General features: G+C 41.7%; 1 protein-coding gene and 2 long non-coding RNA genes across 4 annotated transcripts in view; 1 reads left to right on the plus strand and 2 right to left on the minus strand.

The window, feature by feature from the left end:
* The first annotated feature begins 4,348 nt into the window (after nt 1–4,348).
* NREP (neuronal regeneration related protein) lies at nt 4,349–32,566 on the plus strand. The gene is made up of 4 exons (XM_060635211.3): nt 4,349–4,478; nt 5,794–5,857; nt 26,468–26,545; nt 30,824–32,566. The coding sequence occupies exons 2-4, from the start codon at nt 5,855–5,857 to the stop codon at nt 30,947–30,949; spliced, it is 207 nt and encodes a 68-aa protein (XP_060491194.1). The 5' UTR covers nt 4,349–4,478; nt 5,794–5,854; the 3' UTR covers nt 30,950–32,566.
* Nucleotides 19,482–28,510, minus strand: LOC132681093 (uncharacterized). Of its 2 annotated transcripts, XR_014138103.1 has the most exons (3): nt 27,756–28,510; nt 22,937–23,337; nt 19,482–21,448 (listed from the first exon to the last, which is right to left on the minus strand). It is a non-coding gene; the product is annotated as an uncharacterized LOC132681093 (long non-coding RNA). The 2 variants fall into 2 exon arrangements; XR_014138102.1 differs by having other exon boundaries at nt 19,482–23,337.
* Nucleotides 32,567–68,660: 36,094 nt separating the features above from the next.
* Nucleotides 68,661–72,089, minus strand: part of LOC132680142 (uncharacterized) — a 5,510-nt gene continuing 2,081 nt past the window's right edge. Inside the window, exons 2-3 of the long non-coding RNA XR_009610536.2 lie at nt 71,035–71,226; nt 68,661–68,777 (exon numbers count right to left, since the gene is read on the minus strand). This is a non-coding gene — a long non-coding RNA (uncharacterized LOC132680142). The remainder of the gene's footprint in view (nt 68,778–71,034; nt 71,227–72,089) is intronic.

Here is a 72,089-nt window from a genome sequence, read left to right on the forward strand (position 1 = left end):
GAATTTAAATAAAAACTTGAAAAAAAAAAGGAGAAGGAAAGAGACAATGCATGTTAGGCAAGTAACCAAAAACGTCTACTACAGTCTGTTCCTTCATGGAATTTACAGTCTGGTGGTGAAGACAGGAAAATAAAGCCAAAGTTACAGCAGTGTGATAAAGGCCGTGGCGAGCTCTGAGCACAAAGACTCCTTTCTAAATTGGGCCAGTGGTTCCAAGCAAGTTTCCTAAAAGAAGTGATACATAACCTACATTTATGAAGAAGGAGCAGGAAACGTTGAAGAAAGGGAAAGAGGCATTGTGGTGGCAGAACAGCAAGTGAAATAGTCCAAGAGTCATGCTGCAGAATCACTCACTGGGGAGCCACACATCATTGAGGCTGAGCAGAGTGACTCTGGAGGTGAAGCTCAGAGAAGATATGGTGCATAAGTTTTATTCTAGAAAGTTACCTATAATACCCATTACTTCCATGTGTGTAAGGCTACCTAGTACAGTATGCAGTTTCACATAACATGGCGCTCTGGTACTACCATATAAATTGCAGTTGAAGAATGAAGAAACAGAGACTAAAAGGTTAAATACCTTCTTCAGGGTCACATAGAGCTGGTTCTAACCACTTGTTTTTCTAACCACTTTTACATGCAGCCTTTTGCACAGAGCTCAGATTCATGGAACTTGTTACCAGAAGCAGTGAATGACACAGGCTGAAAATAAAATTGCCAGAATATATATTTGAGATACATTTGAAAATATGAAGATATATTTTGTCTATCTAAGGGAGGTGGAAGAAAGACCCTGTATCTAAAGTACCTTCTCCTTTTGACCAAATCCTCTGATGGATGGCCTCTTCTTTGGCATTCACATTCATGTAAGGGACAGAACACAAGGGTCAGCTTCGGACCCGGGATTCTTATTTTCTGGTATCACCTGGCTGTCACCAGGCACTGATCAAATTCCTTAGCTCACGATGTGCCCCTGCCTCTACCCCAAATGTCCCTTTCCCCCTTCTTGAGTTTGCTGGCTTTTATTCATTCTTTACAAGTTCAGTTTAAGCATCACCTCCGTTACAAAACTTTCTTTTAAACCCCAGTCTGATTGAGAAAGGAGGCTTTATTCTCACAGTGTACCCTGGTGCAGAGCTCTGCAATTGTCCTTATTACACTGCACTGTAAGTTTGGCTGTGGTTGTGTCTCCACCCCTCACCCCAGACCATAGATCCCATGAAGATAAGGACATTGCCTACTTCTTTTTCCTCTTTCCTAAGAGAACCTTGCTTTTGTTCAGGTCTCTGTCTCTTTTGCATGTAGTCCACGTGACTCAGGGGAGGCCACCTCTCCCATCTCAACCCATGGATCTGATCGTTTGAGACAATGGTTCTCAACGAGGGGAACTTTGCCCCTTCAAGGAACATTTGACAATGTCTGGACACAAGTTTGGTTGTCACACTACTGGCATCCAATTGGTGGAGGCCAGAGATGCCACTGAACATCCTACAAGGAACAGGATATCCCTACTTCCTCCACCTTGCACCTTGGCCCCATCAAAAAATTATGCGGCACCAGAAGTCAATAGCACTGAGGTGGAGACACCCTGGTTTAAGTCAGTCTTTGTGTGACTTTGCTTCCTGAATGATCTAGGGATAAATAAATGCCCTAAGTAATCAGACTGAATCAAAGGACTCCTATAACTGGGAAAGAGACAGATGAGGATGATAAATCTAGAAAGTTGGATTGTGGTCACACTGTGGTGAGAGTTGAGTAGAAGGCTAAAGTGTGGTCTTTATCCTACAATGGAGCAAGGGGGTACGATGATTAGAAAGATATTTCAGGAGAGTGGGTCTACCCTACAACCTGTAGGGCAGATGGGAGCAGGGCAGAGGGTGCTCCCCTGGAGCACTAAGACATTTCCTGAATGCTACATTGCCTGAATGAGGTGGCATGCTGTGAGTTCCTTTATGTCCCTAGTGGTTAGTAGTCTCCTCTACCCAGAAGGACTCAAGAATGTTTCTTGGATAGTTGGATTATAACCATTTTCTGGAACACAGTAAATAGACTATGATTCTGACCCAGTGTTCTTATTTCTTAAAAAAACAAAAAAACAAACACACACACAAAACTATGTCACCCAAATATTTGTGGCTACAATGAAGAAAAATTAACACATAATAAATCCCAAATTTCCCTGTGTTTTTAAAAGACATCTTAGGGAAGCTTTGTATAAATACAAAAGTCAGTGTGTATGTGTGTGTGTGTATATGTTTTCATGTAGAAATAACTTCTGAACATATCTCTCTGGGATAGATTTTTGGTTGATGTGGCAGGGTCTTCTTGGATTTCTTTTTGAACCTGACTCTGAGGTCAAAGATCTCAATGTTGAGGTGCCCTTGACTAGCCTCTTGGGACTCGGACCTACAGAAGCAGCCCCCAGGTTTCTGCCCACTCTCACCTCCTCACTTACTCTTCAGACCATTTCCCTGGTGAACACTGGTGAACACTGGCCCTGAAGGCATTTAGGGAAGTTTGTTGAGTTTTGTGTCTTGCCTTTGTTCCTAGCAATGGCTCCAAGGTAAGTTTTTTTTGCAGGAAAAATGTGATGTTTTAGATTAATTCAGGAAAACTCCTATCTGGCCCCTTAAATGTTACACCCACTGTCAGATCAAGAAGTATTTGTTGCTGCAGTGGTTTTTGTAGTGTGAAAGGAGATCTATAGTGCTGGCAACAAGCTTATAGATAATTTTTTCTTTAGAATTAACAGTGTAAAATATTGCTTTTTAAGGTATGCTATTTCTGTACCCCCCAAAAAACTTATTTTTTTGATTTAAGACAATCTATAAACATGTTTTTGTAAATTCTCCCTCTCCCCTTCCCCCCTCATCTTTCCTGACTGCTATGATGGGAAAACACTGCTTTCAGTGATTAGAAGTAAAATGTGGATGGTAAATTTAGAAGACGTTATGATCTTTTATATCTTTTTTTCTTGGCAAAGCAATTTAATTAGGAAATAATCTTTCCCTCTAACATCTGACATTTACCATAAAATGATATCCTGTTTTGTTGGCAACAAAACCAAGTTGTAGCAAAATTTTGAGCTGTTACACTACTATGAAGACAGATTTTAAATAAACCAATATTTTTAAAAAAAATCAGAAACACAAAGCACTTTTTAAAAAAGCAATCTCCAATTTTAAAAAGTATAATTTTAGGGCGAGGAGCCGTGGGAATAGGCTAAATCCTGCAAGGAAAAGGGAGCAAGAGGGGAGTGTGTCTCGGGCCGATCACACCAGGTCGCGGTTCACGGCTGTCCGCGCACCTATGGCCGTGTGCACACGTGTGTGTGCCCGAGTGTGCGCGCGCAGCCACTGGGGCCTCTGGGCCGGGCCTTGGGGGTGCTTCCGACCCCGGGCTTCCTGCGGGCTGGGGCGGGCACGCGGGGCTGCGGGGCAGACCTGGAGGGCGTACACAAACGCTTGCGGCGCCACTGTGTGTGTGTGTGTGTGTGTGTGTGTGTGTGTGTGTGTGTGTGTGTGCGCGCGCGCGCGCGCGCGCGCGCCTCCGCGGGCACCATTTTCTGCTTCGCTCGGGACAGGCACATAAAAGGGAAGGCGGCTGCCGCCCCGTCGCCGTCCTCTTTCCCTCAGATGCCCTCTGCTGCAGGTTTATTATTACAGTACGGGCCGCGCCGCCTCTCCCCGCGGCCTGGCGGCCTGCCGGGCTGTGCAGCGCCCTGGCCGCCTTCACGCCTGGCGCGCCCCCAAACCGCCTCCTCCGCCTCCTTATTTGTCTGAAAAGCAACCGCACGTCGAGGCGGAGAAGCCCTCCGGGGGGGCGGGAGAGGCTGGGCCGGGGTGTGTGTGCGCCGTGCTCCGGGGCGGGGCCGGGGCGGCGCGCCGGTCTGCGGGCCCTTTTGTCCCCCAGGGGCCCGGCAGGAGCAGTAGGGGCGGCGGGGTGCTCGGGTGCGGGGTGCCGGGGCGCGCTTGCTGGCCGCTCGCCGATGGGGCCCCGAGTCGCCGATTCCTGCAGAGTAAGCAGTCTGGCTCCGCTGCGGCCGCACAGTGGCAGCAAGGCTGGGGCGCTGGCGCAGCGCCAGCCCCATCAGAATTAGCTCATTGTTCACTAGCACACTGGCAGCGGAGAGCGGGAGAGAGAGAGAGAGAGAGAGGAGAGAGAGAGACTGAGACTCTTAGAGAAAGACACACACACACACACACACACACACACACACACACACACTCTTGGAGAGAGAGCGCGCGAGGCAGGGAGACCTTCCCCTCCTTTTTCCACGGCTGTACTTCTTGGAAGTGAAGCCGGTCTGGGTTTTGTTTCCCTTCCCCCTCCTCTCTCCTCTTCCTCCACCCCTGTCCCCTCCCCCTCCCCTCCCCCTCCCCCTCCCAGCTGTCTTTCTAGCATGATGCCCTTTTTCATCCACATTTGTGTTTCAGGTGTAGAGAGGAGAGAGTGAACAGGGAGCGGGGCTTTTGTCTGTAAGTATATGCCTTCCCATCCCCGGCCGGGAGCGCTGCTTTCTCTTTTGTGTCGGTTTCTTGCCATTGCTCTTAGCTGGACCCTTCAACCCTGCAGAGTTCATGCTTCTTCCCTCTAAATTTTAAAGAGCTGAAGCGTGTACCTTGAAGAAATTCTGGCATTTTGGTCCTGGTGCATTAAGGCTGGAATTTAACTTGAGCTTTTTTTTTTTTTTTTTAATGCACAAGTTAAGAGGGAGAATTCTTTTGGGAAGGGGTGGGGTTTTTTGCTTGTTGGTATGGTTAATTTTTGTTCTTCTTGCTCATATAGCATTCTTAGGGACTGGTTTGTTTCTTTGCATTAGATGCACTTTGGTGCATGCACCCCCACCCCCTTTATTAAATGAATTTGTATCCCTCCATCCATACACTTTATTACTCTCTCAGCGCTGCTGCCGCCGCCAAGGGTCTTCTCAGGCATTCGATCTTGCAACACTTTTTCTGCATTTTCTTATAAAGCAGTTGAACTTTGGGGGAGGGAGGGTTTAAAAATACATGACTGCTTTTTGCTGGATGATGATGATAACAATCTGATTTGCATTTATGTGTATCTATAATAACATTATAGGAAAACTCTAAGAGCTTATGATACCCTGTTGGAGAACTTTTAGTTTTTCCATTCATCTTAATTTTTGCCATAACTTATGTTAACAAAAGAACCGTGTTCTGACGACATAAAGGTGGAGAGGAAAATCACTGCAGCATGTACATTAATGTTTATTTGGTATAAAGAGAAGGGCATAATGGTGTGTATTCCTGACTCCCCCCCCCCCCCCCCAGTGTAGTTTTTTTTTTTTTTTTTTTTTTTTTTAAGACACGGAAGGTTATGTAATGCAGTGCCATTTCCAAAAATACCCACTCTGAGGCATTACACTACACGGTGGAAGGCTGATTCCTATTCTGCTGTCTTGATTGCAAATATACTGCCAGTAGTATGTCTGGGAACAAAGAGCAGCCAGAAAACAATCTATTTTTATCGCTTGGTTCTACTTTTAAGTTACTAAACCTTTTGAACTCCCGCAATTTAAAGAGGAACCAAACACTAAGAATAGCCCAGGACTCTGCAGAGCCAGGTACCAGGAATTTCTTTGTCCCCTATTTAAGCCTATAGACCCTTGGAAAGCTCTCTGAGAAGCCCCAGTGGTTACAATAATTTGCATGTAACTTATCTTAACCACAGAAAATGGTTATTTGTCTGTAACCTCTAAACCGGCATTTTTCATTTCCTGACCTGCGGTGAGGCGATTTGTCTTCTGTATTTAAACATATTTTGCAGGTTGATCTCCCTGGACTGAAGAGAGGGAGGGTGCAAGGCCAAGACTGTTACGATTCTCAAAATGGTAAGAATGGGTCATCAGAGGCAATTCTCAGTAGGTTCTCGTGTCTTGATTTCATATAAATATCAACCACACGCCTTCATCCCGCCTCAACCCCTTATTGTTCCTACCCCATTTGACCTTTAAAGGGGTCTTTCTCCGTCCGGCATGTGGGAGCTTTGCAGTGCAGCAATTGATATGAATTGGATGTGGTGAATTAGATCTTTTTGATTTGCAGTCATTTTGAACAGAAACTGAAATTCCTCTTTCAGAAGCAAAGATTTATTTAACTTGAACAACAGAAATGGTTCTGTTCTTTAAGAAGAGCGGTGTGTTGTGACATGCATGGAGGGAGGTGGCAGTCGTAGGGCTCAAACAAAGCAATGGGTCCTATTTTAGAGCTCGCCAGAAGTCACCCTCAGAGTAGGGGTCCATGTCCCGCTCATCAAACACCTGGACAGTCTGCTCTCCTTAAGAGCAATATATGTGAAGAGCTTGGACTTTTTTTTACCTTCATATACCCTGCCTATTGTATCTCAGATGTAATTAGTGTTGATACTTTTTGTTGATGTATAACTTCACTTCTCAGAGGCATCTGCTCCGTTTCAGAAGTCAAGCACATTACCTCTGAATGAAAGGGTGACTATTTGTGACAAGCATTGTGATACAGAAGGCAGTTTCATTTTGGATAACTGTGGAAAGAGCGAAACAGATGAAATACACATTAAAAACAGCTGAATAAGTATACTGATCTCCTATGAAAAATTTCCTCCTTGGAAATAAGATTGGACTGCGAAGAAAATAATCGAAATGTCAGGCAACTTTTAAGTACATGTCCTACTGCAGATGTCTACACTGTTTAAAACACCTTTCTGCCACTCAGAATGTGTGATTTCCAAATTTAGTTTTAGGTTTTATTTTTTTTTTAATCGAGGGTGGAATTTAATGAATCAAAATTAAATCTGATATACTTGGTGTTTTCTTTGAGAACAACCCAAGTATAAGCTTCCAGGGAGAAGAATGAATCAGAGCAATTAAATGAGTTCAGTTTGAATCCTATTAGCAAGTAAGCTCTCTATTTTTTGTGTGTGCCTCACCTGCCCGTTCAACAGGTGGGTGGCAAAGCCTTGTGGAAAGTAGCTCTTGCTCGGACTTAGCAGATAGTGACCAAATTAAGGAACTTGAGGTGGACGGGCAAAAGGGATGGACAGAAAAGTAAACTGATCAGCAGGTTTTGTGCAAATGGTTCCCAACTTCCTATTAAGTTCCAATTAGCCACTGTCCTAGAGTGCTAGGATGGTAGTAAAATGAACCGCTGCACAGTATTTTTGTTTATTTTTCTTTTACTGAGACTGGCTGCATCACTTTGTCTTGTCGCTTTTTATCCAGAGTCTTACCTTCTGTGCCACCATAGGTGGACGGACCATGAAGGTTCACATATGCTGTAATATGTCAGGTGACCAGTTTGGTTAAACATAAATTTGACCACTGACTCTGTCAAAACTAGCAGACCTGACTGTAGGTCAAAAACTGACTATAGGTCAGGCTCAAAGAGTAAATACCGTGTTTCTGTATTAGTGAGTGGAATGAGCTTCGTGAAAGGCAAGCGTGTGTGCCAAAGCCGAGAATGAAAGTTGGAACAATTTGAGTGCAGAAGAGTAAATCTGAATTATTATTACATGTTGTTAATTTCTTACAGTTGTCCTTTATGTATGGTGGCAGAATGAGAAATCACAGTGTGTTGCTCTTGGAAGGATTTTTACTCATGGAAAAATTCTCACAACTTTTTGGTGACCCTTTCATCAAGATGTCAGTCCCTTTTGGCACAAGCCCATTGCCTGAAATGAAACCACCGACAGTTATTGTCTGTGGGTGATTCCAAGTAACTTTCTAACAATTTGCTTATTCTGGGAAGCCTGAGCCCTTCAAAGTTTCTGCACCTATTAATGTTAAAAAAAAAAGTTTCATTATATTCTTTAAAAAACTTATTAGAGGCATCTTATACCTCCTTTTATCCTTTTTGGCAAAATGGAGTTATTTTCTTTCCTTGATTAGAACTGGAATTACTTTGCTGATCTCTGTAACTAGCTTACATGAAGACTTAGCCTGCGTACAATGGAAACTTCTTCTAGGGAAGCAGCAGATTTAATACCTGGCCACCTCTGCAAAATATATGAACATGCCTTTTCTGTTAAACATGTATTTCCATTTACATAATTTAAAACACTAAAGAGGATCTAATTTCAGTGTATTTATCTGGTTTAGTTAAGGGCTTATGCCAAATACAAATTTATAATCAGCTCATTCCAGGGTACAAAATTACAGGTAGACTTCAGAATTCAAAACAGAACAATTCAGTATCTAGACATTTTACATATACCCTAAAATGATGATGTTTCACAACAATAATTTCAAGACACTCAAGACTCCTAGAGTGTCTTTGCATTACCAGAAGAATACAACCACTTTGTTAACTCTCCCAGGCACTGATCACAGTGTATTCTGTGTAGGGGACTCTCTGAGGGCAATTCTGGGGGCACCATTTACATAGTTAAAATATATTGTTATACAACTCAGGAGTACTGTCAAAGGTGCAATTTTGAGTTTACTTTGCTGTGTCTTAGTTGACCAGAGTGTTCTTTTCAATAACTCCTTCCCAAACTTTTTAGGTTATCTGGTATATGTGCATTTTTTTCCAGTTGCCTGTTTTATTTTATTTTATTTTATTTTATTTATTTATTTATTATTGCAATTAACAAAATATTGCAAGTCTGCAGAGATTTTCAGTATTTAATTTATATTTGGCTTTTTGCTAAATTTGAATATCTAAGATATATTTTGTATGGGTTTTTGGTATTTAGGTGTTTTATTTTAAAAGTACTTGCTTCAGATACATCAATGAGAAGAAAATACTTCAGAACGAGCAGATGATCTTGAATAGCTTGAAAAAATAATGTAATCCAGTGTCAAGGTTAAGTCCTGATTTACAATGACTACCCTCTGTGCAGTAAACTTGCCTTTGCGTATGTGTGTGCATGGACTCACAGTGGCATAAGCATGGACTCATTATGTTTTAATAGAGATCTAGGAATTGGAACTATTTAAGTTCTCTGTAAGGCTGATGCTGAGCTTTTCACAAAGATGAGTTGACTCTATTGTACTGTTCATAGAGCTCTGCTTTTTGTACAGTCTGTGAAGTGGCATTCATGGCTTACAAGGAGACTCTTTCAATAATCTCCCCATTAACATAAGGTTTTCTTATTTAAAAGAGAAAGACAAAGATTGAGGAGGAATGAGGTACTATTGGTCGCTGTGCCATTGGGCTTTGGAATGTAAATTTATAGGTTGCTCAGTTGATTGTGGAGTTGCTGAAGAGTACCTAGGAGGGTAATTTTATCTGGTGCTATTTTACACAAGGCCTTCCAGCGCACTGTAAGGGGGAAATTGGGGATTGTTTGGGGAATTAGGACAGTAGGGATGATCTATCCAGCTTTAACCCCAGCCCAGCTTCATCTTGAGTTATATAGATAATTCAGGTAGAAGGCATTTGAGCAGAAATCTTTGAATAAAGAGTTATTTAGAGTCTCACTCTATTTTAACCTGGTGGAATTCTTAAAAACTTGTATGTAAAGCAGATCATCATAAAATACTAAAGACATTCATTTTATTTGAAATCCTGAAATGAGTACTTCTGAAGTAGAAAAATAAACTTCTAAAATGTGAATACTTCACTAAATTAGATGAGGAACCTCTAGATTACAAGCGTTATACGTTAAATATTCATCCACACCGGGGATGGGGAGCCCTGGGGTGAAATACCGGCTCCCTTGGTCTTCCACATGTTTTTCCTTAGTGCTGTTCCTGGCTGAAAAGTCTCCTAAGGTCTTATCCTCACAGCCAAAGTGAAATGGAGCACTGACATAGTTATCAGAATAATTACGCTTAAAACAAAACAAAAAGCTTGATTTCATCTGATTCATCTTGGTTATTCAGAATGTTCCTGGAGTGATGTAGGAGTGGGAAGGATTTGCCTGAATTATCTGTGTAATTCCTTTGTTCTACGGGAAAAGACTAGGGATAAGGAAATCATATCCGCAAATCCAATTTGAATATACCAGAGGAAAATGTATTGAATGTACTTGGACTATGTCATCTTGGTTGATCACGATATATTAAAAGATTCCAATTTTAAACTGCTCCTTTGCTTTGAACTGGAAAACAGATTAACCATAAATCTCAGCCCACATCTGTAGAAATCATGGTTGCTAAAAATACCATTTATTGGGTCTAAATTTATCTGAAATGGGTATTTCTAGACATATTTTGCAGGTAGGGACAGCTTCAAAGATTTCTATCTTACTGGTTTAAAAAATAGCAGTGACCCTGAAATTGATCTGTGAGGGCATGATTAGCAGCAGCTAATGGTTTAGCAGCTCTAATGGTTTGGGATTTAAGCATTAACATGGCTCTCAACTAAATTCTAAATATCAATTCAGTTATTAGTAGCCATGACATGGTGTTAACCTGGGTGTAACACTAGATTATACTCTCCTGCGTTATTGGTTGGTTGGATCATACTCATTTCTTTCATTACCCAAATAAATTGCAGGCTCCCAGAGGGTTTATAAATTTCACATAGAGCGCTTAATAAAGTTTTAAATATATGTTAGAAGTTCAATAAATATTGGGTTGGACTTTTAAAAATTCATCCTTAAGACTTAATCGTGTTTAGTTTTGGTGATCTGGAAGTAACTTGTACCCTTACCTTCTTCTTAAGAGCTAGGAAGTTGAAGTGAATGTAATTTTAGTTTTCACAGTCAATCATTTTCTATTATTTACTAACAAGAGAAAAAAAATTGTGGTTAGTCCAGAAAGCCACTTGCCAAAAGAGAGTGGCTTGCAATTGCTCACATTTACCAGCTTTGGAGCCACACTCTGATCAACCTGGTGATACGCTAGGTTTGATCCAGCTGTGGTAACTTAGAGCTAATAGTAACTTTTCCTGTAGCCATAAAAATCCCCTCCAGGATCCAGGAGGAGCTTTGATCCCAGTACTGGAACTTTAAATCCCCCACTTTATAATCAGATTCTGTGATATTATGAAACTGACCTCGAGAACACAAAGGTGCCGTGACTAGAGAGTACTGAAGAAAATGAGAAAAGTTCTTGGTGAGATTGTGCACCTATTCCCTTGTCAACTGAACAAGTATTTTTTGAGCATTTTATTTGTGCTTGGTTCTTTGCATTACAGAAGATGCACACTTGACCTGTGCCCTCAGTCAGCTTAGATTTTAGTTGTGGAAAGAAGGCTAACATGTGTGACAAATTTAATGTAATGCAATAGAATCTAGTTCTAAATTGTAAGATGCAGAAGAATGATACTATTGAACACTGGGGAATGGGGATTGTAGGGGAAATTTTTTTTTAAGGAGGTAGAAATTAAGCCAGACCCAGAGATGGCAAGTATATGGCATGCATGCCATCACGAACTCCTGCTACCCATGTGGCAGACATTGCTAATCAAGCTTGATATACCCATTATTATTATTCAGCCTGAATCGGATTTCAGAATCCTCAGTATAGAGTTCCGTTAATAATTGGTTGGAGTTGGCACTCAACTGAAAACCTAGGAGTGGACTATTTGCTCCTTGACAGCAGGTGTCATGCCTTCTTAAGCTTTTATCCCTAGGGCTTAACACTAGTCCTTAATAATTATTAAGTGAATGAAGAACTAAGACTATTTGGATAGATTTAGATGGGAGAGAAGCGTATTCCAGATGAAGGGAATACATTAGAAACATATGCTTGCAAGAGTAAGCACGATGCATTTGTACACAGTAGAGACTGTCCTGTTTAGGGCCTCTGTGCCATCAAGCACAGACCTCACAAACTAGATCTAGAAGCCAAGGACTTGATGTGCTAAGCTATAGGAAGCCACCAAGCCAGCATCTTAGAGTTGGCCCCAGGCCATCACTCGGGTTCCAACCTGTCCGCTTCTTTGCCTTTTGATTGTGCCCAACAGAAAAGAACACACACTTCTATATACTCCTGGCTAGATGGTAGCTTATTTTGTTGTTGCATCTCCCTGTCCTCAGGCTGGGGTGGAGTGGTGGAGAGAAGGCTGGCCCCTAGCTACAAGGAATTGGGAAAGAAGAAGGGAGCACTGTTAACCTGTTTCTATTGAGAAGGTAGCACCACTTCCACTGGCCAATTACAGCAGGTTCATTAGCGCCCATGTGGCCGGAGAGGGTGTTGCTGCTGCCTGAGAGGAGGCACCACACTTCCCTTCATGAGGCTAACTGGGTGGAGCCACGTGCTAATCAGTTGTAACCACATGTACCCGGTTGGTTCCCTCTTTCCACTTCTTCCTGATTAGTCAGACATACTTACTCAAAATTCAAGCCAACACTGACATCATCATCATAAAATTGTTTACAGTTTGAGGCCTACAGGCTGTTACTAAGTTGGTCAATAGTCTAGTGACCATTTGAAGGGAATCTCATCACATGACACACAGAAGTTGGGGAAAGCCAAGACTGAGAAGGATTTTCCTTGAATTTCTTCTGGTTACAGCCTAGACTCATAGCTTAGAATACATCAGCTTCAAGATTCTCAATGTGAAATGACTTCACTAACTCTTTTAGTCCCTTCAGATGAGGCTGGACTTATCTGATTCTCTTGGTAAAAATAACATAGGTAAATGTCATTCCTTGAATTCTTTATGCCTACTCTCACCTCATACTTTTAAATAATTTATTTTTTAATTTCTGTGTTTAGACCTTCATAAATTTAGTTTCTGTCAGTGGGCAGTCATGTCAGGAACCATGTAAACGAATCTTATTTCTGGCCACAATGGAATATATTTTCCTAGAGGAACCAGGCACTTGTGACTCTAAACATACCCCAGGAGTCCCTCTGTGCCTTTGCTTACTCAATCCTAGAAAGAAGGCTCCTTCTGACAGAATAAAGCCATTCTTCAAGACTGAGTTTAAATAACAGCTCCTCTACAAAATTCACCCCTGCATATCCAGTAGGAATAATCTCATGCTTTCTCTGTACAGTCATCACACAACATTCTACTTATTGGCTGGGTTATTTCTGCCCATCTGTTTTTCTATCCTCCAAGTCTGTAAACTTGAAACAAGAACACTGGCCACTAGTACATGGGCATCATCACCTCTCTCTTTGGTAGTTGAGACTGTGATGCCTTGTGTTTTGTTTTGTTTTGTTTCCTTTTCCTCTCTAGTCATGATGGTGAATTCAGATGTGGAAAAGTTTCATCACTGAGAGGGAACTCTAGAACAGCTAGTGAAGTTGACTGGCATTCTCTTTCTGCACAGTGGAAGGAAACCCTAACTTTCATTGACATGTCCTAATGGGACGTTGGAACAGATCCCATGTCTCTGAACCAGTGTGATTGTTGCTTCAGTACCTATCCAGGATCTGGCACATCCTTAGTGACCAATAAATGTCTGTGGAATAAATGAATGAGTCAGTAGTTGGGGAAACATGGAGATCTGTTATTTCTGGGCAGAACCAGGCGACTCACCTTGAGATTTATAGCTAGTAACAGCCGAATACTCTGCAGAATTGTGACAGCTCAGGTTATAAAATTTATGGCCCAGGAAATGAGATGAGCACAGGTAGATTTTGAATTTACTACTGAAAAGCCCCTCGTAATAATCATTAAAGGTAGCTCGGTGGTAGGGAGGTAGGGGGATAGCTAAGTGAAACCTACACACAGTACAGGAACAACTCCTACATTTGGTGCTCCTTTCTTTTATACTTCTTTTGACCTTCTTTTAGAGGTCCTAAAAGAGTCCAAAAGGTTCACTTGGAATGGCCTGCTGAAAGAGGAATCTCCTCTCAGGGTAGAGTCACCCGTCTCATCTGCAACATTGCTGTGGAGAGCCATTATGTGCTGGGTTATTAATGCTGTTTTTCTAGCGGGTCCACAGTCTGTGTCTCAGCAACCTGACTGAGGCGGTCATGATGGTAAAGCATAATCAGCTTTGGTTTCACAAGGTAATGAAATCTTCATAAATATAATCATGGCCTATTATTACCTTCGAGTGGCTCCCATTTTAACGTTGTGCCTTAAAAGTGTTAGGATTATCTAGCTGGAGATGTTTTGAAGCCCTTGACTTTAGGCTGTGCTTGTTCAGCATTCATCCTTACTTTCATAGACAAAAATACAAATGGGACTCGTGTTTGAAAAGGAGAAAGAGAAGATACATAAGAGAACGTGGCCAATGAAAGGAAGGTCTGTTTGCCCCTTTTAAGCTGAAATCGGGAACCAGAGCCATTGATTGGAAAGAAAGGGAGAATAGCTCAGCAGTCATTGCCAGTAATAATATGAGCCAAAGACTCCTACCAAAAAGTAATTAAAACAAGAGGGAGATTCATAATGTGCACAGAAGTTCTGGTGTGGTTGTCCAGTTCTAGCTCCTCTCCCTTCTCCACTCCAACCGGTACTCAGATCACCATCACACGCCACTGTCCTTTGATTACTGGGGCAGGTAACAGCCTTCCTGTCTGAACTGCGTTTGATACAATTCCAGCGGGGAAAAGTACTGCAGTCTGGTGGCTGAACAGGGAGAAATCTACAAAAGTTGTTGTGTTTAAAATGGGTCCAGGCATTTTGAGGACGCTTTTGTTGGATAAAGTCAGTGTCGGATGGAAAACCTGTTCTTGGACAGGAAAGAAGAGAAATTAGGAGAAGATACTGCATCTTAGGCAACCGACATTCAGAACTGTCAAGGAAAAGCTAGAGTTGGTAGACAGATGGATAAAATTTACTAAGATAGTAATAAACATGACCCAAGTGAGGGATTGCTACTAAGTACTTTTCCAAGAAGTACTGTTTCATGCCCTTCATTAAATGATGGTAGTGAAAGTTACCCAGAAGGCTTACTGGGATCATGATCTGAAAGTCTGTTCTTGTTTTGCCAGGCATTTGCTGAATCTTAGCCTGTCAGTGTGCTGTGTGGGTTTGGCAGCACATGGTTGAACACTTAGCCCAGTGCCTGCTGCATTGTGGGGGACTCGGTGAATGCTGGCTGAAGGAATGAAGAGTGGGCAGGGAAAGGAACCACTCTTTGAAACATGCACTATCAGGGACTTCCAGTTGTTGTATGGTTCAGAGAATTCAGTTTTGAAAACATGACTTAATTACAAGTCCAGTCCTTTCCTGCACAGACACCCCAGGATTTGATGGCTTAGTTCCAAGGGAAAAAAAAAAAAAAACTCTTTTGAAGAAATGTGCTTGCTGCTTTGGCACTTCCAGCCCAAAGTAATGGGATGTACTCTTGGCAAGATGTTCATTCTATAGGATTGAAAGCTACCTACCAAATAGTGACTACCTCACCAAAATTAAGGACACAGCAAATATTTTTTGATTAATTGGTTGGATAATTGAGATTATATACCCAACCAATTCAGTTAATACAGCATCAGAAATTCTGCCCACATCTTCTCTGAGTCCTCCTCATGTTCATAATTTTGATCCTTCCTTAAGTGGATTTGACTGTTTCTGAAGCCTGGATGCTCTGGACCATAACTGAGTGTCCATTTCATGCTGCCCTGTGGAGACTTGGGTCTAATCATACATCATGAAATGCCACATGCCCTTGCATATTTTGCTCACTTCTTGATAATAGAATCTTAAATTGTTCTGATCTTGTTATCAAGGTCTGGGAGCCAAGTCTCCACATCTTTTCATCTTTATTAAGCATATTCTTTTTCCTTTTTTTTTTTCATGATGACTGCTTTTAAAGTTTTAATTTTATTATATGAAGCTTAACTGTCTACACTGTCACAATCAATTCAATCAGGGATTCAATTAAATTTGTTCTTTGGCATCCTAGAGCAATTCATCTGATTATTGTGAATTTTTATCAGCTGTTCTTACACTGTTTAGACAAAGCCAGAGGGACGCTGTATTTTTGAGTGGGATGGAATACATTGCATCAGTGTAATCTGAGGATCACCTGCTTTGTTATTTGCTATTTAGTGCCTTCATGATGATAATAGCTAATTGGCTTGTTACCCCGTCTCTGTTTTTCCATTTTTCTGACTTTAGGAATATCTGCATTTCTTCTGCATTAATTAAATGTTTCCAAACGGAGTCAGGTTAAATTTGTTTCTCTTTCTTGAATTACCATTCTTAGTAGTTTATACACTGTCTCTCTGGGCTAACGAGTGTTTCTTTTCTTCCTCCACTAGGATGATTTCATATTTTTATGTAGTAGAGTTGACCCTTGAACAACACAGGTTTGAACTGTGCTGGTCCACTTACATGCAGATTTTTTTATAGATACAGGACAGTAAATGTATTTTCCTTGTGATTTTCTTAATAACATTTCCTTTTCTCTAGCTTCCTTTATTGCGAGAATACAGCATATAGTACATATGACATATGAAATGTGTTAATTATGGCTGTTAAGTTTGGGGGGGGTTAAAAATTGCACACAGATTTTTGCACAAGCCGTTGGTGCCTCTGAATCCCATGTTGTTAAAAGGTCAACTATATATGGTTTGTATATTTGAAGATCATTGATAAAGATAAGGTTCTAATTCTCCTTTAAGCAGTTTGTTTTTAAACTGAAATATTGGAAAGCAAAGTTACGGTGAACATGATTTCAAATACATTTGATGAAAGAAAGATCTTCTGAATTAGACTGTGCATTGCTAGGCCCTCTGGGAAGTTGGTTGAGAGTTCATTTGGGGGTCATATTAAAACAATTTGGTTTCTCAGTAAATGCCCTTTGTAATTAGCTGCAGCCATTGCTAGATACTTGTTTTGTTCTAAACATTTCCTTCCACGGAAAATTGAAAAAAGACAAAAGTGTGATGACCAGTGTAGCTTGGGTTTAATTAGATCCAAAGTCTTAACATAACCAAGCCAGAGTTGCCGGTCTAAAAGCAGTCTTTCCTCAAGGACTGTGGCAACACATGGATACTGGAGAGCAAACCCTCTCTGCCCTCAGACAGTGCTAATTGGTTTTTAGGTAAGTTATTTTTGAAGGGCAACACAGGCAGCAGAGCAACAAATATTTTTGAGAAAATGCCTCTTGATAGTAGGTGTCAGAAATTCAGCATTAGGGCACTAAGCAGAGATGCTCAGCGCCTCCTGTACTTGGGGTATTGAAAACCGGCCCCGGCACTCGGGGGAGCTTATGTCGGCACTCGAGGTGGCCCTGGGGAACTGGCAGAGGAGGTCCATGTCTGTCGACAGACAGTATTCTATGAGAGGAGAGGCTGGGTTTGCATCCTGCCTTCTCTACTGCTGGGTTCTGTGGGCAGGCTCCCTGATGTGTCTCCCTCAGTATTCTCATCTGTAAAATGATGAGGATGATGGAAATGGCAGCCAGTCCAGATCCCCTTACGCGTGTGCTTCAACCTGTTGCGGCACTGTGATGTATTGGTGAATTTCATCCTTGGAACCACACCGAGGATTAAATAAGCACACCTGGGAAACATGCCTAAAGACATTATAGTGAACCCGCGTGTGCATTTCCACAGAAAACTGGGGTCTCCAGATTTACATACTCTCCCTGTGTGGGTTCCAGCAACTCCTGTGTATTGTTCATAGTTCTCTTCCTTTGGAGAAGTCAAGTTTTAACGATTGGTTTACAAGGGAAGAGAGACTGAGGGGGGGAAAAAAAAACAAAAACATGAGGTCAGAGTATTGTGTTGTTGGAGAATGTAGTCAGGACTTAGAATCAAGGCCTGAGTTTCTTTAATTTTTTTGGTAATGTTTATTTTTGAGAGAGAGAGAGAGAGAGAGAGAGAGCATGAGTTGGGGAGGGGCCGAGAGAGAAGACGACACAGAATCCGAAACAGGCTGCAGGCTCTAAGCTGTTAGCACAGAGACCGATGCAGGACTCGAACTCACAAACCTTGAGATCATGACCTGGGCTGAAGTTGGACGCTCAACCTACTGAGCCACCCAGGCACCCCTTGAGTTTCTAATACTACCTTTTTCATGTCCGTTAGAATATAAGTGAGGTAATTTTGCCTCCCAAGTTGGCATTCCTCTTCCTTTTGCAGTTACCTTCACACTCTTGATGTATGTGTGTCTTCGGTGACTCCCAGCCCTGAAACCCTACATCAATTTGGGTGGGTGGCTGCCCCTTTGGGTCTTGTTTGCTTCCCACAGTACTGCCTGACTGAGCCCTCATCCCTCCTAAATCAGACCATTTCTCCTGCCAGTGAGGTTGAAAATCCAGGTGGTGCACGGGGGCACATCCATCCTAATCTTACTCTTATCCTCTGGTACTTTTAGTTTTTTGCCAGTTTTCGCAGAGGACAGGTGATGGAAACTTCTTAGTGGCCTCTCTATGACCTGAGCACTTACAGTATGTGGGTACAGATCTGACTGTATTTTTCCTTTTTTAAAAGCCAAACTTATAAGACAGTCAGCTAGCATCTGATTTAAACTACTTTTAATTATAGCCTCTTGCAATAGAAATGACTTTTTCCCTCCAAATTTGGTGATCTGTTATGATACTGTTGAAGAGGTAGCAGTCGTTAAATGACCAAGGCAGTGTGGGGCAAGCATGGAGCTGCAGAGTGGCTTGGGCTGGGGGATTTGCAGCTGCCAGTAGAAGAGGGCACACCGATGGGAAGAGTGAGTGATTTCTTTGGGAATGAGCACTTGGGGACAAAATGCACACTTTCTGGAAAATTCAGTCTTGAACTTGTCAGCAAAAGGAATGCTTTGATGTTTCCACAAACTCCTCAAAAGCAACTGGCTATCTCATCATCCACCTAGAGCAAGAAAAGTCCAAAATTCTTAGGTCTAGATAAAAAAAAAAAAAAAAATACTAGGGGCGCCTGGGTGGCGCAGTTGGTTAAGCGTCCGACTTCAGCCAGGTCACTATCTCGCAGTCCGTGAGTTCGAGCCCCGCGTCAGGCTCTGGGCTGATGGCTCGGAGCCTGGAGCCTGTTTCCGATTCTGTGTCTCCCTCTCTCTCTGCCCCTCCCCCGTTCATGCTCTGTCTCTCTCTGTCCCAAAAATAAATAAAAAACGTTGAAAAAAAATTAAAAAAAAAAAATACTAGTCTTTGAAGCCTTTAACGAAAGAAACTGATTTTGGAGGACTTTTATGTTGGTGAAAATTTTCATAAGGTTTTCGTGAGTAGCACATACTTTGGGACAAGAGGAAAGAAAAAATGGCATTCTTGGTGTGTAGAAATCAGACTTCTTATAGTTATTTGAAGGTGAAACTCAGCATACCTAACATTACTTAAACCAGCTAATAAAAGCAAGACGAGATGTTTCCTATTAACCTTGGAATGTGCTTGGAAAAAGTCCTGCTAGCTCCAGATGTCTGATATTGGAAAGCATATCAGCAGCATTACCCTCGTTTGTGACAGAAAATACCATGCAGAAATTCACAAGTGCCCTTTGTCATAGTGAGCGCAGTATAGTTTTCTTCTTTTTCTCCCTTTCTCCCCCCACCCCCAGGGCCTTCCTTTTCTTCGTCCCCTCCCTTCTCATCTTTCATCTTAAAAGTAGGAGAAACATTGCAAAATATAGTGTTTCTAATTTCTTAATTACAAGTAAATCCCAATTTGTATGAAGGAATAAGGTGGTCCAGACTTAGAAACCCAATGTGTTAAGTAAATATTTAGTCTGGTTCCACTCCAGGGAGGTAAAAGATTTTATTAACATATTTGTTGAGGTCATGGGGTCAAGGAAAAACTTATGCTGTGCTTAAATTAAGCCTGAGGGCCCCCCCCCCTTTTTTTTTGTTTTGCTGCTAGTTAACAAAGGCCAGTATTTTTTTTTTCTGCTGAAAAGAGCAAATATCTTGTTTTGTGGCCTTTACTTTCTTATTGTTCATTCACAAACTGCTTAATCTCAAACCAGAGCTTTAAAAAGCTGCTTTATTTTTTCCCTTTGTTTGGAAAAATCTCTCCTTAGATATCCCTTATGAGATTTGTGTCCAAGCTTTGTTCTCGTACTTATTCTTCTGGTTTACTTTGGGCTGTTATCAGCTGTTTGTACTTTGTTTTGTCTTCATCACCGAAAAGAAAAATCGTCCATTAAAAGTCAAGATTTGAAGCATTCAACTTAATTCCTTGAGTCCAGTCCACAGTTTGGCTCGGATTACTGTACCAGGCTGACCTCCAGCCCAGGGGAGGGTGCCTTGGCAGAAATCTGAGAATTCCTCGATCAGTAACTCCCTTTTTTGGATTTATGGAGTCTTTAGGTGGATTGCTTTGTGCTGAGCATGTTCCTGTTGGAAAGGAATGAGGCAGGGGTGAGAGGAGGAGTTTGCGCAACACACGTTTGCAGCTGACCTCGGTGTTCACCACGCTCAAATTAGCCAGCTGTCGCTGCAGCCTGCCTTAAACCAGGCACCATCAAAGCCTGAAAAATCACACAACAGTCTCAGATAGTGGTGGCAAAGCAAAGTTGGATCATTGTGTTAACCTTTTGTGGCTTGCTCCCGACTTGATTCGTGGCTCCTCTCGAAAGTCTTTGCTATTATTCTTAGAAATCAAAATTTTAAAGACTCAGCAGCTAAACAAGCAGCATATTATATTGTGGAACAGAGTGACTGGGAAAGCTCTTTGCGCTGACGATTAATTTCACATGTAAACACTTTCGTTTTGTTGCCAGCGAGGAGATTTCCTTTTCCTTTCTCTGCCTCCTTGAAATCTAGAAATAAAATTCCACAGCTGTCAGGTTCCCACATATTCATCAGCGGCCTCTCAAGATGGCTTCATGACGAGCAGAGTGAATTTAAAGAATTCTACTATGAAAGTCTACACAGCTTGTCTCAGACACCCCAACTCACAAAGTAAAGAATTCTAAATCTCTCGCCTGCCTGTAACAGGTAGTAACACGCTGCATGGGAATAAAACGTGGACGTTTTCCGTGCCCATAGTGGACACACGCACCCAAAGCAAAGCTCATGCCAGTGGGCTTAGCCAGTGTGAGCTCTCATCATCTTCTTGAGAGCCCGTTGTCTCCTCTACCCCTGTTTCTACAGGTTGAGAACTTGTCGGGCCACAGAAGAGCTGAGAGTGTCAGCAGGTGCTGTAATACAGCAGTGCCCTAAAAGGTCCTGGTTTCCTTTCTAGCAGGACGGCACTTATGGCTGAGTGCAATAGTCAGGTGTTTGCAATGCTTTCTCTGTAATTACCCATTGTTACCGCAGCCAGCTTCTGTGTGTGTGTGTGGCATTTAGGTGGCTGCATGTTTCATTTAGTTCCCAAACAAGAATGTTTGCCAACTTGGGCACCAACTAACACTTGCTCTGCTTTCCAGAGTGCGCACAGGTGACATATGTTATCTGAATGGCCCAGTGTTCTGTCTTTTTATGTCTTCTGGTTGCAGGGCATTTCCTCCATGGTGTGCTCCATCTCCAGACAGCACTCGCAGGGTTAGGCGGATCGCTAAGACTAGGTCTCTAGAGAGAGGGAGCTGAGTGCATCATCTTTTGGCACCATCTGATCTTTGATGTAATGCTGTTGAGAGAAAATGATCCTTGTAACTCATTTATGGTTTCAGTTTACATCCTGCCCTCTCACATGGCCAGCAACACCTGGGAGCAGACTAGCTTTTGAGGGAGATTCTTAACAGCACCACTTCAAAAGGTATCTGCAGAAATGAAGTACATGTATATGCATATAAATTCTCCTTGTAATACAGTACCCTCTTTCATGACCTCCCAGCCAATTAGTCGGAACAGAACATGTACACACGCAGACACACACACATACTGTTTAGTTGGCAGAGATTACGAAATATGCTACTTTGCCGTTTGAAGAATTAATTATGCAGGTTGGACACCTGCTGCCCTGGTCTGTTTTCCTAATTGCAGGGGGTGGGCACCTGTCCTTGTTAAGTCATAAAAGGGCCATGTGTGTGCATTCCTTAAGCACACAGAACTCCACCAAGGATAGAATAATTGTGGTCATTAACAACCAAGCCATGCAACATCTTCATAGCAGGTTGCTAAGAAGGTATGTTAACCAATTAATAAGTAAGCTCCATATACATATGTGATGTTCTGGCTCTGAAATGGCCATGAACCTTCCTTTGAGGGTCATTTTCTTCAAAGAGCTACTGCTAAAGAGAGAAGTGAAGAGAGGAAAATACAAATTTAGAACCAGGAAACATGCCAATTTGTTTGATTCTGTGTGTGGACCATACTATTGGAAAACATGCTGCAAGATTTTAAATGAAAAGCTTAGGAGAGGTTTAAAGAATTTAAATGATAATCTAGTTTGTGTGGTTTTAGGACCTTGCAGGAGTTGTCTCTGACTCCCCCCACATTTTATTTTTCTAATCTGGATACCAAGTAATAATTAATATATTCAGTGACAAGCATGAACACTCAGCCTTTCCCAGAATTCAAGCAAAACTTTTAACAGTAAAATTTTCCTTGCCTCTGTATTTTCTCAAACTCTCAGGTTTTCTTAATTGTTGAGGATATGGTTTGTTTCTCTGATTCCTGACTTCTGGAAGAATAGTATTCCAGAGGGTTTTGAGGATTTTGCTTGAGCAAGAGCAAACAACTATTTTATATATGGAATATATAGAATAATTTAAAAGAATATGTATCTTCTTGATAAAAGAATGCAGTCTTCTATTGGGAAGATTATGGCAAACTTTGGTTTACTTGTTTAATAAAACAATAGTTTTGTACTGCCATGTGTATTACTCAGAACGCTTACATTTCTGAGATGTAAACCACTACCAACAACAGAGAACTCAATGAAGTTTAAAAAAGAAAAAATTCGATTAATTGGCCTTCATGAAAAACATGAACTTGAATTCAGAAAACTGAGTGAATAGAATGAGTTGAAGCCATGTGTCCACCTTTGGAGCATCAGTTGACCAGGACCAAAAAGAATGAACAGGGTTAGGGTCCAGCAGGAACAGATGGACTTCAGGAAGACAGATCAACTTACCTGTTTTCTGACCCATATATTACCAGCACCTGATATTCAGAACCAGGTAAAAGACTGGGTACAGCAGCCTGTGGGGTTGCATTTGTGCTATTGCTATTATGGCCACTGAGAGCTGCAGTGAGACCTCCTGGCCATTGGGTGCTTTCCCACATGGACCTCATTACATCCTTACCCTGAACCCACTATCTTCCTTGGCTTGCGTCTGGTAACCGTTGGATGCCCTCCCAGATCTGCTCACTGCCATCCCCATTTCCTCTGATGACAGCACAACTGATGGTTTGCTGAGTGTTGGTTTTGTTTCTTTAGCCTGTGGAGACCGGTTCCAACAACTATTGTATTTGACATAACCTATACGTTTTTGTTAATTGCACTTAAAGCACACTATTAATTTGCTAGGGCTGTCAAGACAGAGTACGTTTGTTTTCCCACAGTTCTGGAGTCTGGAACTCTGAGGTCAACCTGTCGGCAAGGCTGGTTTATTCTGAGGCTGTTTCCTTGGCTTGTCGATGGTCATCATCTCCCTGTGTCCTCACGTAGTCTTTCCTCTATGTGTGTCCGTGTCCTCATTTCCTCCTGATAAAGACACCAGTTTTATTGGGTTAGGACCCACCCTGATGAACTCATTTTAACTTAACTGCCTCTTTAAAAACCCTATCTCCAAACATACCCACATTCCAACTGGGGGGTAGGTTTCTGACAGGAATTTTGTATGTGAGGGATGCACAATTCGGCCCGTAGAACACCCTTCTATAAAATGATCTTTTTAGAAGGTCTGTCATCAAGCCCGCCCACCCCCCACCGCCGGCACAACTAGATTTGCGCTCCTAAGAGGCAGGAACTGTATTTCTCTTCTTGCAGAGTCTCTAGAATCTAGCAGTGTCCTGGCACACTGCAGGTGCTTCCCATACTTGAAGTGAATGCATGCATAGGCAAAGGCATTCTGAGGTATTGGAAAGCAAGGGTAATGGTTGTCCTAGATCTTTTCCCTTAAGTCCTTTGTTTTAGAGTCTCAAAACACCACTAGTATGAAAAAGAACCAAGCTGTAATGTAGGTAGTATATTTCCAGTAATCTACCAACTTTCTCCAAATCCAAAAAAGGTTAAACATCCACTTTAGATGCTATAGCCAAGGGTATGCTGAGTTCTTAGAGACCAAGCAAGTTTTAAGAATGTAACTAAGATTTCTCTATCCCTGCCATTTTTGGCTTAAAGTTCTGAGTCTCAAGGAGACTGGAAGAATTTACCACAAGGCCAAAGTGACATTTCTTTTTCCTAAAGAACACAATGATTACTTTATGATTCAAACACTAAAAAATGCCCTTGGTCAATTCATGGCTAAATTAAATATGTTTCAAAAGGACAAATTTGGGTTAGGGGAGGAAGTTTCCTTAGTTGTGGGTTTTACTATCAGATACTCATGTTCCTGAGTTCTTTGGCAAAAAAAAAAAAAAAAAAAAAAAAAAAAAAATCATTGTTTTTATTTAAAAAAAAAAAAAGGAAAGTTCTTAGAAAAAACAAATTGTAAAAGTAACAAGCAAAATTTTTTATGAGGCAAGCTATTTATCCCTGCAGATTGGACTTGAGCGGCTTTCATAGTGATGCTTTGAACCTGGGAAGTTAAATGCTGAAGCAGTGTCATTTTGTTAAAATGGAGTGTCACAGAAAAGCTCAAGAAAAGAGATACAACATTTACTTGATGTTACTTCTCATCGTGTCCGTGTGCATAAGTTTTTACATGTATTTGTGTCAACATTTTTGGTTTGCAATGGCACTTCATTTCTCGCTATATGTGTAATATTTGAAATTGTACTTAAAGCATGTTTTTAAAGGTAGTAATGTAAAAATGTAATCATTTTATATTTATATTACGTGAATCTACAGTTGGTTCCAGTTGGGAACCTCCTTAAATTAAGCACTAATTGGTACTTTGTATGCTGTGACATTGTTTTAAGCCCTAAAAAAAGCTTATATATTTTAGATTGCAATTTTGTGGTCTTCCCCCATTCCCGGTTAGAGGGAGTGTCAGGGGTGACTTGTCTGTCCCAAATGAGGCAGGTGGTAGAATTCTCCCAGAAGGATCTGAGCACAGGAGGGGAAAGCTGAACAAAAGAAAGGAGGTTCAGGTTGGGGGAACCACGTGGCCCAGAAAGCAGACCTGTCCAGAGTACGAAAATAGGTCCAGTTCTTGCAGGATGAGCTCTCAAATATTTAAGATACAAGAGAGGTGATAGGCAATTTGCATTCTGGGGTGATTTGAGGGCATCGGGGTAGTGGGAAGAACTGATGTTTAGAATCTGGAAATCTAGTTTTAGTTCATGTCCTATTCTCCACTCACTTGTGGCTTTGGGCAAGTGGGTGACCTTTTTGAGTTTTTGTTTTCTCATCTCTGAAATGAGAAGACCTATTTACAGGTTTATTGTCAGGATATATTAGGGTGATATATGCAAAACTAACTGGGATGTGCCATAAACGTTCCTGGAGTATGGCAAAGATGGGTACTGTTAAACTACCCCCAAAGAATCAACACAGCCATCCACTGCTCCTACCTCAGGCCCCCTGACCAAGCGGATTACCTGGGACACTGAAAACATTACACTTAGCCCAGTGACTAGGCTACCACATCTCTGCTTCCAAAACCAAAGATGTTACCTCTGCGTGTTAACCTAGTAGTGAGATGTGCTTCTCAATATTATTTATTAAATGTGAGGCTTATTTAGAGCATTTAGTGAATCAGATCTGGAGGGAATCTTATCTAATTTTCTCCCGTCCTCTCCCCTCCCTTCAAGCCAGGCTATATCAAATGTGAATTAACTCTGGCAGATGGCTGTTAGATTCTGTTTCTAAATTTCTTGAAGGAAATTTCACAGTTTTTCTTCTTTAAATTCTTTCAGTAATTTAACAATTCTTATGCCAAGTCCTTCCTTATAGCTGACCTAAATCCATGTTGTAATTTAATTCCTAACCCCCTACTCCTGTCTTTCCCAGAGATGGAGAACAGCTGGTCAGCAACCTTCTTATGATAATACCCTCTGTATATTTAGAGAAGAATTACTCAGTTTGACTCACGCTCTCCACCTTGTCCCAGCTCTGCCCCCACCCCCAGATTCATCAGCTGCTATTCTCTGAGTCATTCATGGTGATGCTGCCCATCTCCCTGCCTCTCTCTTGGACACTTTGCTACTTTCAGGCACGGGACAGTGTTGCCAGGGGCCACATGGACCTGGGGAGAATGCAGGCCGCTTGTTCCTGCCCTCATGCTTTGTGCATAATGTTGAACTTTATAATCAATTATCAGAATAACCCTTAACAGTGTTTTATGGGTGTGTGGCACATTTATCTCACGGAGTTTTGCAAGCATATTTATCATAGGTTGCTTTGAAAGTTAGGCCTCCCCAGTACTTAGTTTGCTCAGCCAGTCATGTCATAAGGCTGCCATTTAGCATGCTAAAGGTAACACTGATTGACATCTTTGTTCTGTTGGGACTTAGTCCTGGGAGACACTGAGCCAGAACTCTCCTGAATGCAGTATACATTTGGAAGCACACAACAGTCTGAAAGAGGTGAATGGGCTTCCCCAGTGCTCCAAGTTGCCATCAGGAAATAAGTGACACTGAGGGAGACTGAGCTCATGAAGTTGATCCTGTGTGGTTTCAGAGTGGATGCTGTTTTTAATTTGAATGTGTGTGCTTTTATGTCTCTGTAGGTTTATTACCCAGAGCTCTCTGTCTGGGTCAGTCAAGAACCATTTCCAAATAAGGAAATGGAGGGAAGGCTTCCTAAGGTAAGATCCCTACCTACCATTTTGTTAATTTTTTTTTCAATTTCAAGGCAATTAAAAAAAATCAGTGTCTTTTTTAATATCCATCTAGTCTACAATAATAATCCATTGACATGATACTGTTATAACTTTGGAAATAAAATATACTAATATGTGTGTATATGTATATATATGTGTGTGTATATATATATATGTACACATATATATGTACATATATATATATATATATACAAGGTTCTTATATATATATCATATAAGAATCGTGGAATCAATTTATCCAATGTACATTTTACAGGTTTTCAATTTGTTCCATACTTGGGTAGATAAATTCCTGTATGGTGATTAAACTGAAAAATATCTTAAAGGTAGAAGATGATGACACTTTTGTCTGGTAATAGTGCCCAAATGTCTGATGAAATTCCCCAGGAAACAAAACAGAAGGAACGTAAAAAACTATTATTTTTCTTTCTTCTAATTTTTAGGCCTAAAAATATTTTCTACAAACATGCTTTCATTGTTCTGACATCTTAGGTATGACAATTTTCTGCCTTAAGAAAATCTGTCAAATTTACATTTTGGATTTTAGCACCATTTCCAACAGCAACAGTTTTTAGGGTAGATACCTTTGGACTTTGCTGTTAAGGTAAATATCAATTTGACCTTAAGGAGGAGGACTGTACTTTTTACCACTGACCTGTTGATTTTGCAATTAAGAAAGAAAAAGTGCACTGAAAATAAAATTTCCATTTAAAAGTTTCATAAGTGTAATTGACAAATGGTGAGGCCTTCCCAGATCTTATTGACTTTTTAATGTTTGAGAAATTCTTACTTACACTAAATGGTTTCAGCAGTTCCCTTTTACTGACAGGCAGAACTTGAAGAGATTGTGTCAACTGGCAGTTTGCATTAAGAGAAAACAGTTCTAAATCACTTTTAGTCTTTCAGAGAACTTCTGCCGGTGCAGAGTGAAACCACTAGTAGGAAAGTGGGTGAACAAAATGATTCTGGCCATGCTCTAGCTACACTTGTGCTGTCTTATAGAGCTGGGATGGAGGTGAGCTAGTGTACTGGAGCTTTACTTACGACACACACACACCCCATCTCACCAGACTACCTCCCCACCACCACCTACCACTCAACCACCCCCCTAGCACAGCCCCTGCACCATGCCGCCTCAACGCAACCCTACCACACTGCCACACCGTCACCTTACCAACAGCAGTAGTGTAACTCTCGACATCCTTTACTGAGAAGCTCAGGGCATAATTCGTCCAAGCAGCTGAGGGTAAGACATGATAATGGAAGGGGTAAAGAGAGTATAGTGTTTTCATTATTTCTGTCCCATTCAGCCATCTGGAAGTCCTTGATACTGGTGACATCAACCAGAGTGACAAGACTAGGCAAGTTCTTCAATGAGGTCAACAATGCCTCCCTTTTTCTTAGAAGGCCCATCCAGGTCATTGGCCTTGCCTCCACTGAGGCATCCTCCAGGAGGTTGGCACAATGAATCCTGAGATTCAGGTCTTCTGTTAATCTCTTTCCTCTCTTCATATGTGAAGAGTACTTTAAGCATATTTGTCCTTCCCAAGCACTTTCTTTGTAGAAAAGCATATCTTTGCATAATAGAGAAAAATAATTTTGACTTACTTGATCTGAGCCACATTACTGAGTAATTGGGGGATTCATACACTAACAGTCCTCAGCAGAGAGGGGCCACCCAGCTTGAGGTAGATGAGCCACAGGAGCATCGGTCTGTGGAAGTCACTGGACACGTCTGTTCCTGCTTCTCCAGCCTTCTAGGTTGCTGAAGATCCTCAGTCCTTGGCAGCCATTATGTGCTGGATAATGGAGGAAGATAGGATTAGTTTTGCCTGAATTCTTACAAGGCCTAACTTCTGGAGAAATAAGACTACATTGTAGTCTTCCCCTTGCTGCAGAAGCCTACAGTTGCTTCAGTGGGTGCAGACTTTATTCTTTTTTTCAAAAAATGAGGGACAGGGATTAAGGGCTAAAATCTAGTAAATTCCAGCCTCCAGAGGGAGGATGTGCATTACTTTTTCTCCCCAGGAGCTCCTCTCCCCCTAGGCTTGTTGGGTTGTGGTCCCTCAGGGTGCTTTGCTAGCACACCTGCCTGCATGGCTTACCGCCACTTCCTTGCAGTGTCCAGTCACTTGGGTATCTCCTATACAGCAAGTTGCCGAAGGGCAGGATGGACAGGGACTGTTTCTGCCTCTGTTTTAATCTTGGTAGCCTTAAAATCTGAGTACTCAAGCCACAGTAGGCACTCAGAACATGAAAAATTAAAGAAGACATAAATGTTTGGGGGGGCTCAGAAGAGAAAAAAACAGTAAAAATGGTACTTTCAAATCTGAAATAATCTCCTTCGTATTTTTTGGTCTGGAAAGACCTCTCCCCAAATTACCCAGAATCCCACCCAACTCTTCATTTGGTTTTGCTGTGTATTTTCCACGGAGGTAAAAGATCATTAAGACAGAGACTTACGTAGAGACAAATGTTCTATATATTCACTCTATATTAACGAACAAAGTATGAACTAAAGTAAGCAACTTTAAGACCGGTCACGTATAGAGTGCAGTTGAGTGAAATAACACTTAAGAACTTTTGATTTCCTTTCCTGGCCTGTGATAATTGGCAGCCATTGAATTCTTCATTTATTCAAAGCCTAAGTCTTCCATATCTTGAAACGTGCTGATGGCTGATAGAGGAGCAAGAACACACATTTTAAAAGCACCAGGATTATAGTGGATTTTTAAAAAAATCTTGGGGTTATATGCCAAAACGTCATGATTAAATTTATTTTCACAACTGTAAAAGACTCCCCAATATAATGATTTTGGAAACTTACCTAGATCCTTAATTGTGTGTGAGTGGTAATTATATTTTAATTCAATTTTCTGATTTTGTCCTATTGCTATTTAGTTGTGCCAAAACAACTTCTAAATCACAGTCTAAGACTGGAACACTGAAGTACATACTGAGTAGATTTTCTATACATCCGGAAATGTAGTATGCTCGCAGAGTCTGAAATTTTTAAACCCAAATTTAGGTATACCAGATGTTTAACATGAAAAATCTATACAGTAAATAAGACTTATTAAAGCTAAATTATCTATTACATTTAGTTCATCCTGGGGCTGCTGAAAACATTTATTCAATTTCAAGTTGTTTTAAAGTCCCTGACTTCTGAATTCTTCTTAAAAAGAAATTCAAATGCCATAATTTACAGACCTCAGAGCAAGATTATTACTTTACTCATATCCAGTCAAAATAGCTTGTTATAAATGTCCTATTGGAATATGTCACCTGAGCAAAAAGGGAAAAAAAAATCTCTTAAAACCATATTGGATAATGTACCTGAGACAACTACAGCAATTAATGGTTTGGCTGACAGACAGACTGTTGTCAAATCACTATTTTCATATCTGATTGGGGCATACAGGGTTAGCCCTATATTTTTCAATTACACCTTGGGCAAATGGGCTTCCTTGACCTGCCCTCTTGCTGTTTGGTTATGATGGAGAGCTTCTCCTCACGGGTGCTTGATGGAGCATCAGTCACATTGCAGTTGGATTATTCTAGAAAGAAGCACAAACACCTCACTTATCAGGCTTGTGAGGACAGATTTAGAATAGCCCCAAGCCAAACTTGCTGATCTCACTCTCTCCTGGCCTGCGTTTCACACTGTCTTCCTCTTTCCCACTCCCACCTTTGGTATCGCTTGTGATTCTGATTATCAGACCCACATGGACTGGGCCAGGTGTTCAGAGAATGAACCATACATAAATTACATCTGTACAAGCTGTGATATTCTTTTAAACATTTTTTTATTATATGTTGTCAAACAGGCAATTACCCACCTCCACAGCCATTGAATGCTTTAAGCAAAATGTATTAACGCTCATGAGCACCTCTTACCCAACCTCATGTTGGGCCCTGTCTGATACTAGAAACTGTCCTCAGAAACCTGACTCTGGGGAATGCTGCCTCCCACATGGCTGGGCACAGCCATCAGAGAAGCACTTGATTCTACTGAAGCCAAGGCAGCTAGTGTTTAATTACTTCATGCCCCCACAGACCTAATATTTACATTCAGGCGAACTGTGTTTAATATGTAAACTCTGCAAAACATGGGGAGTTCAAGGATAAAAGGCGGGAGGGAGAGGCAAAAAATTTCAAATGGTTTCACAAGCATGACTAAGTGCCTTTTGTGTGTGTGTGTGTGTGTCCATCTGTTTGTGTGTGGGTCCACCTGCTTTTCAGGGAAGCCTTCCTGTCCCCAAGGAGGTGAACCGCAAGAAGGATGACAAGATTGAGGCTGCCTCCCTGACTCCACTTGGCAGCAGTGAACTCCACTCCCCAGGCATCAGTTACCTCCACTCTTTTTAATCGTTAACACCTCCATTTGTATTACATATGGTGTATGGGTATTGATGAGGTCATGGTATCATATATGGGATTTTTTTCTGTGTAAATCATCAAGTATAAGAAGAAACTATGGGACTCTGAGCCTTGCTTTAGAGAATTTACAGTGGACAAATAGGTATCATCAAACCAGTTTTTAATCATTCTGACTCAAGTGAAAACGCTCAGAATTTCACACTGTGAATCCACGTTTACAACCCTTACAGGTGGGCCTTCAGGCCTGGTTCTCGATGACGATGTCTTCCACAACTCAGACTCCCTCTGCTGTCACACAACCGGTCCACTCCTGCCTTTTCACTCACACAGCTCCCTACTGCTTCTTGCAGAGGCTGAGAGTCCCCATTTTTTTTTTCATTTAGATGTAACAAGCCTAGTAGTTTATGTTCATCAATTGTCTGTATATCTCTATATTTTATCCATGTACTCTTTTGATGTATAGAAGTAGTTTGAAACTCATTGTTTCCTTGTGGTAAGTGACCGAGATGCTGCCACAGGACCTGAGACACTGATGAATGGTGCTATTTTGGACTTTCAACATGCTCCTTGGCGAGGTAGCTCTGACGGAGTTATATTTTATTTCCATGTTCTAAGAAGGTGTTGGTACTCTGTTTCCCTGAATGTTGTTCTCTAGACCGGATTGACTTGTTTTCCTCGTGTCTTCAGTGTGGCTTTCTTCTTCAGCGTGGTAGGTTGGCGAATGCTACCAGAGAGAGTAAGAGACTCACGTCTCATTGGCTGGCGCTCATGGACATGCAGTCAGTGGAGCGGGAGCAATCACAAAACTGTAACTTACTTACCAAATCTCTTCTTTCCGGTAGCCTCGCCTGCCTAGCTTAGAGAAAGACAAGCAATAATTTGACAGGCATTTTTAGGTGTCTCTTTTGGTTCTTTTTGTTTGAAAGGATATGGGGGGGGGGGGGGGGGGAAGGGCAAACTTTTAAAATACATGCCCTCCAGAAAAAAATCCAAAACACTGGCATCTGAGTAGGTATATGCAAATTACACCGTTCCCAAAAGTCAAGTTGGAAAACCTATCTATAAAAAAATTTTTTTTAAAAAGGCAGAGCACTCTTTTCCGGCAGTTTTGAGAAGCAAGGTGTAGATTTTACATTTTTGTCCTTGCTCCCAATGAAATGGATAAACAAAAATAAAATCAGACAATACCATCTTCTCATGGATTGTTGTTGTGTTAGCCAGTCTGAAAGCCCACCTTAATTTTTATATAACCGTCTTGTAGCTCTTCCTTTGACAAGGCAGGCTCTGTCCCGCCCTGTCATGCTTCTGACTGTTAACACAGATGATGCATGTAACTTCTTCTTTCTCTTCTTGCTCCCCCACTGGCCTGAGTTTCTTGTGCATTTTCCTCCTCCCTCCTTTGTTAGAATAGGTATATCAGCTGTGTAAATAGAGCAAGAAAACAGTATTCTGCATCTGTGGCATTTATGTAGAGTTGCAGTTGTGCGCTGCTGAAAATGCAGGCTTTTGTAACAATGTGATCTTTACTGATGCACTCACAAGTACCCAGTGTATTTTAGCTATTTTAGTAGTCTTTGTTCAATAAATATGCAAGCTGTAAGGTAACTGGCTTGGCTCATCATTGGAGAGGCCTACTTTTGAATGTTTTCCCTGGTTCATGTTAATTCATGTGTTCTCAGAGCCCCAAAAGTAGACCGAAGGGCAAATCTGGAAAGAGATAGAATCTGCTCTGCCTTTCATGTGCGTCCCCTTCTGAAGGTTTTACGAGATGAGGGGTGAGGCAGTGGCTTGTCGGGATGGTTTTGGAGAGCTGCCTCTGGATACAAAGAAGAATTAAACCAAGACCCTTTTCATTTCTACGCTTTTTCTTTCCCCTTTCAGGGTACTCCCACACACCTCAAAACTTACTCTTTCTTACTCCTTGCCATTAAGACCTACCTTATGGCATTCTTTATCCCAAAGATACCAGCCCTCACGTCTTCATGGCATATTTGCACTTAATACACAGATAAAAGGCTTATGCTTGGAAGAAGATACAAATTTGAGACACGATTTTAAGTCACTAATTCATAGGGGTCCAGCTACCTGGAATCTAGCACATGGTAAAAGGGCATCACCACAACTCCTGGAGGTCTCCTGTGACCCTGAAACCCAGAAATTCAGGGGGTTCATCCTCTCCCTGTATGAGAAACACAGCTGCTCTCTTCTCCTTCCAATGACAGTGAAACTTCGTTGCCTTACCACAAGGTGCGAAAGTGGCTGGCTGGGTTCAGACACTTGAGTTTCACCTGAACAGAGGCTAAGGAACAGGCCTCTGAGATAAAGGCCAGAGAGAAGGGAGAGGGGCAGAAGGTGACCTTGCCCCAAACTGGGTGATCAGTTTCTGGAGAGGCAATCCGATGCTCTCTGAGAAATCTCGAGTCTTGACGTGTGTGTGTCAGGAAGGACTTTTACACTGGGGAGTTACTTTTGAAATTAATGCACATCTCAGATTTTGGTGAAGTGTCCTATTTACCCTCAAGTTTTATTAAGATAAAGGAGCCTTAGGGCAGAACTAAATCCCAGCTGCCTTCCATGTACTCAGAATTTGTCCAATCTGAAAGAAAAGTCTTAAAACGGAGCTACCACTACCTTTTTTGGTAATTCCGTCCAGAGGTTCCTATTTCTGAACATAAGAGAAGTCCTCCTTAAACTTAATTACCTTCCACCTTATAAACAACTGCCATTTTCCTTGCCCAACAGCTTCCCATCACCTGTATGTTATCACAGCTGGGAGGGGATCCATCTTGTCTCCCTGCCCTTGCTAAAGGGGAAACAGAAGTGATGAGGCCAGGCCATGGAGGGGGTACGGCCCAGGCTGCTTTATGCCCATCTCTATTAGTTATCTATTGCCACGTAACACATGACATCCACACCCTGCATCCTGGAACAACAAACTTTTCTCACCTCACAGATTCTAGTCCAGTCAGGAACAATTTAGCCAGTGCTTCCGGCTCAGGATCTCACGAGCTTGCTGTCAAGATGTTACCAAGCTGCAGTCATCTGAAGGCTTGACTAGGGCTGGAGAATCCTCTGTTGGCAGGAGAACTCTATTCCTCCACTCACGGGCCTCCACACAAGGCTACTTAAGTGTCCTCATGACCTCTGGCTTCCCCTAGAGCAAGTAATTCGAGAGCTGGGAGCGAGCCACAATGCCTGTGACCTATTCTCAGAAGTCACTATCATCTATCATATTCTATTCATTAGAAGCAAGTCACTAAATATAGCCCACAATCACAGGGAGGAAATTATGCTCTACCTCCTAAGGAGAAAAATATTGAAGAGTTTATGGCCACATTTTAAAAGCAGCATACCATCTGAAGTTAAAGCACTCAGGGTAATTGTAAGCCAGGGGCTGCAAGTGAGAAGGTTAAAATAGAATCATAGCTACTTTCACTGAAGAGGTTTTTACAGTCTTTAGAGATCCAGAGAGAAGTTTCAACTTTCCAGATTGAAGGTGTCTAAGGATAGCATCCAAGAACTGTAATATTGGGGTTGCGTAGCCTCCATTTATTAAGACTAGTATTGTCACCCCCGAAGGGAAGATTTGGAGAATGTATTGGAAACTGTAAAAACAGGAAAGCTAGAATAAATGACGTCTAAAGTTCTATTCAACTCAGTGGACTTCAGTTTGCTGATGACAACTCCCTCAGCCTCCATGAAGCTTGAAAGATTCCCTTCACTTGAAACCTTCGGGACCCAGCTATGACTTGCTAAGCTAAGGGTTAATAACTGCTGAGGCAGAGGTAAAAAACTAGTGCGCTAGCTGGAGTCCATGCGGGAAACACAAACTCTGATTAGGAACCACTCTGTTCTCTCTTTGGAGGCAAACAACCATGTCACCTTTGGGCAGAGATAGCTAACCAACAGCCATGGATCAGATAGGACCTGTAGACTTGTTTTGCCTGCTGGGTGTTTTATAAAAACGTTAAATTGCCAGCATTTACAAATTGGAAGATTTTATGTGAAAATGCAGCTTTTTGTCTTCCCTTGAAAACTGGAAGATCTGGCAACAGAGGGGTTGGAGGGCCACCTCTGGCCCTCTTGGCCACTACCCCTCCAAGATCCAGTGCTCATAACCTCTTCTTTTCTTATACTACGTGCCTGCCACCGTTGGCTTGTGGGTTTGCAACACAAATCCCTGGTTTCAGGGAACAGTGATGTGCTTATTCACCAACAAAGGGCCAGGGAACCTTCTGAGACCTTTTAGTTTGGTAGCTGGGGAACATGCAGTTCTATATGAACACCAGACTGGGAACAGGCTTCCCTTTACTGTTCCCAGAACAGGGGCTGCTGCCGTCCCATCTGCACTCCCAGGTCCTCTTTTAAACTTCTGATGACCCTGCCTCAGTGACTGAGAAGACCATGGTAAAAAAAAAAAAAAAAAAAAAAAAATCTTGGACTGGGTCAGGTTAGGCTACACAGGGGTCTGATAAGTTCATGATTTTTAAACTAGGGTATGTGTGCTTCAGGGCATGTGAAGTGTTTCCAAGGAGTATATGCTCATGGAGAGTTCTAAGGGAATTAATTTCCAAATCCCCTAAACCTATCAGACTTTTTACTAAAATTGATCTACTGAGAATCAGTCTGTATTTATATTAGCCCTTTCCCCACATTCTAAAAATGAAGATACAAGTTTCACCTATTCCAAATCTTAATATGACACATTGCCCTTAATATGACCACAAATCTCCAGATGTGGCAAAGAGAAAATTTCCTTTAATGGAACCTTTGTGGTCCTTTAAAGGTTCCTTTAATCACAAATCCATAGAACTTTTGGCTTCCCCTTCTTAAACACATGTTAAAAGTGATACATTAGAAAAACAGAAATAAGGTGTTTGGATGCTTATATGGTTTTTTAGAATTCAGACACATATGGTAAAGTGGAGTGATAGAAATAGTAACAATTTTTATATCATACCATTTCCTCTTCCACATCCTTACTCTCTCGTCAAAGAACCCCTTGCTTTTGAGGGAGAGCCTTGAGAGAACGAAGCATGGAGAAAATCAGTCAGAGACCTGGAATACCAAAAATGGCCTCTTCACGTACTCGTAAACAGTTATTTTCCACAGTTCTCCTTACTCATCCCTAGGATATATCTTAACTGTGAAGAAAAGCAACTTAGGGCAGCTAAAGCAACATAGGTTTGCAATGCTGACTATTTTCAATGTAACTAGAGAGGCTTTAGGGAATACCATTGGTTTTTACAAGATAAAGTGGATAAAACCAAGGATAAACTTTCCTGTGCGTTTTCAGGTTTGATGCGTGTTAGTTAATACAGTTGTCAAAACCTGTTGCATCAAACCACAACATAAAGTACTCATTTCAGTTATAGTCCATTCTCATCAGATTCTATCTTATTAAATGTTTAATATTTTTTTCATAATAAAAAAATTATGTGATGCCAGACTGATTAGTAGCCTAGGACCTTTCTACATCATTGTGGTAGTTCTGATTTTTATACTAGTTCTTCTCCAAAGCCAGTCAGCAGTGTTTAATATACGGTTTTACCAGAGATCTACCATGCCTTTTATCACTGTTCTTACTTTCTATGAAAAAGAGTCTTTTGATTGTCTTATTTTAATAACTTAAACATGGAATCATTATATTAGATCTTTATAATTTTAATATTTGTCTTCAGTGATCAGTTTCACAAGATATGCTTTTAATCTTCACTGATCTGTATAATAATCTTCAAAATAGCCATGTGAATTGAAAAGCGAAGTCAAAGTTTTTTCTGACAGCACATCTGAGTTGGCTACTTGGTTTGGCAACAAAGCCTCGTTCTGCCAATAAGGTTTGTGACAGACATTTTCTGTGAAGGAGCTGAATTTGCAGCCCTCAAGTAATAGTAACATGCTTAAAGCAAAAAATAGGTCGAAGCATTTTATCAAAAGGCATTATTTTGGCAAAAGTGTAATGAAATGAATAATGTACCTGTTTTTCCTATCTTTTCTGAAGACACAGAATTTTAAAAGGTGAGTCTAAGTGAAAATGTTAACAGCATAAAAACAGTGATAAGTCTTAGCAGAGCTCTTTTGGTGTACTTCCCATAAATTAAGAAAGTGAATTATGCTAATGACAAGAACAAAGCTCTTTGCAAGTCACGTGCTTTCCAATTCACCGCTTGTAAGAAAAACGAAGAAGAACCTAATCAAGTTGTCAGGTGACAGAAGATTAAAAATATGTTTTGCAGTAGATGAATTTTGGCATCTAACACAGAAATTAAAATTATTGAATTGCATTGCTATAATATACTTTAAATTCCTGCAGTTTACATCTATAAACACAAAAAATTGAAACAGAATTGAAGTTGACCCATCTCCTTCTAGCAATAAATACTATTCCTCTACAGATACATGAACTAACTGAAGAAAGTTCATCTCATCAAGTGATGCATTTGCAATAGATCAAGCGATGCATTTGCTTTTTTTGTATTTATTAATTAGTATAATGTATTCATGTTGTTTTAATCAGTAGTGTATTGCTAATCGTGATAATTCAATCACACAGATTTTTTTTTTTTTAATGTCTATTTTTGAAAGAGAGAGACAGAGCATGATCAGGGGAGGGGCAGAGAGAGAGGGACACACAGAATTTGAAGCTGGATCCAGGCTCTGAGCTGTCAGCACAGAGCCCTATGTGGGGCTTGAACTCACGAACCGTAAGATCATGACCGGAGCCAAAGTCCCAGACACTTAACTGACTGAGCCACCCAGGTACCCCAGTCACACAGATTTTTTTTTAATGCTTAGAGTTTTATGGTCACAGAACATAAAAGTTAAAATTTTTAATTTAGATACATTTTTATTAAAGATAAATGTGTAATTAATAAAATCTTTTAAACAAAAATTAAAGTAAAATTTTGGAGGACAAATGGAATGAAAATTTGAGTTCAAGGAGAAAAGAAAGTCAAATTTCTGCAAGTTAAATAAGTTTGTTTTTAAAAATAGAATGATAGATTATCAATTGCCTTGTTTAGATTTGATTATATACACTTACCAAAAAAAATACAACTTTTATTTTAAAATGTTAACATTTATAATATGCTCCCAATTATACCCTTTGAAAATAAACTTGTGAAGAAAAACTTTATTAACTTAAAATTGCATGATGATACAGACTTTACTAAGATTCTCTTAGTATAAGAATCAAAACGTTTGAAAACCTCTGAGCTAGAAAACTACCTATTCACTGTTATTTTGAGGAACTCACTCTTGGCCAGAAATTCTTCCCACCCCACCACAATGCCTGAATTCCCCCATTGTTCTGATGGAAGCCTTTAAAGTAGCTGGCCATGAACTTAAGGCACTGCAGAGGGTAAAACCCTGATAAGACATAGCACCAAAAATTTTTGATGGGGAAGCAAAAGATTCAGATTTCCTATCGATGGATGGTCTACTGAGGCACTAACCAACCACATGGGGGAGAGCCTAGACATCAACCTTCCTGAGCTGCAAATTCCATGAGTCTGTAGAGATTGGCAATTCTTCTTAGAGCCTTTAATTCCGTCACAAGGTCAAATCTCTTTAGTGGTAAAATCCTTTTCCCCCAGATTCTTCCAAACATGTCATTCTATCTCTATCCAGGATATCCAAAAGAGCTGGGTTAACGGTCACAGGAGGAGGGGGTGGGATGGTAAGAGAAATGGGCTTGTAGAGCAGACTCCCAGCCTTTTAGTCCCCGAGACCCCAGCACTCCTGGGGGAAAGCCCAAAGAGCAGCAAGCAGCTCTGGAATCAGGGCAGAAAAAGGGGGTCACCGTTTATTTTATTGCGTATGTCCATTAGGCTCACCCCTGAGCATAGCTACTGGAAGCAGTACGAAATTAATCTCTTCCCTCACACAATGCACAGTCCCATTAATGCACAGCTTAGCTATGTCACCGAGAGACCCATGTGGCTACGTGAAAGCCTCATGGAATAGAGAATTTTAAGAATGCATTAATTTGCTGATTCCTTCAAGTTGGGCAGCTTTAATTATTAGTTGGAACCTTTCTGAGCCCAACGCCTTCCATTACTTTCCACCCACCCTTTGGTCCTAGCTGGGCTCTCAGAGCTGCACAGACTAAGCGGGCTCCTCCTTCAGCACAGCAGCCTCTCACGTCCTGCTCCCCTTGCCTGTTTCTCCTCCAGGCCAAACTGCCTCAGTTCCTTCAGCCAGCATCCCTGTGATCCATTTTCTGGATCTCTCACCACCCTTAACGCCCTCTGGCCAAGAACACTTGTTCATAGCTGACCCAGCTTCTTTTCAGAAATGATAGGGTCCGTGGCAGAGACTTCCCCTATGACACAGCTAAGCTGAGAAAGTGGGAGTCCTGGTTTCTGCCTAACAGCTGTAGGGAGCCACCCAGTCCTGCACAGAGTTTCCACTATGCTCCTCACCACAGTGCTGTTCCCATCGCCCCTGAGAAGGAGGGAGTCAGCCCCTTCTTTTTCAGAGGCCCTAGACCACCTCCTACTCTTTGCTTGAGCTGTTTGTGCCTAAGGGGCTGGCTTTCTGGGAGAGGGTAGCAAGCCAGAGTGCCTCCTCAGGCCCCTGCAGGGGCGATCTCCCTGCTGGCTCACGCCTTAAAATGCCAACACTAGTTTCTGAAAAGCAGATGTTCCCTACAGAACTGAGGGGCACTGCTTTCTAGGAGAGAGGGGTGACTAGAACTCTTTAATTTGTCATTAACAGCTAGGATCTGCTTTGTCAGATGTGATAATGAGGGAGTATTTGATGGGAGTTCTCCTGAAGGAGGATGATTAGCTCAGAGGGTCATGTGAAAATTGTGGTGGCAGGCCCTGGGAAAGGGTATGAAAGAGTCCTTGCTCATTGTGTGCGTAGGATGCCTGAGGGGCTATCATTTATATCACTAAACATATGGACCCTCTGCAGCACTGCGTGGTCAAGATCAGTAGTTCAGCTGAGGGATAATTCACTGCCCAGAAAGAAATGTTTTATCTAAGATGGCAGAGCCTTTTCCTGAAATCGTTACATTTCCTACACACTCATACACTGTTGGGGGAACGTCAAGTGGGGCAGCAGCTTTGGAAAACAGTTTGGCAGTTTCTTTAAAAAGTTAAAACATGGATTTAGCATATGACTCAGCAATTCCACTCCTAGAAATATGCCCAAAGAATTGAAAATAGGTGCGCATAAAAACTTGAATACAAACATACATAGCAGCACTATTCATATTAGCCCCAAAGTGGAAGCAACTTAAATGTCCCTCAACTGATAAATAGCTAAAAAAAATGTGGTTTATCCACACAGTGTAATATTATGCAGCCATAGAAAGGAATGAAGCACTGATACATGCTACAATAAGGTTGAACCTTGAAAACATTATGTCCAGTAGGGGTGCCTGGGTGGCTCAGTCCGGTAAGCATCCAACTTCGGCTCAGGTCATGACCTCCTGGTTCACAAGTTCAAGCCTCATGTCGGTCCCGTGCTGACAGCCCAGACCCTGGGGCCTGCTTTGGATTCTGTGTCTCCCTCTCTCTCTGCCCCTCCCCCACTCACACTCTGTCTCTCTCTCTCTCTCTCAAAAATAAACAAATATTTAAAAAATGCTAAAAAAATAAAACAATATGTCAAGTAAAAGAAGCCAGTCACAAAAGGCCACATATTGTATGATTCTGTTTGTTATTAAATGTCCGGAGTGGACAAATCTATAGAAATAGAAAGTAGATTAGAAGTTGTCAGGAACCAAGGAAGGAGAGAATGGAGATTGATTGCTAACAGATATGGGCTTTCTTTTTAGGGTGATTAACATAAAATGTGATGGTTACACAATCTTTTGAACACACTAAATTATACACCTTAAAGAGATGAGTTTCATTCATTAATTATATCTCAAGTTTAAATTATACACCTTAAAGAGATGAGTTTCATTCATTAATTATATCTCAAGTTTAAAAAAATTTAATGGTAAAAAAACAATCCAATTAGAAAATGGCACAAGGCACAAAGAGACATTTCAATGTGGAAAACATAGAGACAGCAAATAAGACACAAAGGTACTCGACATCATTAGCCATTAGGGAAATGCACATGAAAACCACAGTGAGACTTCACTAGACACTATCAGAATATAAACTAAAAAATAGTCACACGACGGCTGACGAAGATGAGGAAGAACTGGCTCACTCATACTTCATTGGCAGGAACGCAAAAATGTACACTCCTCCGAAAAACAGTTTGGCAGTTTCTTAAAAAACTAAACACGCAACTGACATAGGACCTAGCAATTGCATTCCTGGGTATTTACCCCAGAGAAACAAAAAGTTATGTTCATGTGAAAGCCTACGTGTGAATGTTTACAGCAGCTTGACTTATAACAGCCCCAAACTACAAACACCCCAGATGTCTTTCGATGGCTTAGCTAACCAGACTGTGTATATCCCTATCATGGAATACTACTCAGCAATAAAAAGACATGCATTATCGATGCATGCAACAACCCAGATGAATCTCCAGAGAACTCTGCTCAGTGCAAAAATGCCAAACATATACAAACAGGACAGATTAGTGGTTGCTAGGGGCTGAAGAGGGGGTGTGGGCAGGAGGGAGGGTATGAAAACTCCACATGAATGATCCTTGCAGTGACAGAGATATTCTGCATCTTGACTGTATCAATGCCAATATCCTGACTGTGATATTGTGCTAGAGTTTTACAAGATATCACTGGAAAAACTGGGTAAACTAAGTGTAAATGGGAACTCTCTATTTTATTTCTGACAACTGCGTGTGAATCTACCATGATTTCAGAATTGAATGTCTGCAAAACAGTTGTGACAAACCTTACCTATTACCTACATTGGACATTAATATTGTTTCCTATTTTTCACACTCTAAATAATGCTGTGACGAACCTTTATGCTCCAAAAGCTCTGTATGTATCTGTCGTGTTTCCTTTTATATTTTGCAAAGTGCTTTCCCAAGAGTCTGTACCAAATCACCCTTGATCAATAGGGTAGTCTGTCTGCCCTAGGACACCCCCATCAGGCTTGCAGCGCATACCTAGTTTGCAATCTCCTCTGATTTCATAGGTGAGAAGTAGTACCTCATTGCCTCTATTTTCTATTTTACAATAGTGTGGGTGAACATTTTTTAAATTATTTAAATCCCAGTTAACATATAGTGTAATAATGATTTCAGGAGAATTTAGTGATTCATCACTTACATATAACACCACCCAGTGCTTGTCCCAACAAGTGTCTAGTGTGAGGGTGAACATTTTTAATGTTTATAAATTATTTATATCATTTTATGATTAGTCTATTCATCAAGGACCAAGGGATGCCTCTGACTCTTCATGCATGAAGCAATGGGCACAGGAAACATTATCAACTGGTTAAAAATTGATTCTAATTTTTTAAAAGTTACAGTAAAAGTGACAGACAGCTTTGGGTGTTAGGGGAATCCTGAGGTGAAATACAACCAAGGAATGGACAGGATGAGCAGGCACAGCTAGAGGTCAGAGGTAAGGCCCAGACAAGGCAGAATTTAAGTCTGGGTGAAGTCAGCAAACAATTTCTGTACAGAAAGCAATAGTACAGGGATGGGGGTGGAGGTGGACGTGGAGGGGCTCAAGAATAAAGAGCTGCATGTAGCCTTTCCTGGTGGAAAAAAGGAGCCAGGGGGGCCAATAAATACACAAAAATTATGTAAGAATCAAATGGCATAAAAAAACAAATGACAGAAAGCTAGAGCTAGAGAGATAGCCCAGGGTGCAATTTTAATTCCAGAACCAAGGTCCTATTGTTTCAACAGAGACCTATCTTTTAGAACAAATATGGGGCTAGGGTTGTTTGAAGATGTTTATGACTATGGACGTAAATCAAGAAATGGGAAATGTCCGACTGGTGAAATGTGTATGAGCCTGAAGAAATGTGAAAGCAGAAAATGATTTATGCTACTTGTAACGAATACAGATGCTGTGAAGGGCTCCTGACTGGTTTTCAGGACAAGGGCACAGAGTTAGAAATGAAGAAAAAGTGGTTGCTACAGACCAGCCTTCTCAATCTGTAAAAGACAAGAGAACCCTCCTGTGACTACACATGGATAATCACATCTAAACCATACCTACGAGGAAAGAAAATGGGCCAATATTATAGGATCTGTGTATTGCAGAGAAGTGAAGAGAACTCCCTACATCCAGTCTTCGACCGTGAGCAGGAAATGCTCCCAAAGCCTTAGATAAATAAATCTCTGATAAGACCTTAGATAGTTTCTTCTTGGATACTGCCCTTGATGGGAATTTATTTCTGCAAAAGATAGCTTAATCTATTTTTATAATACTTCTAATTGCCAGAAAACTTTTTTTGAGTTGACTCACTATTTGCCTATTTCTGATTCTTACCGATAAATTCTAGTTCTCCCCCTGGAACCACACAAAACAATGACAACAATAGTTTATATTTAATGAATGTTGTCTATTGGCTACTGTGTACAGTATATGCATTATTTCCTTTAATTCCAATAGCATGTTTTTTTTTATTACCCTTGCCTTACAGATAAATAAATGGAAGCAAAAGTGAATATGTAACATACCAAAGTTAGTATATGGAGACAGCCAATATTTGAACCCAGGCATGTCTGTGTCTCTAGCTTTTTTCTCTTCAGTGTTTTGTTAGGTTCTGCTAAGGGGCTTTGAAACTCTAAGCCTTTGCCCTTGTGACAGTCCTGTAAGTCTTGGGAGCCAGCTCTTCCTTCAGAGCTACAGATTTCTGCCACTAAAATATCGTCCTATCTAGAGATTTCTCCACGAAAAGTATGGTCAGATTACACGAAAGACAGAGAGCTGGCATTTCAGATTGTATGAACTGTTGGCAGTGACTTTGTCAGGAGGTAACTAATCTCACCCACTTCTAAATATTACCTACCAAAATTATCTAACATTATTCACAAAGCAAATAAATAAACAAACATACTAAGAAAAACCTCAGATTCAGTGAATGATCGAACTGGTATAGGACAGTTAGCAATTCAGTAACAATAAGGAATGTTTTCTCCCTCCTCATCCTGGGAATTCTGGAAGATCTCCTTAAGCTTATTGTCGAGCTGCAGAAACACTGAAAAGGGTCAGATGTAGACAGTAGTAGAATTGTGACATCCTAATGTCACTAAGAAACATTTTTATGTGACTACTGTCACATTGTGGAGGAGAGAGAAAATGTAAAGCAGTTGATTTCAGGAAATTTAACAAGGGGTACCATCTCCTTCTTGGCTTTCCATTTCCTCTGGAAAAAAAAGATGCCTTGGTCTCTAACCAACTGCCCATTACTGACCTCTCTCATTTGCAGGATTCACGTAGCATCTGTTGCTGTATTTTTCAGAAATAGGTTTCTTTCCCTTTTTCCAACAATAGAAGCAAACCGTAACTGTAAAATCATGTTCAAATATTCAGAGAAGGTGAAAACGTTCCAAAATCACAGACCCAAGAGATAACGTCTTTATCTTCCAGATATTTCTATTATATATATATTATTGTATGTATATTATGATTTTGTTTTCAAAAGCCAAACAGTTATAGATGTACTGTATGCAACTTGTTTTTTTTTAATTTAACAACATGTTGTGAACATTTTCCATGCTAGTTTATGAACCTCCCTCTTGTCTGAATGTCTGCTTACTACCCCCTTTTTGTTACTATACCATAATTTAATAACTAGTACCATACTGATAGACTTTTACATTGTTTCCAATTATCCATTGCTATAGATACTTCTACAATGAACATAATTGTGTAAATAATCTTTGTGCCCATGTGTGGGCATCACCGTGGGAGAGAAAGGTTGGAATGTTCCTTGAAATGAAATCATAAGGAAAAAGGATATGCACAATTAAAATGTTCAAATCTGTTGCCAAACCATTCCCTAGAAAAACTGCAATAATTTATATAGCTACCAACAGAAAATATGAGAATTCAGGTGTATTTTAGTAGGTTTTCTCTGTGTAGATACATCATGCTAAGCCACTCTATGTGCTGAGATGCTACATCACACCTCATGGGTACATCACACCATGTGGAGCTGTAAGCCTGGAATTCACAGGGCCCAGAGTTCACAGGGCCTCATGTACAGTCCAACTGTTCTGGAACACGAGTCAGTCAGCTGCAAAGAAGGCAAATATCTCTATGGCCTGGCTTTCAAGCCAAAGAAGCACTTCTCAGTAGTAGAGCTTTACTGGCTGAGCTTGGGGCTCTGATTCAGAATATAAAGACAAGACACAGTCTTTGTTCTCAAAGAGTTTATCCTAACCTAAATAGGATTACTTTACATGGTAAAAGGGACCTTGAAGATGTGATTAATTTAGGGATATTGTGGTGGGAGGTTTCTTGGAATATCCAGGTGGTTCCAATGTCATCACAAGGGTACTCAGAAGAGGGAAGCAGGAAGTTCAGACAGGGAATGCAGTGTCATTCCAGAAGCAGAGAGATATTTCAAGATGCTACCCTGCTGGCTTTGAAGATGGAAAAGGGGGCCACAAGGCAAGGGATGCCACGAGTTTCTAGAAGATGAAAAAGGCAAAGAAATGGATTCTCCTCTAGAGCCTCTGGAAAACACACAGACCTGATACTTTGATTGTGAAAGCCATTTCAGACTCTTGACTTCCAGAATTATAAATTTGTGTTGTTTTAAGCCACTAAGTGTGTGGTAATTTGTTACAGCAGCCTTAGAATACAAAATATTAGAGAACGTTTAATGGCGGTTAGTATTTCAGCTCAACTTTGATATGCACATAAGATTCTAGTAGGCAAAAATGAGAAATAGAATTCCAAGCAAGAGAACAGTGTGGGCAAAGGTGCAGAGGTAAGAAGGGCGAGGCAAGGTGTGTTCAGTAGGCATGAAAAAGCATGAGAGCCTTTAAGAAAGGAGAAACCTGGGTGATGTGCATACAAAAGACAATACCAGACCTTATATACTCTGGGTTCAGGGAGTGCTTACACGATGTCAGAGAGGATGTGGAAGGGATCCCTCTTGAGCAAAACCTGGGAAAAAGAATTTGGGTCTTTGAGGTTCAGCTAGAATTCAGTGAAGAATAGCATAGGATGGGCACTTTGGTCAAGGGGAAAAGGATAGTGGGGGGGGGGGGGTGGGGGGAGGGCAAGAATACAGCAATGACAGGGACAAACAGGGTGAGGAGCGAGTGAGCAGAAAGGAAGTAGGGAGGTTTAGGGCAGGCTAAGGGCCGCCTCTAGTACTGAGGCAAGGGATTTGAACTCCTGTAGGGAAACACTGAAGGAATTTGACGAGACCAGTAATATGGTTTGATTTTTATATTCTTTTGTTCTCTGTAGAATGAGGGTGCAAAGTCACCAGTGCTGGCTGGTGAGGAAATGGATTATTCTTGAGTGGAGAGGAGATTATACTCAGGTTTTTTGGCTGCACAGCTCATGTACTCAGACATGTTATTTTATTTTGCATGCAGCAAGCTGACTTGGACAGTTTTGAGGTTTAGGGTGGCACTGTAGGTGAAGGATGGTGAAAAAGCCCTTGACAGCCGCACAGTATAATGTCATAAACAATAAGCTGGAAGTCAGGGGACCCAAGTTATAGACACAACTTTCCAACAGTGACCTACATGAACTCTGGCAAATGACCACATGTCTCTGGGACTCGGTTTCCTCACGTACACAATAAGGGTCTGAGCTGGGCTAGGTGTGGCAGTGGTGGGGGATACAGTTTAACTATGCCAATGGCTCTGAAAGCATTTCTACTTTCTATGCCCAGAAACCGAGGGTTTTAACATGTAATATTGTATAGCCCAAGTCCTTCCTTGGCCACTTGTCACTATGCCGTGGTTTCTTTTTTGCAAACAGCAGATCACGGAACAAACTGCACTTCCTAGTTGGCCAAAAGCACAGGCTGGGTTGCAGGACCAGAACTGGCTGATACCATTGCTAAGCTGCCACTTGGGCTGGTGGAATCCTTAAAAATATTGGTCTTTGTCGAAGATGTAAAGGAAGCAAAATGGGAGACCACAGAAAGAAGGGAACATAACAAAGTATGGTTTGATCATCAACACAAAGACATAACAAAGTGATAAGCAAATAGCCCAAAATAAGCAACAGCCAAATTTCTAACACGAAAGAAAAACAACTGGGCTTCAAAAAAATCGCAAAGGGTTTCCCTGGAAATTCACACTTATGACCACCAGCATTAATCTCCAGATTTCAAGGGATTGACCATATGAGTCATTGATTAAGCAAGAACTTTTAGATCAGCCATAGGCTAAATGCCCTTCTAACATGGCCATGACTAATGCTGGAAATCAAGATTTCAAGGGTAACCCAGGGTCACCGTTCAGAGTTCAGTTTGTGTATTTTCTGGCAAAATGTTGGAACACCAGGCCTTTTTCTGAGACTGGATATCAGTCAGGAGACATGGTGAGAGTTACAGTTAATTCAAGTTCGGACACTGGCAAGGGAGTGACTGACACAGGAAACCTTTCTGACAGCAAAATATACAGGAAACACTGCCTTTCTGCCCTGGAAAACTCTGATGGTTTGGTTGCATTGAAGCTTTCTTGGAAGATTTAACTGAACAGTTTCTTGGGCTCCTGTCTAACTTTATGATTTGATTAATCAGATAAGTCTCCTTAGATGTCATCTTCAGTCATGGAAACCAAAGGAGAACCTGGGGCAATGCCACGTCATATTACCAGGTAAGGATGAGAGCTAAGGGAGGGAACTCAACAGGAACATGCTCATATTTGCACTTCATTGTTGCTATTGTCATTGTTGACTCAGGGAATTGGAGAAATAAGCCTGTGCCAACTAAACTTATTACTACATGGCCATTAGTTGCTAACTGCTAAAACACAGATTGCTCCTGACCTGAAAATCCAGAACTTGCTTACCACAACTATTAAGAATAATTGCATGGGCATGCTTGATGTCTATGCCAGTAATATTTGTTCTAGAAAGTAAAATTCAGAAAACTCTGAGGGAACTTTGAAGTAAACTGTGAGGTAAGTAGCAAATCAAACATCATGGATACCTTGTGTAATTTTCTGTCACCATTAACAAGAAGAATGAAGCTCTGGAAACCTGCCAGAGAAATGTTCAGCAAGCATTTGAGTGCTTCGTCTTGAGTGTGTTTGAATCAAGTACTGGACACCCCAGAGGTGGCTGGGAAGTCAAATGCAGAAAGCAGATTTGCACACCACAGCTTGTCTGTTAGCCAAGGTCTTACTGCTGGGCCTGGAGACTGGAGGCTTTGTTCATTTCATGAGTTTAGCCCTGTGGTCCTTTCCACCACACCATTTCACTGATCCCTGATGGAGAGCTGTCTGTTAAAACCTTCTAGAAAGTTAGCATTTAGGACACAGCCTAGGGTTCTCAGAAAAACCACCAGTTAAAAATGATGCCATGCTTTGCAGACAAGAGAGGGGATCAGAGTAGAGGAGGAAGGCTATTACCCTGACACTGATGTCAACTGCATCTCCTTGTTTTATTTTTCTAGACTGTAGGACCTAGATGTTATTGCATTTTGACATACGTATTAACCCCTGAATTGTGTCCCTCCCAAATTCCTATATTGAGGCCTTAGCCCCCAGCACACCAGCAGAATAGGACTGCGTTTGGAGACAAGGTCTTAGAGAGTGATTATGAGGCCGTTAGGCTGGGCCCTAATTCAACAGGACTGACGTATTTACAAGAAAAGCAGGAGACGCCACATATGTTGGTGTGCAGAAAAAAGGCCATGTGAGAACACAGGGAGAAGGCAGACATCTGCAAGCCAAGGAGAGAGGCCTCAGGAGAAACGAGTCCTGCCCACACCTTGATCTCAGACTTCTAGCATCCAAAATTGTGAGCAAATTAACTGTCCTTTAGGCCACCCAGTCTGTAGTGTTTTGTTATGGCAGCCCTAGCAAACTAATGTAACTCCAATGTTGGCAAATTCTCTAGCTTTTTGGGCAATTCTTTCATTTAAAAAAAATAATGACCATAAACAAACACATCGATAGTCTAGAATCCCATTCTGTGTTATGTGGAAGTCTGGTATTACCAGATTCTTATCCACCCTACCGCCCCTACTAAATTTTTGAGAATTCACTTAGGAATGTTTTCATGTTTCATTAAACAATTTGGTGATCCCTGTACCCCTCAGCCAGTTTTCTTGCTCTGAATGACATTCCTTGTTTATTAGCCATTCATCTTTTACCATCTCCTAACTTGCTTCCTCCCTAAGTAGGAACATTGGATCCTCCCACATGGATACTGGCTATTCCTCCAAGTACCAGCTAAGACTGTGTAGCAATGTTTAACAAAGGATTATCAAAGTATAAGCTGTTAGGCAATAATCATGCAAAAAGCACAAAGATTCAAAACTAGCTTCTAGACAGAATATCTATTAGACTCTCATCCTAGGGACTTCCAACTGGGCTCTTCCATAGGTTATCTTGGCCCTGAGCTGCCATGAAGGGACCACCGTACCTCTATGCACAAGAAGACTGACCTTGCTCTCCTTCAGCCAGCACTGAGGCCTCCAACGTCATCTCATTCCTAAGAAAAGGGAATCGCCTTGGAGACAGAATAAAGGAATGACTTTTAATATGCCCTGGATGGCTGGCAGGGGGAAATCTCCACCCTCCAGAGTACACACCCGTTGCCACGGACAGAGTGTGGGCTCACCCACAATAAGACAACCTCACAGTCCTTGTGTTTCATTTTTCAAAATCTGGTAAACAGTTGTGTAACTAAAAGGAGCAGTTACACAGGAGATGGTTCGTTAAATTAATTCATTTAAAATTAGCTTTTAAAAGATCACAAAACGTCTTTGGTATGCAAGAGACTCCATTCCTTGATTTGGTAGAGAGCTAGAGAATCATGCCTCTGGTTATTGCTTTCTCAAACACTTTCTTCACGGTGGTTGGTAGTTGTGAACTAGTAAGAAAAAATCTTTCTGCACGAAAGAAGAACATTTAGGGTAAGGAGAGGCTTCACTCAAGAGTACGTGCTTTTCTAATATTCTTCTTTCCCAACTATCATCTCCCAATACCCCTACCACAGTGGTGACAACCATAGATAAATTTCCGGACCCAGACTGGTAACTGCGCTGCACCGTAAGAACAACAGCAACAGTAACAATAGAGGCGCCACCTATCTGGGTCTCACGATGTGACAGACATGGCATTACTGCTTTACAAACATTTTTTTTTAACGTTTATTTATTTTTGAGACAGAGAGAGACAGAGCATGAACGGGGGAGGGTCAGAGAGAGAGGGAGACACAGAATCCGAAACAGCCTCCAGGCTCTGAGCGGTCAGCACAGAGCCCGATGCAGGGCTCCAACTCACAAACCATGAGATCATGACCTGAGCCATAGTCGGACGCTTAACCGACCGAGCCACCCAGGCGCCCCAACAAACATTATCTTGAGTATCTTCATCACAACCTACTCTGAAGTAGGTAATATTACCCCATTTTCTAGATGAAGAAACTAGGTTTAGACAGTGAAGCGTTTTGCCCGTTAATCTCGCTTCTCAGAAAGCTTTTTTTTTTCTTCTGAACATTTACTCTTTTTACTTTTTTCACTTTAAGCTGATTCTACGGATACCCTTTTGTCTAGGAGACCATGATGCTAATGATATTTAATTGGTTATTGGCATTGCTCTTAGCCAAGATCGTAAGTACTGACAGTTTGTTTTTCCCAGGAAAACCTAACATCCTCCATCGGTTTTGGAAATGTAAAATGGTTTTAGGGTCAACTTCTCTTAGGTCGGTAATTTAATTCATTTGGACCGGGATTCGGTGAGAGACTAGAGAGGCCACTCTGTACATTGTGCTGTGGAGATACCAAGTAGAATAAGATACTGTCTCTGCTTCCAGGGTTCTGCATTAGTATTGTTAACTAAAGCCTCCTCTTTGGGGACAGGTTACATGGTAGGTGCTCTCTGTACAATGTTTCGGGCACGGAACTTTGAGGTGCTAAGAGAACAGAAATGACATTCAACCACACGATCCATTTTAAATATCGTTTGGAAACCATTAAGGACCGGCAGCTCTTCCAAACGGCTCATAAGTGGTACTTCTGGCAGCTGGCAGCCAAATGTTTGCGGAGAAGAAAAACCCATTCTTTTGTAACCACAAATGAAAATACAGGAATCACGAGCCTGACTCCTCCTTAAATGTTCTTTCGGGGAAGGGCCAGGGTGGCAGACTGTGCAGGTACACAGGTAATTGGGAAGCATATACCCTGTGGCAGTCGCTGGTCTAAGCAATACCCAGCTGACTGGCAAAACATTAAGAAAAGGAATTTGCAGATCGGGCAATGATAAACAACAGGCAACCAAAGGTTGAAGCTACTAAGATTCTTGGGTCGGAAAATGATGTCAAGAAATTTCATGTTGCACAACAGCATCCTATTTCAAAGAAAAAAATGTTCTCATAGGCCATTCAGAAAAACTCACCAACACTAAAGGATATTTCTAGTGGCTGATATCTATCTGGTAGACACAGCGTAATTATTTTTATCATTTATGTGTATTGGTTTTTTAATGCTCATAATCTTAAGAGGCCTGGTTTCAAGGTGAGGGAACAAAGACATTCCAGTGCTGGGGCGGCATCATTCCAGTCTGGAATACAATGTGATTATCCCAATCTGAGCCATATACAACTGTCACAGTCCTTAGGGGCTTTTGCCTTTGTGGCCCCCTTCTCCACTTAAAAACTAAAACTAAAACTCTCTTACAACTGCAGTGGTATGGAGACAAATACAATCCAGACTGGATTTATTATTATTCATATTTATTACATTCTTTTTTACTTCTGATTCTAAAAGGAAGTGAAACTAAGATTTTTTAGGCTCCTAAAAATATGGTGGGCTCAAGGTACCATGCCAAAGGGGTATATTGGCCCCATGCCCAACTAAAAATACTCTTTATGTGACTCTCTTGCAGCCCTGGGGAGCCTTGTAACATCAGCTCAGTTTCTTGCAAATTATGGAAAGGAATGATGCCTCCCTCTTCCTTATTCTTTCTGTCTAGAATTAAGGACATGAACCACACAGCTGTAGCATTCATTCTGGACCCAGGAAACCATAATGTCTTCTTATTAAGGAGAGTAGAGCAGAAAATAGAAGGGGACTTGCTCCTAATGGTATTTTGAGTTGCAGCATTAGCAAAGTCTTATTAGATGAGGAAAAACAAGATAAATCCTACTTGTTTAAGGGGGAATTTGGTTTTCTGTTATGAGCAGCTAACTTCTCTCCTAACTCATGCATTGCCGCAGGGCCTGAGCACCGTTCTTGGGTTAGGTACAGCGATGGGACTTCCAACAAATCTGTTCGGAACATTAGGAAGCAGCCTGAGGACCTGGAACTCACTGCAGTCACCATGAGCACAGAGGGTGAGTATAAGACTTACTAGCTCTCTGAGAATAAATGCAGTGTGAAGAAACTCTGCCCTTTCCAGATGGGACTATAGAGCCACTGGACTGTAAGAAACCATGCTTGTTGTCACAAACCCACAGAAGTGGTCACTCTATCACAAGACACAGGACCTTGAGACGTGGGTTTCAGCTGCCTACACTTGGCTGACTCAGCTACATTTGCAGCTGCTGAGAGGTCTGGAAGGGAAGAGTGCGATAGCAAAGAAAACTGAGCCCATCTTTTCTAGCCCCTGGAGGAGCTCCCTCAGCAAGGGGGGGAAGGCCACACCCTAATGCTCCAGGTCCCGTGCATATGAAGAAAGGAGCTCCCCTGTGGGAAAGGTTCAGCACACGTTAGGGGTGGTCCCTGCACCCGCTTTTAGAGCCCCAAGAGCTGGCAGGCATATGTCCCTGGATCCGGCATTGTGCAAGTGAACAAAGTCATTGGGCAAGATTCCTTGCCCATGGTAGCAAGTGAAAAAAATCAACTGTAAAATAAAACCTGTATCAGAGAAGTTTCTTGATGGAATTCATAAGGCAAAAGGTCAGAAAGTTGAACATGTAAAGAGAAGCAGTTCCTATAAGCCTATTCTGAGAAAAATCAGACAAATTACTTTAGATAAAGGGCTTTTTGAGAGATCCTACTCTACTGAGGGTCGGTGGCCTGGGTAATGTCTTAGACATATTCATTTTGATTTTGATTTTTGTCATTTGTTTGTTTATTCAACAAACACTAATCACTAGTGCATGTAAAACACTGTGAGGGAAACAAAGACTCCATCCCTCCCTTCGGGGGGTTAATGAGCTGGCAGGGCAGATTAGACAAAAGCAAAGACAAAAATAAGCAAACAGAGAGGACCTATAATGAAAATATCATGGAGGCATGGGAGGTACCTTGAGTGTTTAGAGCAGTGGCTCCTCAGCTTGTTTACATATGAGAGCCACTTGGGGATCTTTAAAAATCCCAAAGCCCAGGCCATACATCAGATCAACCGCAATCTCTGCAATGGGATACAGGCACCAGGAAGCACCGGAGTTCTCCCAAGTTGTCTGAGTTCAGTGTGCAGACAAGTTTGGGAACCACCGACATGGAGAAGGAAAGTGGGCCCTCTGTCTCCCAAAACAACTAGGGCTAATCTGAGCTGAGCCTCACAATCATGATGCTCAAAGTGGGGACCCTGGGAGCTTGTTATAAAAGCAGAACCTCAGGATTCACCCCAGGCCTCCTGAACTAGGCCCTGCACTTAACAAGACACTTGATGATTACAGACACAACACTGGAGAAGCCCTGCAGAGCAGTGCTTCCAGGCGTGATCCCTGGATCAGCATCTCCTGGGAATGTGTTAGAAATGCAAATTTTTCATCCCTCCTGAAGACCTACTGCATCAGAAACTCCAGGAGTGCAGCCCTGCCCACCTACAGTTTAATGAATCAGAATCTGGGTGATTCTGACGCATACTGATGTTTGAGAACCACTGGCTCAAAACAGGAGTATGTTTTACACAGATGAAGAAGAAAAGTATGTTAAGAGCACAGACTGAGGAAACCTCAGATAGCTGTTAGGGAACCAGACAAGAGGGATGGCATGTGGAGGCAAGAAGCAGGAGCAAAAACTGGAGAGGTTCTCTGGACAGCAAAGGGATGGCCCTCAGTACTCTTCCAAAACGTCCCTTGAAGATGATCTGCCCATCGTATTTCAGACATTCTATTCACTCCTAAAGAATACAGATTTGCTGCAACTACAAATACCCAGAAAAATGTACTGAGGACTCTAGACATTCTAAAATATTTTTTTTTCATCTTTACGGGAATTTTGAGTCTCACTAGGTAACTGTTAGGAAAAGGATAGCACTCATCTGTATATAAAGGCTCTGGTGTGTGTAATCAAAAGTCAGCTTAAAGAGGTCAAAGTGTCATTAGTCCATATAAATTTTACTCCAGCACTTCCTGATGAAAGGATGCATTCTAATTCTCTATGGCTAATTGTTCTGAAAGGAATTGTTTCAGAAGGGCTTTGGTCTATGTATACTGTGCAAATATAAATGTGAATATGCAGGTATTTATTTGTGCATGTGTGTTAACAATTCAGAAATATGAAAACAGTAGTTTTTGCTTATTGGTAGCATTTTAGATAATAGGTAATTCTTGCTTTTATTAGAGCACAACTATAGTTTCTACAGTAAGTATTTGTAACTTGTATAATAAATTTTTTTTTCAAGAAGAAAAAGATGTTGAAAGATAAACAGAATGAAGTTCTATTCCATGAAAACCAAAGGTGAAGAGGTTTTGAGCAAGGAGTTACCAGTACAGGAGTGGAGCTCAATGCCATACTACCCTGCCCCAGGGCTGTTAATTTCATCAAAGTTAATCCCCCTTTTAATCTACTTTATATATTGAGATTCTCGGTAAGCTTAGAAAAAAGACTTGATAAAAATAATGTCTGAAAACCTTTGACGTGGATAGATGGCTCCCTGAACTATCCTGAAATGTCACTTTTCTTGACTGCAGTAATAAGGGCAGGACAAGGCGAGCTACTGTGGAATAAGCCAACGTTGGGTTTTTTAAGAAGGAATACCCATCTGCTTTCCCTGTCAGATCTAGAGGTAGTGATATGGGTCTCCACTGGAATTCTAAAAATTCTCCAGAGAAACAGAGTAAGATGTATATATGTGTATATGTGTGTGTGTATATATATGTGTGTATATGTGTGTGTGTATATATATATGTATATATATATGGGGGGGGCAGGGAAGGAGGGAGGGAGGGAGAGGGAGAGACAGAGACAGACAGAAAGAGAGATTTATTATGAGGAACTGGCTCATGTGATTATGAGGGCTGACAAGTCCCACGGTCTGTGGTAGACAAAGCTGGAGACTGAGGAGAGCTCACGGTATAGCTCCAGTTCAAAGGCCAACAGACTTGAGATCCAAGAAGAGTAGATGTTTCACTTCAGGTCCAAAGGTGGGAGGCAGTGGAAATGATTCTCTAGCTCAAAGACCATCAGGCAGGAGGAATTTTCTCTCATTTGGGGAAATGTCAGCAGTTCGGTTGTAGATTCTATTCAAGCCTTCATCTGATTGGATGCGGTCCACCAGCCTTAGGGAAGGCAATCTGTTTTATCAGTCTACTGACTTAAATATTAAACTCACCCAGAGACACCCTCACAGAAACACCCAGAATAATGTTTGACCAAATATCTGAGAACCTGCAGCCTGGTCAAGATGACTCGTGAAATTAACAATCATATCCACTTAGAGAAATGTGACCTAGGTGGGGGCCAGACCACCCCTATAGGGTCTGAGCTTTTCCTGGATTACTTTTTGCTTACAACAAACTTGCCTTCCAGGTTGTTCACCTGAGACAATCCTGACTGCTACATTAACAGAATCTGAGGGGCCCAAGGCCAACCTGAAGACACTTCCTTGAAGTGTCATCACCTTCTATGTCATCTGGGGCTCCAGTATCTGGTGTCATCATAAAAGTGGCCCAAAAGGCAGCACATTTATTTCTATCTGGCAGCACCCTCCCTGTGGTCCACCTCTGCGACCAACCTGCTGTTGAGAAACATGACATTTTAGTCTTTTTCTCCATCTGTGAATTGGGAATACTCATCATAAGATTTTGTGAATCTTAAATTAGCACAAATCATCAAATGCTACACAAGTGGCAATTCCTATGATTAAATTTTAGTAGTAAGAACTAAAAACATATAACAGAATCATCAACATATCACCCTTTTTTAAATATTTAAAAAAAATTTTTTAACGTTTGTTTATTTGAAAGAGAGAGAGAAGAAAGTACACGCAAAAGTGGGGGAGGGACAGAAAGAGAGAGAAAGAGAGAGAAAGAGAGAGAGAGAGAGAGAGAATGAGAATGAGAATCCCAAGCAGGTTCGAAAATGTCAGCGCAGAGCCTGATGTGGGGCTCGAACCCACAAACTGTGAGACCTGAGCCAAAATCAAGAGTCAGATGCTCAACCAACAGAGCCACCCAGGTGCCCCAACTTATTACTCTTTTTACACTGACAATGACTGGCACCATAAACTCCTGGAGGGCAGAAACCAGACCACAAAGCTGCATAGCTGCGAGGTAGCCACCTTCCACAGTTATGTGCCTGGTACAAACACAGCTGATGATAAAGGAATCATTTTCTAATCTTTTCCAACTGGCTTTAAGTACCCTTATTTATTGCACATTCAACAGATCTCCAGAAATAGGGCTGCCAGATAAAATTCAGGGTGCCCAGTTAAATTTGAATTTCAGATAAACAATGAATACTTTTTTAGCATAAGTGCCCCATGAAAATCATTTACTGTTTATCTGAAATTCAAATTTAACTAGGCGTTCTGTATTTTTATTTGTTAAACCTGGCATCTCTATCCAGAAAGGCAGCTGGCAAACTTTTATGTTAAAATTAAACACTAACATTTTCTTAGGGGATGAATATTTAAATTATATGCCATGTGAAAAATATCATATTTAAGAGTTTCTAATGGTTCATATGATTGTTTGGCATTTAAAAATGATTTACTTAAAAAACTAATGGACTTAAGTGGATGTCTTGACCTTAGTTTTGTCTGTAAGATGAAGGTAATAATATCTTGTGGATGGGGCTGTTTTGAAGTACATGTGAGAAAGTTCTTTGTAAATAAATCCCCTAAAAAGAGATTCAGTGGAGCATGAACTTTATTGTTGGACATATCTCTGACAGAGTCCCAATGTTGCGACTTATTGCTCTGTGCTTTGGAAAAGCTACTTAACCTCTCTATACCTCATTTTCTCAACCATGATATGGGGAGAAAAATAAAAGCAACCTCATAAGATTTCTGTGAGAAGTAAAAGAGAACATGAATATATGGTGCTTAGTGTATAATAAAGCACTTCTTAACTGTCCTAATTTATTCAAAATCTAGAAAGGGTGCCTTTCTAGAAAATCACTAATGTAACATAGTAGGAAATTAAGGGCTTAACTCCAAGGGTACACTCCTCTGAGCATCTGTTAAAATAGAGAACGTTTTCCTCCTGTGCCATCAGGTCCTTAGGCCACGGTGTTGAAGGAATGAGCAGACACATGAGTGAGGCTCTTCCTGCTGGGATTCCTCTAAAATACCAAGAATGGTGACTCTTTATGTACTCTGAACATGTCATTACAGGCTTTCGTGCAAACGCAGCAAGCCTCAAAAGGTTTAAATCAGTTCAGATCATTCTTAACTCTGTAAAGAGCATTAACATCATCATCAGGAAAAATACAGCAAGGTTTAAAATTGCCACCTTGATCTTAGGAATCAGCTTGGTGAGGCTATAATAGTAGCTATGCAGTCATGCTCCTCATTACTGCAGAGCCTTTCGTGTGCTTCTTCTACAGAAAGAAACCTAAGGAAATCATTAAGAATGAGAAGTTCAACTGTTAGGTCAGGATCTCAGACCTCTAAGCTGAGCTCAGGGGGCATGAGGGACTGTACTGGGCTCGTCCATCTCTGAAGAGGGTTAAAGGTCAGGCTTGAGAGCAAAGACACAAGATGAAAGGCCACACATCTTTTTATTTTTGCCTCCATTGGATAAGAACAGCCTATTGTGTTGCTCTTACTGTGTTGGAAGGTTCCTCAGTGGCTGGTGAGTATTTATACTAAAGGCATGGCCAATGAATATATGTTCTAGAGTGTTCCACCTGGAATGATTCAGGTGTTCCTGATGGTTCATGAAGAGTGATTAGATCACAGTCCACCTACTGTCCTAAGGCTCAAGTTTATTTGATTCACTACGGGATCAGCGGCCATTTGTTCCAGTAATTGTGCCATCTCTTGCTAACCCTGTGATCATAAATTCTGCATCTTAAAAAGTAAATCTCACTACTTAGGCAGAGAGACACGTTTTATTGGCTGACTTGCCAACTATTTAAAATGGAGCGTTTAAAAAAAAAAGAAAAGATTAAATTGATAGAGTTAAGACAAAAAAGTAGTTATGTTCTCTAACTCCTCTTCAGGGCCAGCCCGGCTGAGGATGGCACCAGAGCCTTCTCACATCCCCGTCGGCCCCGCCCACTCGCATTTCTCCACGCAGCTGTGCCAGGATTTCATACAGGGAAGGCCTTATGCCACGCAGCCCTTTCAGACGTCACATCTAAATCATCTTCATTAGCCTTGAAAACTTGGATCCCTAGCAGGGTTCCTGGCGCCCCAAACAGAGGAAGCCCTGTGTGTGAGCGCGAGGCACGAAGCCACAGAGGCGACAGCACCCTCTGGTTGAAATACGTTCTCAACAACTTGTGCACCACCGAGCTGCTGCTTTTCTACTTCTTTTGGTGAAGGGAAACTTCAAAATATTTTGAGCATATGAGATTTACAATGCATGTTGAACAGAGGGAATCATGCATCATTTAGACATTTTTTTTTCTGTGCCTAAGGAGACATATGGTGGTCGTGCTTTCTAATTTAAATATCAGAACCCTTGTCTGTATTTGTTGAAGGGACAGAATATCCCAAATCAGGACAATCTCAGAAAAGCCTCTGTGCGAATGATAAACACGCCTCTCAGGAGTTTCTAGACCAATGACCTTTCTTCGCTCCAGGATCAGCTAAGAAGTCAGTCCCTCCCATCTTTCCCTTAGACTCTCTCAATTTTTCTAATCTCTCTTCAGTATTTTATGTTGATAAAAGTTTTCTCCCCCCTGAATTATTTGACCATCATCCAGGCCCCAGGGGGAAACATCAAGATATTAGCATCCTTCAAGCTGCTGGGAACCTCACTAGTTGAAAACCTCATATGCTTCCTAAACATAAATGTGGCTGATAGGAGCAGACTCCATAGTCCGTGAGACGTGGACTGCAGAATCAGCTGTCTGCCCCTCACTCATCGCTGACTCTACCTGCAGATGGCCTCCTTCTGCATAGTGAAAGCAGTCCTGATAATGAGAATGAGAAAAGCTGACATATAGCCAGGGCTTCCTAAGTGCTGGGAACTTATTAATTCACTTAAATATCCACATAGCTTCCTTTTCATTCTTTCTGGGAGTTTTGAGAGTTTCCAGGAGGATAATGTTTTCAAATGTGTAGACTAAAACCTTGCTTTATTCTTAAAAGCAATGCTTAGGATTACAGGAGAAAACAGTCCAAAAGCATGGGTAACCGAGGCAAAAGGAGATGCTGGCAGTGTCCACAATCTCTTGCTCTGTGCCAGCAAAGGCTAGATGGGAAGTAGTGTTCCCCCAAGGCAGGAGTGAGGAGGCAGGCCCTCCCCTGGGCTGGGAGTCCAGAGGTCCTGGCCAGATGCCTCTCAGGCTTGCTCACTGAAATCCTAGCCCTTGGGCTTCGTCCCCCATCTCCTGCATTCCTCTTGTCCCCAGAAATACCTGGAAAACTGTGGAGAGAGGGGGTGGGTCCAAGATGTCTGCACAGGAGGATTTCAACATGGCAGATGAAATGTGGCTGTGGTGGAGCCACATTTGCATAGCAGACACGCTGCTTTTACTCAGTATGTTTTAGGAATGTACATAACTGATGTCAGGACACCGACAAAGACTATGGTGGGGCAAAAATCCTAAGATAGTGCTTTTCATTGGCTTGTGGTTGACCTCACTAGGGAGAGAAACTTTACAGCCGACTATGCCCAGAAAGAGCGCCCTGAGCCAAGAGAAAAAGGGCAGCCCTGGAGGAAGGAAAGGGGCCCAAGACAATGACTCTTATGTCATCTCCCTGCCTGGGGCTGGTTCCCCCAGGACCTAAGCAGCAGCAAACTCAGCTTGCTTTCTTTGTCCTTATTGAATTAGAAGGAAGTCAAGGAAGCCTGTATGATTGTAAATCAGGGAAATGCGAGTGACTTTTAAAAGCTTGCAACATCAAACTTTCCCATTGGAATGGAGCCAACCCAGGGCAGATGTGTCAAATAGCTGCTTTTGTCTGCCTTGCTCGCTCACTCCAGGAAGTAGTGGGGGGGTGGGTAGAAAGGGGTGCAGGAAGATGAAAATGTAACCAGTCATGTTGCATGCAGTCTCAGGATGGGAGACCTACAGGTAAATGGAGCCCCCCTATTGCCAAGAACAGACTAGGAAACCAAAAGCAAAAACAGAAAACCAACAGCTCTCTGCACAGGAATGAGAGAGGAAGGAGGCGAACTTAGTGGAAAGTCAGGGCTGCCTGGAGGCATAACAAATAACCACAGGCTGGAAAAGTACAGTGGAGGGGAAATGTGGGCCAGGCGAATTCCTCCCTGGGCTCAGGGCGATTTTCCTTGGCATCCCATCAATTATGTTACTGTTGCCTCTTTGAATTTAATCATCTCAGGCTCTAAGTAAGCACACTCTCCCTATCTTCACAAACCTGGAGTGGGAGAACCGTCTATGGCTAACAGGAGGCCCAGAAACCATAAAGGAAAAGGCTGACAGATTGGAATGATTAAGAAGCCAAAACCTCTACTTGGCAAAATCAGTTCACATGAACGCATTTAAAAGTCAAATGAGGACTGTGGGAAAATATTTGCAACACATATAAAAGGCAGAGAGTTAACGTCCATCATGGCTAAAATGCTACTACAAAGCAGTATAAAAAAACCAAAGGGGAGGGGGAAATGGGCAAACGATAAAAAGAGGCATTTTAGGGCAGAAAATTACAAACGGCCAATAACCTTTGAAAAATACTCAAACTAACAGTTACAGTAATTTAAATTGAAAAAAAGGAGTTCTCTCTTTTTTTTTTTTTTTGGTTAAGTTGGCAAAATTTAAAAATATTTTGATGACATATAGTGTTTCTAAGAGGATAAGAAGATAAGCCCCTTTATATTCTATTAATGGGTGTGTTAATTGGTATGACATTTTTGAAAGACAATTTGGCAGAATTTAGCAAATTTAAAACAAACATTTTCCAACCAAGCAGTCCCACTTACAAGATTCTATTTCAGAAACGTTTTGAGTCTAGAGGGAAAGATGTGTGTGTGTGTGTGTGTGTGTGTGTGTGTGTGTGTGTGTATGCGCGCACCCATGCACATTGTGATGTTATTGTAACAGCAACAAATTACAAGCAACCCAAATACCATCGATGAGAAAAGAGACGAATCATAGAACACTCATACCCAGGAATATTATGGAGCCACCAAAATGATGTGGCAGATCTAAATGTCCTGACATAGTAAAATACATTAAATGAGAAATAAAGACTCAGAAAAATACACACACATATATAGCATATGTGTGCATATATATAGAGACATGTATTGTATAATCTCATTTCTATAAAAATGAAAGCAAATACAGCTCTATGTGTGTACACACACTAAAAAAAAACCCACCATATACAGAGAACACATACACACATTCTAAACTGATAAGAGTCATTAAATGTAAGCAGGGGTGAGGCAATTAACCAGCAGAAGATTGGTTTTTATTTGTTCTATTCCTGTGTTGTTTGAATTTGCTGCTATATTATCTACTACTTTTATAGTTAAAAAGCATGATCAACAGATGTAAACAGATGCACACATGCATTCATGTTACCCTCCTATGGTAAACACCAAGGTAATTGTAGCAGAAGAGTATGGTGTACACAGCAAGATCCTTTCTTGCTCCTTCAATGTTTTTATTTTTTTGAGAGAGGGACAGCCAGGGAAGGGCAGAGGGAGGGAGGGAGAGAGAAGACCAAGCAGGTTCCACACTGTCAGCACAGAGTCCAATGTGGCGCTCAGTCTCCCGAACCACAAGATCGTGACCTGAGCTGCAATCAAGAGCCCGACGCTCAACCCACTGAGCCACCCTAGCACCCCCTTTCTTGCTCCTTCAAGATTCTTGACTGGCAGAAATGGATAATTTTGGAGACAGCTCTAAACTGAAAACAAAAGGAGCTGGACACCCTCTGCCAGGGATGTGAAGACCAGGCATTTCAGCAGAACCCATGAAGCAGCCGTCACCATATTCCCACCTTAGTGTCCGTAAAACAACAACCACCAAAAGTCACCTTCTGTAAACTTCCCATTTCTTTGGATTCCTTATGAGGCATTAATGAGGGAGTATGCAGAGTGTTTGAAAAACAGTTGGCATGTGATAGGGGACACGTAGATGATGTTATTATTGACGCAGTAAGTACCCCTCTCTACCTCACCTCCCTGTGCGGAAGGAGGTCCAATTCAATGCACATCTGCTTTCCCAAAGGCAGAGCTCTTCCAAGACTTCCCTAGTGAAATGTGGGCAGATGACATAAAGTGGAGGCTGGTGTCTCCCTGCTTCGGGATGGTGGCAGGTGGTGTTCCTGGAGTACTGGAATGGGTCTTAGGTGAGGTGCACAGAAGGGTAGTGAATGGCAAAAGGGCAATGGTCACTCCTCATTCCCCTGGTTTCCTACGGAATCAAGTAAAAGGTGAATCAAGAAATTCTTAGGTTTCTCATAAACCTGGGTCGACTACAGAAGAAGGGGGCCAGGGGGACCTGCTGGTTACTCTGTGGGATTTCCAACTGAAGTTAACAAATAGGTAGGAGGGTGAGAGAGAGAAAATGGCAGTGATGAGTGGAATCCTCAACAAAGGACAAGCTGGGCCCACAATGGCGCTGGTCAGTGGCTATCATAGATACACAGCCTAACAAGTGTTGACGTGACCTGCTGGCTGCCCTGGTTCTAAGAAGATCATCATTTGAATCAGCTGGCAGATTCCTTTTTTCCCCCAGATTTGCAGCAAAGGGTTAAAACTAGGGGGTGAAGACTAGGGAAAGATCCTGGAGATAAGAGTATTCTGGGGTTGAAATTATAAACTAGAATTTTTCTAAGTATTTGGGAGTAAAAAAAAAAAGTAAGTTTACTTATTTTTAAGTAAACTAAGTTTAAACTAGAATGAAATAAAGATAAGAAACCTGTTCTGGGCAGATTCTGTAGTGTGTGTCTGTGTGTGGTTAGGAGGAGGGCCTGAAGGAAAATGAGCCAGGGGTCTGGGGCCAAGAAAGGCACGGGTAGTTGTGAGAATAAGGCAGGCATTATGCTTGCACAAATCTCCCTTCTTCCCCTCTGCTACATTCTTTGTTCCCCCTCTTTGCTACTGATGAAACATTTCCCTTCCTCTTCCATGAAGTCATAAAGATTGAATGGGTCCAAGAGAAAGGAATTAGCTCACCTACAAGGTAAAAGCAAAATCAGGAGGGTTTTTTGTTATTGTTGTTGGTTTGTTTGTTTGTTTTAAAATATTTTTAAAGCAATATACTGGAAAAAAGCATTGAAAAGAGAATTCAGGAGACCTGTAATTGGGAACAAATATGAAAACCTCTTTTGGGCTCGGTTTCCTCATCCATAAAGTCTGGCATTTGGTAGCAATAGATGGTCTCTAAGATTTCCAGTACTTATGATTTCTGCTTTACTTCTTAGAACCGAAAGGGGCCTTGGCTAGCATCAGTTAAAATCCCCATTGTATATAAGAATATTCTATGAGACAGCCCAAGAAATGTATTGGATTTTATGAATGGATGCCTTTATGCTTTAGTATAAATTGGTAATTACCTTGATATTATCTAAATCAAAACAGTGGTTTCTTCCAGCTATGCCTAAAATTCATATTACCTATCCCTTCCGTGTGTGACTACAGCATTAATCCATCAAAGGGCTCTGAACCAGCCACAGGCTGAGTTTCCCTAAAGCTCTCTGCAGAGGAATATAATGGCTACAGACCATTGACACACCTCAGCGGACACCAGGGATGCTCAAGGATAAATACTATTAGGGTTAGGTTATGGCAGAGGCAGCAACAGACACAACCCTAAATCTCAGGGGCTCGGTAGCCATCAAAGTTTATTTCTCACTCATGTGAAGTCACATGGGTCAGCAGAGCTGACATTCAGTGACTCAGGGGTCTGGGCTCTCTCCATGTTGTACTGCCAGCATCTCAACACAAGATTCCAAGTTCATCCTTCAAGGGGTGATAGACACGGACAGAGAAGGCACACCAACAGTTAAGAACCAAAGGTACCATATCACTTCTCCTTGCATTCCTACCTGCCAGAACTCCGTCACGTGGATCTAACTGAACCGAAAGGACCCTGGGAAGTGGAGGAGAGCACGTGGATCTTCAGCGAGTGCCTCGCTGCCTCTGGATGAAGTGACGACGCAATCAGGGACATAAAGTCACCAAGTTAGGAGCTGTTCCCTGTCTGAGCATGTTTGGAGTGGGTGACCAAAAAGCCTTGGTTTTTTTAATCTGTGGCTTCTTTAAACTATTTCTTTTTCTTGTCAAAAAATTGTTTCAGCTTGGGAAAATTGAGGCAACTTGCTAGGAAGCAGGGCTTCATAGCTCTATTTCATCCCATCTCGAGAGAAGGTTGCCTTTAAGTGGCCACATCACACTGTTGATTCACGATAACTTTAAGCCAACGAAAACCCTCACACAATTGTTTAGAGAAACTGCTGCCAAGCCAGGCCTTAACATCCTCTAATTGTGCTGTTCACTTTGCTTTAAGCCTAAATGCAGGACTTTATATTTACTCTGTTAAGTGTCATCCTGTTATTTTCAGACACTTGCTTCAGCCCTCTGAAGTTTTTATTCTGTCATGTATTGTAATAGCTGCTTCTTCAGAATTTGCATCCTATACCAATTTGATGAGTAGGTCTTGTGTGTCCAAATGCAAGTTCTTAAAAACAATATGCCAGGGGCAGAGCCCCCCGGTAGAACACCAGAGACCTCTCCTGAGAGACATCATCACGATCCATTAATAAGCACAGTGGGTTCATTTGTTACACCCAGTTTCATTTTTCTTTTCTTTTCTTTTTTTTTTTTTTTTTGAGAGAGAGAGAGACAGAGACAGAGAGACAGAGAGAGAGGAAAGGGCAGAAGGAGAGAGAGAGGGAGAATCTTAAGCAGGCTCCACACCCAGCATGGAGCTCTACGTGGGACTCAGTCTCACAAACTGTGAAATCATGACCTGAGCCAAGATTAAGAGTGGGACACTTAACCCACTGAGCCGCCCAGGCTCCCCTGTTCCACTAGCTTCAGATACTACTTACCACAGTATCAACCAGTTGGCATTTCTCCAATTTCTCAAGGATTTCCTAAGACCTCATAACATGCCTGGATGAAAACTAAACTCACCATCTGCCTTCCTCAGCCACTCCTACTGCTCAGGAGCCTATTGGTTGATGGCACCACCATCTAGCCCGCTATGCTGGAAAACTGGGGCAATCCCAGACCCTCTCTCTCCCACACTTTCCTCAGAAGCAAACTGGTATGAAGATTAGACTGGTATAAAGCAGTGAAGTGTTGCCACTACTGAACTGGACTGTCTCCTCCACTTGCCCCTTATGCCAGGGCAACTGCCTCTAAGCTGCTCTTCATGTCTCTGGAACTTTCTCCTTCAGTGTATGCACTTCATCCTCACTAAAGTTCTTTCAGAACTACAGGTCATATCACGGGACACCCCTGAATAAAACTCACTGAAGCCCTCCAGAGTAAGAATGATAAAAATATCTAACACATTGTTGAGCATGGGCAATGGCCAAAGAGAAGACCAGCATGGCTACTCTAAATGGGAACAGGGTACCTTCTATTCTTAGACCCTAATGTTTCTAGGAGGCACACTCCTGCACCCTCCACCTCCATCCCTCAGTTTGGGCAAATCCCACATTTGCATCTCAACACTCTAGCTCTCCTTTCTCTGTCCTCTCAAAACTCCTTCCTCAACTCAGAAAAGGTCTCAGTCCCCTCCAAGGCTGGGAAGCTGCTGCTTGGGTCAACGTGCAGTCTGCCCCCCTCCCAGGGAGAAACTGGCTCCTTTTTCAGGCTTTGCTTTACTGAGTCAGAGGCAAGGTTTTAGAATTCAAAAATAAATGAATAAATGAATAAATACAACAAGAGTGAACCCCCAGCTTCATCCCTCCCCCAATCACCAGGCTCTTAGAAGTGAAAGCTTTTAAAAGGCTTTCTTTTTATATTCTCAGCCAGATATTGGACTCTGTTCTGGCTGGATTCTTGTGTGTCTTTTCTTCTTTGGGGCAATCAGCTTTAGTCTCTTGGTCTGGTCAAATGGCGAAAGGGCCACAAGGTAAAACAAGATTTTCTGAGAAAGGAAAAGAGTTCTCATAATATTTCAAAATATTACCCTGATGCTTTGTTAATCTGTCCCCCTACTCTACTAAATTCAGCTCCATGTGGGCAGGGACCAATGTTTGCTTGAAGTCTGTTTTCCCAGTGCTTCAGACACATTAGATGGTCGTTAAATGCTTAATGATTGATGACTAAGCCAATGGACAAAGACAGACCATGTCAATGGCATTTTGCTAATCTACCAGTATGCTAATTTTGTAAAAAAAGAAATCAAATAATTTGACTTAGTTCCTCTGTTGTTGAGTGGCTCAAACTGCAGGAATAGGAAAATATATGCTCCTTTTGAATAGGATTTCAGAAACCACAGGGATTTCAAGACCACATCTGTGGTGATCAATTTTTGTACAGGGGAAAAAAAGAAAGGCAAATTCAATAAAACATTTGCAGATAGTGGTTAATTCCTGTGCACTGGGGATGCATAATTCTTCAAAGAGAAAGGATGTGTTTTATTGTCTTCTCACCTTTATGGATGTTTTCTCTCATTATCATTTAATGAATGCAATTTTATAAAAATAAATGAGTGGTTTTGTCTGGATCCTTTTTCTCAAAGTCTGTCCAGCTTATTGGGCTCCCCACCCCAGACTGGACCTTAATAATGAGTATACTATCAAAACAAAAAAGTAAAATCATATTTCCCAGGTGCTAACTATTAGAGCCTCTTCATTGTTTGTTTCTAAAAGGAATCTTTTTCTTTTGTGTGATTTCTGCTCTCCTTTATGTGACATTCCAAAATAAACTATTGACCTTGTGTGGTTATTAACAGACTTCAGTGGATGGGTGCCCACAGCTGGTGCTGCATCTATGGAATGCAGGTAAAAGGAATTGCTGGGCTCCTGGAGGCAGCATGACAAAGAGGAGGTAAATGAATGAGTTCCAGGGCAGAGAATAAGGTTTGAATTACTGCTGTGCAACTCGCTCTGAGGGAATTATTTAGTACTCAGAATATGACTGGAATATTTTACAGTAACAATGAAGGTTACACCACATCTATGGATTAAGCCAGTGACTTGCTACCTGGATCCCTTTGATCTCATTGAAACAAGAGCTGGGGAGAAAGTGGATGTGAGGTTAGGTTAGCATAGGGCACTAGCTACCTAGATGGCCAGGGCTGACCCAGCTAACCTGGCCTGTTGGGTGGCGTCCCCACTCTCCTCTCCATTCTCTTGTACTTTTCTCAGGAAAGCACAGCCTTTGCAGCTAGAAGTCCACGCTGAGCCTCCTGAGTGGTTATGCTTCCCAATGAGATTGGGCCCATTGGCTTTTAAAGCTTATCCATGGGTCAGGAAACCTTATGTTCCCCAGTTTTCAAATACTGGGTCGTCAAACAGACAAGTTATGAAAAGTACAAGAGAAGATTTTCTTAATGCATCCATGGCTACTATATTAGCTGTGTGTGCGTGTGTGTGAACAACTAAATATAGTGGGTTTTCTTTATCTCCTGGTTCCATTTTTACACCCAGTTCTTGAAAAGACATTTTACTCATTCTTAGTTCAGAAAAAATTAGGCCTGCTTTGCAGATCAGCTGTTTTCAATTATGTTACTCCACCCACTCTCTCTGTTTTTCTGGGCACTCATTTACCCGCTGAAGGATTTATAAGGCAGCCCTCTGCTCTTTCTCAGCCTCTGCGGTCACGCTGCCTCCACACACCTAATCTGCTCCTTGGGGAGCTTGCTAGTTCTGAGCCAGGGACGGTGCCAAGTAGAATATGAGAGTCCCTCTTCCTTCCCACCCCGTACTCCCAAACATTTGTTAGTAGATGAATATCAGCCCACAGAAGCTATTTTGCAAGAATCGTTATGTTTCTTCATATCTTTAAATCGGTTTAAATCTGTTCTGGGTCTCCCTCCCTCAAGGATGTAGGGAAACGTAAATTCCAGTCATTACTGGGACTCCCCACCTTCAAGGCCTGTGCAGGAACTTATACATTGCCCGATTAACAGGGTGGCCCCTCTGATCCCAGGCCACTGTCCTTGCTGCTTACTGCTGAGATGCTTGTTGTCACAGTCCCAAAGGGGGCCACCAGCCCCAGCAGCCACCCTCAGGGTGCTGAAAGCTTAGGCGAGGCCGGGGCCCCCTGAATCTAGAGCCAGCTTTCCTACATGTCCTCGACAGCTGTCCCAGGGGTCTCATCCCTCCCTCAGATTTCTGTCAAGGAGCAGTGTGTGATCCCTAATGTTAGAGGGACCCTCTGACCTTCACCTTCTTCCACTGTCTCAGGAGATCTCACCCACCTTGCAAGTCACTTCTCTCTCTTCCCTCTCCGGAACACCTGGCATAATTTCTTCAGAGGGTTTAAGCTTTCACAAAAGACAGGAAAGGCCACTGACATCAAGTCTTCTGTTGTGCAAAATCCCTGATGCAAGCAAAGTATTAGGATGCTTGAAATGAGAGGATGGAAAAATACAGACAGTAAAGTTTTTGCTCAAATATTACCATCCTGTTTGCTCTTTTTTCAACTAGTAAACGCTAGTTAAGAGAACCATCGGGGGAGATCTGGAAGGAAGAAGAAAGGTCGCTGTGACACAGCGGCATCTTCAGAGGTGCCCAGGCAGGTAGTCGCTGCCCCTGTAGTGATCTCCTGTGTTGTCCCTCAGAGAATGCTGGGGCGGGGCGGGATGGGGAACTAGGGGTGGGGATGTGGCCTCTAAATCTATATTGCTCCATGAGCAGTTCTTCATTTGCTCCTTTCATGTCCTCTTTCTTATTCATTGCATTCTTCTTTGTCTTTCCTCAGCATAATTTCAAGTTGTGTTCCCAGGTACTACATGACTGGTACAGAGTTGCCTACACTTTGTCAAGGTACCCCAATACCACCAAGGCCTAATGCTGAGTGGCTAGTCACTGGGTCAGCTTAATAAAGAAAATAGCCCACAACCCAGCCTTGGTAACATTCAGATACCCAGATAAGATCGAATGTGATTTGAAGGTTGAGCAATCACCCTGCAAGCGTTTAAGCCAGTTTAATCCATAACTGTCTCCTTCATGAAGCAACATTAGCTTTTTGCTGCAACCTGGGCTTCTCATGCTTTTTTGCATGATTGCCTTCTTCTTGCTTTCTTTCAAATTGTAGCAAATGTGAATTTCTGGGCCACTCACTGTTTTCCATTTCACTCATTTTACATACTTATATCTGTTCAATATTTATAAATATTTTAGCTTGTGAAAGCTGTTTAGTATATTTCCATTATCTACCTTTGTTGTATAACATCTGCTTTGTTTCATATGCTCAATACAAAAAAAAAAGTTTTTGAGCTAAACAAATATGCAGAAGGTTATACGAGTTTGCAGGTCACGATTTTCTGTGTTCTTTTTCCATCACAAATTGCATTTCACTTCTCTTCTCCACATATTTTTATCCTACAGAACAGAGGTCGGCACACTACTTCCCGTGGGCCAAATTTAGGCTACACTTCATTTTGTAAATAATGTTTTGTTGGAACACACCTGTTGTGCCCATTCTTTTAAGTGTTATCTCTGGCTTCTTTCACACCATGGTGTCAGTGCCGAGTAGTCACGATAAAGACTGTATGATGTGCAAAGCCTAAAACACCACTACCCAGATCTTCACAGAGGACATTTGCTGATCCTAGCTGTGGGATAATAACACTAACCAAAAATCCTTTCTGTCACCGAATCTTAGAGTTTCAGAGCTGGAAAGAATTTTAGTCTAAGAACGTCACTTGACAGAAGATAAAACAGGCCCACACAGGAAACAACTTTCACTAAATGCTTATTATGTGCCAAGCACTGTGCCTCAGCAAATATTATCTCCTTGAGTGCCCACAACCAATACTATTTCTTGTGGTTTTTTATAGATGAGTAAATCAGGACAAAGAGCTTAAATAACTCACTCATGGCCACATAGCTATTATAATAAATGGAGCTGATGGTGCTTGGCTCAGGGAGTAGGACTGCAAAAATTGAAAACAGAACCATTGCTTCATTCAGCCTCTAAGCTAAAGAATTTTCTGTAAGACCCGCAGAAGTTAAGTGTCAGAACTGAGGTAGTGCCTGCTTTCCTGGTCTCCCTTAAAATTCAGTAAAAGTCAAGATTTTTATTGACCTCTATGCTCTGTGACCAAGGAAAGAATAGGGCCTTCTTTGCCTGTCTTTCCTGAATCTTGACTAAAAATAAAGTGACCATCGGCTGTGGGGTAGGACTTCCTGTTCAGGCGTCAGTTTTTTGCTAGGTGAGTCACACAGCTATGGCTGTTTCCTGGAAACTTCCTTGGGGTTTGACTAACTCCTGAAAAGTCTGCACAGAGTGGAAATGGACACCCGTTACAGGTCCCTCTGCTTCCATGAGGAAATGGGACTCCTCCTCCTCAAGAAATCTGTTATGGCTTAGCCTTTCCTGTGTTCAAAAAGTACAACAGAAACCACTATTTGGGGTGATAAAATTCATAGCTAACATTTCCAATAGGAACAACCTGGGGAAATATGCTGTAAGAATTACTGATTCACCAGAAAATTAAGTGTCTATTGATTACAATAATACCTGAAGCTTCAGGGTCATTGGGATCCACATGATCGGGACTCCCAAACCCTCAACACCTGGGCTGGCCCTGCTGCCTTAGAAATGTATACTTCTCACTTTTTGTCAAACTTACCTTCGTGTTGTAACTTCTCAGTGTTTTGTAATTTGGTTCTCTCCTTGGGTTTCTGATACTGTCCTTCCTAAATATTTTTTTCCTGAAACGAAGACTTTCTCAGCGCTTAAACCAGGCTGCTCTTCTACTACAGAAAGTCCCACAACTGGGCAGGTTGTTGTCTCCATGTAAATATTATCTTCCGCTGGGTGCCTGAAATGGAACAACCTAGTAATCTTCTATTTCCCTAGTCAGTTTATATTCCCATCTCCACCTTGACTTCTTACCATGCTCCTGCTCTCTGACCCACCTCATCAAATTGGAATGCTTCAAATATCCACACCAATCTGTTTCATGTCCCTGTCCTGCCTTGCTCCTTACATTTGATAAGAAGCCCCTTCTCCTATGAGAGGTCAGATGTTTTCCATCACATCATATCTCAATGTCTCAGGGAACTTCCATGGACCATTTCCCCATCTTAAGGTCTGGATTAAAAGTCAAGTCACACGAGGGGCATCTGGGTGGCTCAGTTGGTCGAGCATCCAACTTCGGCTCAGGTCATGATCTCATGGTTCGTGGGTTCGAGCCCTAACTTGGGCCCTGTGCTGACAACTCAGAGCCTGGAGCCTGCTTCAGACTCTGTCTCCCTTGCTCTCTACCCCTCCCCCCCCCTCTACCCCTCCCCCCCCCCCCACCGCCTCTCTCTCTCTCTCAAAAATTAATAAATATTTAAAAAAATTTAAAAAAGCCCAGTTAAGTCACCTGAGCAGCAGCCTAGCATGCCAATTCGTGAGAGGTTAAAAAAAAAAATCCCTGGGATAAATCATTATAGAATTACAGTACCAGTTAATACAGGTTTTCATATATAACCATAAAATATAAATTGGTCCCCCTCCTACCGAATGGAAGTTAAAACCAGACAAAACAGCAAACAAGCAAATTCCCCTCCAACTCTGATCTACTACAAGTGAGTTTTTATGATCCCATCGCAGGATACAACCCTAGTGTTGCCACCACACTGAAACTGACCAGTAGACAATTTTTTTGGAGTCAGCTGAAATCCTCAAACCCAATAA

Source organism: Panthera onca, chromosome A1 (assembly GCF_046562875.1).
Source record: "Panthera onca isolate mPanOnc1 chromosome A1, mPanOnc1 haplotype 2, whole genome shotgun sequence".
Classification (NCBI taxonomy): Eukaryota; Metazoa; Chordata; class Mammalia; order Carnivora; family Felidae; genus Panthera; species Panthera onca.

Bases quoted from the DNA above. Each gene is read 5' to 3' on its own strand.
- NREP (XM_060635211.3), top strand. The intron at 26,546-30,823 runs GTAAGATCCCTA...CCTGCTTTTCAG, and splicing joins TGGAGGGAAGGCTTCCTAAG to GGAAGCCTTCCTGTCCCCAA.